A 66402-nucleotide genomic window follows, 5' to 3' on the forward strand; every position below is an offset into this window, starting at 1 on the left:
AGCCCCACCAAATGTGAGCTTGGAGCACTTCTCAGAAAAGGGTCTTTTACCAGGAATCCCCGTCAGAGCAGTGGGTACCATCAGGCCATCGCTCCCACAAATAAATTCAAAAACTGCATCGAAAATATCAGAACGTTCCATAGGTCCATACCAGAGAGTATTTGTGGTGTCATAAGTGTTCCTCCATGGCCTTTGGGTTTATGGGTTCGATGTGGTCACATAGGGGGGAAACGGACCACACAGCCAGGAGGACTTTGAAGCTGTGGAGAGACTGTTTACATTGGAATGGTTTGTGTTAAATAAGCAGTCGTTTTCGAGGATGCCACTGTTGAGGGCACGGCGGCCATAACTAGCCTGTCGAAGGGAAGCAGGGGTGGCAGAACTAACCAAAATGTGTACTCAGATTAAGTGGTAGTGCTACAAGTCATTCTTTCACTATTTCTTACACTCATTTACCTTCATTTGAGTCATTTTCCCACTACATATTTTAAAGCAATATAACTCGTAAAGCTGCTTGCACATTTAATCTTTCAATGTCACGTTTTTACTGGCCCCTCAATTTTACCACATTTCCAGGAGACAGGGAGTCAGGAAAGGTACACCACAGATTGTAGTTTCTCTTCACTGTCACTTTCTGTGTACAACTCATTCATCGCTGCTTCCTCTGTGAAAACAACAGTTAATCAGCCGCCGGAAAAGCTTTGGTTGTCTCAATGTCAAAACCAGAAGGGGTATCATTGTGCTCTCGCTCCGAGGAAGAAACCTACTTTTCTCCATTTGCTGCTCGCGTGTTGTGATTGCTTCTCCATGTGCGAAAGAGGTGAGCTATACGGGTGACCAGGGGGGGAGAGCTTTTCCACTCGAGGACAGCGAAACCCCACCATGCATCATGTGTCATCTGTTACCAGGAGGACGGGCGCACGGCAGTCGGCAGAATTACTTAAAAGCTCAAAGAAAACTAAACATTTGTCTTGAAAATGGACTGGAACCGGGCCAACTTATTACAACGCAGACGGCTTCTTCCACTGGTCTCCCTTTGGGACCCTGGACTTCCTGAAACCACCACGGGCTGAACAAGACATGAGCTGACTTTTGAATGGAGTGTAGTCATTACAATAAGCCATTTCTATCTGTCTGGCTATCTATCTATCTGGAAAATGTAAGACTTAGTTTAATTTGAGCACACGATCATCTGCCATAGATCCTGGGTAAACTCCACTCACACGTGAACGGAAATAAGCGGCGGACGAAGCGCTACTGGCTGACCAAGACATAAGCTGACATTGGAGCGAGGTGGAAAAAGAGTAGCCAAAGACGGAGAAAGGGGGGGGGGGGGGGGGGGGGGCTTGCGGTTTTTATTTGGTGGTGAGCTAAAATTGCAGACTAAAGCATATCTTTAAATCACACAGCCGCAGAGGAGGGAAGAGGAATCCTCCCCGTGTTATTGTTTCCCATGTTCCCCCAGCCTCGCTCATATTTTCCAGATTATAACCGGGGCCTTACTCTCACCCCCAAAGACAAGACCCCCAATTTCACAGGACGAAACCAAGACGACCGCAGAATGGGGGGGGGATAGGATTTTCCACTGCCCACTGGATCGAGGGGAACTATAGCGTGCCCAAAAGTCCTTCACTGAACTCCGGCAGCAGTTCATTTTCTAAGTATATAGCCAATTAACAAGTATGTCATACCCAATAACATTTTGATTTGCAAACCCCAAATTGAAAAAGAATGGCGCATTGTGAGTTGCAATTAGACACAAACGCTAAATGAGTGGCAAAGCACTCAGCATTCCTGCCTATGTGGCGTTCACATGTTATCCCTAACTCTTCATTATTCTGGGGATTCCTGGTTCCACGAAAGCAGAATATCCCTGATCAGGATTCTAGTTCAAGGTCTGCAGAAGAGCTGATCTCCCACTGCTCCTAAATCTGTAGTGTACTTTATTTTCCCCCGTTTGACCCAGCCTTACAGGGCAGTGCGTGAGGAGCAGCTGCTGTTGGTTGCAGTGCAGTGGCTGGGGTCCTATCTCCGCATCTTGAGCCAGTTTCATGGTCAGGCGGGCCTATAACGTGAAGATTAACCTACTGTGCATGTTTTGGGTCGGTGACATCAGCGTCATCAGCAAAATATGCTTTTGTACAGATACATGTTGCAGCTGTAACTTGCATTTTTAACCAAAATCTAAAGCCTTACAGCCTATAGGCCAGAATAACGGCTCATTTGAAAGCTAAGACCAACAAAACTGAGCTAAGATTTTTTCCTTGCATTGTCATCACTTTTTCATTGTATTTTCATTTATTTTTTATTGCCTGTTTTGTTGCTTTTTTGTTGTGTTTTGTTGCATTTTTGTTGTCACTTTTATGTCGCTTTTTTGTTGTTTTATGTTGCTTTTTTTTAGTTGCCTGCTTTTTTCCAAGAAGCTTTTAGATTTGGGTAATGCCAAACTGGAGAAAGTGGGGGTTCAGAGATTAAAGGCACTACACCAGAATATTGTTTTATTTTTCTACAAAATTATATATTGTAAACTGACATTTGTGCATCATACTAACTGCATTACGCTTTCACAAGTCGTATCTAAAAAGAAAATGCATGAATTACAAAAATTATCATTAATAGGCGTGTGGGTCGGGTCACAGCTGACCCTTCTCACCCTGGACACGGACTATTCACCCCTCTCCCTTCAGGCAGGAGGCTACAGTCTATCAAGACCCATAGATCCCGCCACTTGAACAGCTTTTTCCCCTCCTCCATCAGACTCATGAACAAAAAGCAAGACCCACACACAGACTCATGGATGTAATCTGCCCTATTGCACTGTGGTGTGTCCACACTTAGATCAGCTGCTATCACTTTATATCACCTTATCACTTTATATACCGACACATCTGTAAATGCAATCCCACTGTTGTTCTATGTCAATTATTGTCGTCTTACCATATTTTACCTCTTATTATTTATCTTATTTATTTAATATTCTTGTGCATGCCCCTTATAGCCTCATAGTTTAAAGTTTTATAGCTTATTGTTTTATCTAGATTATGTGTTATGTGTTATGTTGCACGTCAGCACCGAGAAAAATTCCTAGTTTGTGAACCTGTTCTCAAACCATGGCAATAAAAAACATTCTGATTCTAATATCAGTCACTGGGTCCATGATCTCGCTGTACAAGACTAGAAATGTTCTCAAAAACAGCTTTACCTCTATATCATAATATAGACCTGTAGAACGCTGTGATGTCACCTGAAACCCAGCAATAGGGCCTTTGAGTTGGTTCATATAAAATATTATTTTTAAATGTCACCAATATTGGAAAGTGTTTTTTTATATAGTAGTGAAAAGTCATAACTGTAACACCTGGTTGCTTATGCTTTATTATTTTTATATCATTAACACTCGCACAGTGTCCCGACTGTTTTAGTATCGAGTGTGGCAGACGCCATAAGGCGTACTGACAGCTCGGAGTGATGCAATTGAATTTGGGGTTTTATTGCTAATGAGTAGATGCCTTCGGAAAGATTTTATAAGGGCTCCTATACCATGAGCGTGTAGAAATTTGCCTACAAAATGTTTATTGCTAAAACCTGAATATGGCTTTAAGTGGCGTGCTGAGGCATTTCCTGCACCACATCAGAAAACCTAGACTTTGCCTAATAACCCCGCACTTCTCAGCAAACACATGTGCACACGCAGTCCCCTCTCTCCTCTTCCTCGCCAGCTCTGAGCTCATGATTTGGCCGTGAGTCTGCAGGCGCTGAGCTGAGGTCAGACCGAACTGGACTCCCAGCTAGGGACATAGTGAGTTTGGACCTTGGAAACGTCGTGTTGTGTACGTTAGTCAGTTGGTCGGTGACAGCCATTACGAATGAGGTGGCCTGGATCCTTTATTTAAAAAGCAGATTGGATACATTCAGAAGGGTTGGTGTCATTTGTATACTTTCAGGGTTCAGGCAGAGAAATGTCTGGCGAAGTCCTGCAGTTTGGGAAAAGGGCTGCAAGACTTTGGTGGGAAAAGACAGGCAGAACTGCTTTGCACCGTGATAAGGAATACCAAACATAGAAGGCAAAATGTTTATACAAGTATCATCTTTCTTCTATGTAACACGCCTGGATGACTCAGGGGAACTTACACAGACAAAACTAATGCAGTTTTTAAATATTACCCGCTTCATAGTTCATAGCATTACTTAATTGCAAATATTTACTCATTGGTTAAAGCTTTTGAAATGGTCTTGGGAAAGCCATGCAAGTATAAGTTTACTGCGGAGATCAGATCACATAAGCTCTTGTGGTTGCACTGATTGGCCTGATCCTTTCCACTACCAGCCCCCCCTGGCAAATGTATAAAGTGGAAGCAGTCGTTATGGTTCAAGTCTAGAAATGGATGCAGACTGTGCCAGTTTGAGAGTGTCAAGAGTTTCATTTCCTCCGAGTGGCACAGCACAAGTCATAATGCGTATTCCCTTTGACGAGTGGTTATGAACATTATGTGCTATAGGTGAGGATGACTGTACTTGCTGAAAAATGTGGAAGGCTTCTGCTTGTAATGGCAATAAGTGAATGGTTTTTGAAACAGAGGATCGTGACCCAAAAGTAGGTTGCAGGACAGTTAGTGTTATTGGTTTTGATTGTTTCTCGTTTTCAGTCCCATGATCAATAATATACATAACTATGTGTAAACAATGTATTTTGATCATTTATCCAGTAACTGTTTTTTTTTTTTTTTACTTTTTTAAATCTTTATTACTCACCTTCATTTGGTTCAACAGAAATTGGTCAAACTAACTCTTGCTTCATCCAACCTCATTCCTAACCTCTTTACCCTCCACCCGAACTGAGCACATTTTCTCCGGTTCGGCTTTGCCCAAATCTAAAAGTTTCTCGACTGGAGTTTACAGATTAGGCCAGCGTAACAGCTCATTTGAAAACTGAGACCTACAAAACTGACTGTAACTTTTTCATCACATTTTCATCACGTTTTTGTCACCTTTTTATGTCTTTTTCATCCTCGTTTTTGTCGCTATTTTGACACTTTTTTCAATAAACTTTTTTGGAGAAAATGTGCTCGGTTCAGGTAGAGGGAAAGAGATTAATAATGACAATACAAAGAGAAATGGCACGCACATAACAAAACTATAGGCCTAATATAAAAGTATGAGTACAAGATGGTAAAATGAAATCAACAGAGATGTGCTATAAATACAGCAAATATTCGAACTCTGACTCTTCAACCAGCTAGTTCATTGAGGCCCGTGAGTCTCGGTTCCAAGACTTACGTAACAGTTACTTTTATTTTTGCCTCACATGTTTTCCATCTCTCTAAAATTAAATTTGTTTTGCCTGGTCAATTAAACCCACTGACTCTCTAGGGCTGTCCAAGCTCAACTTTGTCACCAGTTATTTCCACTGGCCGAGCTCAGCATCACCCATTAGAGACAGACAGACATGACCACACTTATCCAGTTAAGAGGCCCAAGTGATTTACGCTCATTTTGGATAACTACGTTTGCTTATGGTTAGTTAGGCTGAGGTTTGGTTTAAGTACAAGTATGTTAAACCGTGGCCTCTCTTTGCAAACCTGGGCCAGATATTTCTACACACCGTTTTGTCGATTTTAAGAAAAGTTATGTGTGTAATTGCATATTTGGTGAGTCATTATAATAACCCGACTGTGGCACAGATGGTTAGAGCGGGAAATCGGAAGGTGCGGGTGTTCGAATCCCGGCTCCCACAGGTGAACACTGGCGTTGTGTCCTTGGGCAAGACACTTCACACACCTTGCCTTGTGAAGGAATGAGAGAGTGAATAAGTGAGAGAAAAAATGTTTTGCACCTAATTCGGACAATGTAGCTCACCATTTCTCCAGGAAAAAATAGGATTTTTAATATTCAAAATAAATTTTCATTGTGTATGGAAATAATAATTTTATAATGAATGCCAGAAAAGCTAGCACTAATGAAAATCCAGAGTAAATGTAATATTTTTTTGTGTTCTCTGTGTGTGTAATCTACAGCAGGTTAAAATCAGCTAAATCCCATTATTGTGAATATGGCTGAAGCTCCGTTGGACCCAGAAGATGACATCATCACTTAACAAACGTATGAGAAATGACTCACACCGCTCTGGAACTTTACCTTTATCTATGTCACTTCCTGTCAGCATCTTAAAAATTCAAATAAAATTAAAAAAAACTTTTCTGCCCAACATTTGTTCATTAAAATTGCTGCTTCACTGAAATAAAATGATGATTATGCTACTGATCAACTTGCAACTGATGTTACCCATATAAATAAGTCATATTATCAAAAGCATTAAAAACCATATGCACTTTAAAAATAACATTTTGCAGAACCTCTGAAAAGGATATTGAGAATTTGTTCAGCTTTACTATCCTTGTTCAATGTAAATACATGAGAAAGAGTTATGACAACTGGGTGTGTATCCCCGCCCGAAACCTGTATTTGCTGACATGACCATCAGACACCAATTAAAAAAAGGAGTTAAAGGCCCTATACCTGATTTTTTTTTTTATCATATTGTTTACGCTCTTTGTTCATTTTGAATAATTAGTTGTGTCTAAACTCATTCCGAACATTTGTAGCGCATTTCTAGCATCCCAATACTTCACAGGGACCAGTTTATGAGCCCGTTTCACAGTTTCAGGGTCACTTTTTCGGGATCACTGTCACAATAATGCTGAAAACAATTTGCCTGCCCGTTCTTTAATTAAATGTACAGTGCCTTTTCACAAATGCCCTCTTTCACAATTCACTCAATGGGAGAAAAAAACAATGTAAACGATAATTTGACTCTAGATGTTACTATCAGACGTATCCGTTGAATGTGGACATGTTGTTTGCTGAGCTGTGCCGTTTATTGCTCTTTCTGGCTCATCAGTGTCAAGGCCAACACATATACAAACCCAGACATTGACGGCTTGTGTGTAGGAGCAGCTCAGGAAAAAGACAAACGACTCCGCTGGGTTACCCTCACGCACAATGTTTATTTACACACCAGTTTGTCAGTGTTCCTGTTTATTACCGATTCTGGAAACTCCCTCACGCTGCGCCAAGCCAAATGTAAATCCATTTATTCCAGAAGGATATAGATTCCCCTCTTTTCCACCAGTCAGCTGACCTAAACATTTCTTTGACCCGCAGAGGACTGTAAAGTCGTCTGCAAGGTTTACATTATCGTTTCTGCATACTTGCCTACGGTCCAGAATGTATATCACGTAAAAGCCAGATCCCTGTGTCTGTGGAACTGCCACTGGGGGTCCCATCAGTGAAGGGGCTGGAGATGGCTGATGGAAAAGCCATATTCAAGTTTATAGCTTTCCAGGCCTGCTCCTTGTCCCGTATGAGGTCATGCAGGAGTAATGTCCCACTGAGTCGAGTAAAAGTCCGGGTCACAGTCTTTGACCTGTTTGTTTTGAGTTGAACCTCACCAAAAAGTGTTCCACTTCTGTTTAAAAATACAAAAAGCAGCTTGAGTTTCTGTCGGGGCAGGCGTCTGGTGTTGAATGCTCACCACTGTGGAGGAGCTTGTAAAGGCCAGGGCTTGTGTCAGCAGCCACTGCTATTTGTATTAATAACTCTGCATGACTTGGCACAAGTGGGGCATATGAGGAATAATATATTGTAATTAAGAGCCCATAGTGGTGTTGGATTTTACTACTCTGGAACCCAATTTAGATCTTTCAATCAACAGGGTCATAATTAAAATGAGAGCACTGAGCTAGCACCTGGATACTTTTTAAACAATCAATTGTACAACAGAATAGAGAAACTTCATTGTATTATATACTTTGTTACACAATGAAACCTTTTATTGTATACTTCTTACAAAAACCAAGACTAATACTTAAAGGAGCTATCCTTGATTTTTTAATTCTCTGTTATTGGAATAAAATTTGTTCTGTCCTTTAGTATATGGTAAAAGCAGACATTTATCCAAAAAACACTGGTTTTAAATTCTTTTAAACAGTCATAAAATGTCAGGCTAGTAGGCATATTTTACAGTGAAGTGACAGTTTTCCTCCCTGAAAGTTGTGAAACCTGGTTTAAACTCAGTCCTTGTGACGGATTTTGATGTTGTAAATGCATTAGGAAAGTTTGAGATGAGTTTGGACCAGAAAATAGCAATTTGAAATTTGAGTGACCCTGTTTCTTTGTACAATCAGGTATAGCTCCGTTTACTCCTACTACTGATAATAGTTGGAATGAATGAATAAACTTCATGTAAGACAGGCGGACAAAAACAACCATTGGTGCAAATTAGTATAAAATTGGTTATAAGAAATAAAACATTTAAAGAACAAAAAACTTGATCATCCAGCCGACCATGGGCAGAGAGGGATGTTGTAGTTCCAGAGCAGCAGATGAAAGATATTAAGAGAATAATTGATTGTGTCTAGGAGAGAAGAGGAGGGAAGGACAGGGGATCCACAGACTGCAGGTGAATAGATGTAATTACACACATTTGTCTATGTTGTGACCTGGTATTTTTAAAGGGCGGGTATATATATTTTTTCTGGCACATATCTATAGCAGACTCAAATAACTATGCTACCCAAAATTGTTTTGAAAATGCAGCAAATATCAAAAACAGAAATTTCCCTCAACTGTTCCTGACGCTCCAATTTTGTCTCTTTAAGAAACTTTTTTCTTTTCTTTTTTCTTTTATGCGTAATACAACATACAGACAACATAAGCCAGAGGTTCCTTACTTAAGTATTTAAAATAGGTTAATTGGTGTAGGCCCACAATACTGCCCTGACCTGTCTTTTAGCAGTGGAGCATTAGCTTCATTAATCCGCAAGGTGTCTTTTCAAGTAATATTGCAAAAAATATATATAATAATAATAATAGTAATTTTCTCGATCTGACACCTATATCACAACAAAATTGAGTCCCAATTTGCTATAAAACAGTATTTTCTACCAGCCATGGAAGAGACGTTGTAGATTTCATTACCCGTACTGTTGAGATAATCCAACCACATGCCACATGTGTCTTCTTTTGTTGTTGTTGGTAATAGCAGCACTGGTAAAAGTAGAGGCAGTAAAATTTGGTGAAATAGTTACAGTAAAATGGCTGCAGTTATTGTCGTAAACTTTACTGTGCAACAGGGAGTCCTAATTTCAGGCATTCTATCGTAAAATACTGGATCATGTTTTCTCCTAACCTTACCTAAGAAGTTTCATGTTGCTTTAATTATGCTTCTAATAATACTTGTTGTAATCATACCAGATGACGACTTGCATGTATGCTGATATATTTACCTTTATCTTAAAGTGTAAAAGTTAATTTTCTTGGATTTTCCACCATACTTTTCCTGTTTGGTTTTATATGTCTCTGCTTTGAGTGATGTGTTTTTCACGAGGTATTACACCATATAGCCCAAGTCTTACCAACTACAAAACCGTCTTGACAGAGCTGAGATTTATGCTCAACAGCTGACTTTGATTTCAGTTCGTGAATGAAACGGTCACCACAGCCATCGCTGCATCACATCAACTTCCAAACAGTCACAGCGCGTTGCCACGGACCGCGGTGTTTCATAAAAACTAGCCATGAAATTTAATGTCTCGTCCTGATGCGATGCATACTTGTTGGCCCCGGCACTGGTTGTAAATGCGGCTGGGGCAGGACTAAATATAAGCATGTCTCGAGTTTCAGCACAGTATGAAGTGGTCAAGGCAGAGGAGGAAAGCCAGAACATGCTCGGTGGTGGTGGTGTATGTCCCGGGACGTCTGCTGTGATGGATGGCTGTCAAACCAAACGCCCCCCAACGTCACTCCCTCTCCCGGGGTCACGATCCGCTGGAGGTGAGCCACCACAAGCACCCGCAGCTTCAGGAAGGAAAACCCAGACCTGATACATCCTTGACACCCCGAAAATGCCAAGAAAGCAGAAAAATGTGAGCGCCTGAGTTGAGATAAGTTAACAAGCGCGGTGCCAAAGCAAACAGTTCTGGTGGTGTGAGGTGGAGTGGGCTGGTGTAGCTGCATTTCCTCTTTTTTAAGACATACCACAAAGACTGGGGCTTAGAAGTGGTACGACGTGTCTTTATTGGAGTCTTTGTAGTTTTGCAATAAAGTCAAATTGATTTCTCATGAGGTAATTTGATGTTTGCTATTTTATCCAGATTACGTCATCCTGCTCTGGTTTCTGTAGTCAAAAGTCAAGGGCTGCGCACTGACAGGTCCCTGGCATTTGGACACTGAGTTATCACCATATCAAGATGCAATTAACAATTCAAACAAGCAGTAGATTGAACCTGAAAACACCCTTGCATAAAGTGTTGGCGAGTGCCTTTTACTCATTCAAACTGCGATTTGATTGGGATTAAAAGTGCCGTAACCCATACCACTATTAGCAAACCACCGCCCAATAAAATGTGATAGTTTCCTTATTGATGCTTATTTGCAGCCCTAGTAACGAATACACAGTTCTTTCAGTGGACCAGGAACACCTCTGCTGCTTCTGTCCACGCGATTATGCAACGGGTCACTTAACTCCATGACCACATTCACCCCTGCAGCAGCTTCTGGGAGGTGAAAGGAAGCTGCTTTTGGCTCATCCCGTGACTTTGTAGAGTTGTTTATGACAGTGATATTTCAATCTGTCCTCTGAAGCCTCTCCAGACCTAGACATCTTGAGCGGTGGTGTCTGGACTGTTGTGACTTTCACATTCTGTCATATTTGTCTTGGAGACGCTGTTTGTTTACGAAAGCGTATCTCTGGCTTGTGAAATGCAATTCTGAGAGAGTCTTCCGATGAGAACAGCTGTCGCAAACCTTTAAAGGACAAATTTTTAGCTTTAAAAACAAACTTTACTACGTGATGATTACAGGTGAGAGGACCAGGGCATCTGGTTGACGCTCAAGTTCGGTCTCTTTGTTTTGGAGCAACAGGATTCAAAGTAAAACACGTAATTTTTTTTAGTCTTCTATTTTGCTGATATATTGTAAACGCTTATGAGAAGAATTGCACACTCCAGCTTGGGAAGTGCAAGCAGTATGATGGAGACTATTTTACGTGATCTTAAGACCCAGTTTTTATTTAAAACTTATGATTTTATTTTATTTTGTTATGAAAGTACCATTTGTTCAGACACTATACTATACTATTAACCAGGCTAACGCCAGACTGCTGTGTGTGCTCGAATCATTTCGAACTGCACAGCAGCCTGGGGACCATGGCCGAAATTTTTGCATGGATTTGGGAACCAATCACAGAATGAGGAGGGACAGCAAGATGATGACGAGCTATTCGATATACGGAAGCTTGTAGTTTATTTACGGATTTAAAAAAAAACGTTTATTTACGGATCCAACATGACAGCAGCAGACGCGACGTTATTTTCAGATCAAGCTTTAGACCGTGTTCTAAATAGTTTAGCTGGAAAGTTTACAGCGGGCACGACATACGTCATCGGATACGATGAAACGATTGGCTGTGGCTACGTGCAGACGCATGAGAGACATTCGTAGCACCCAATAAACGGCTATGGACGATCGTAAACCACACCTCTCCTACGAGAAAATGAATTGGTATTCCCCAGACTAAATATCACTTGTGATTTTAGTCTGGCGTTATCCAGGCTACTATACTATACTATACTATACTATACTATACTATACTATACTATACTATACTGTACTGTACTGTACTGTACTATACTATACTATACTATACTATACTATACTATACTATACTATACTATACTATACTATACTATACTATACTATACTATACTAAACGGGGGTCATTTATCAAGACAGGTGCAAAATAGTGACCATATAGCTTTTTTTTGAGAATATTACACCAAATTTACCATTTGAAATTGCCTTTATTACAGATTTATTTGAACCCTGAATGAAAGAATGCTGAATGAGCATGAGTTGCTGAATTTTGCACATGCTTCGCAATGTTAGGGCTGGGTACCAAAAAAAACAAATCTGACACAAGTACATTAACAACACTTCGATTCCAATACCTGAATGATACTTTTATACTTAAACATTTGCCATTTAGAACAATAAAACAGAACAATAATATTAGTTCATTTCATAAAAGACTGGGCCAGATCTTGTACCTGGCGCACAGCGAACTGGAATTTTCCGAGTGGAGGAGTTGTTGCGCTATGCGCCTTCGCCACTTGCGAGAGGCCGTCACTTATAAAAGGAGATCGACTGAGGCGTGGTTCAGTCTCACATTTCCTTGTTAACATTGCACTGCCTTCTGTTCTTCCTTGAGCATTATCGGCTCTCACAGGTCAAACTAAAAACTTTATTAACTCCGTCATGAGCCAAACAATGTCTGTGTCCCGAGAGCAAGAGCCTATGCCGGTCCCGCTGTGGTGCTCTGCACTTGCTTGGCAGTAAACGTGAACAAAACAAATGCCCATGTTCACCCTCCACTCCTCCACAGCCCCTCTTCCCTTCCCGGCTGCGGAGTCTGGTTGGAGGAAAAAGGCTCTCGTACATCACCGCCATTGGATGTTTCTCCACCCCATGTACTTCCCATTACTGTATATTACTAAGTCTGGAGTGGCAAGATCTCAAAGTCGCTCCTACTAAGCACAAAATGTTACGCTACAGTCTGTATTTTGAAACACAAAATTGGGCCCTTTTTCTTTTAAAATTCTTCTGAAACACTCAAGAGCCCCCCACACCTGCAGCACAGTGGAGGCGTCATAAGAGGAGCTTCAGGAAACAGGGACAACGAGGAGGTATCCAGGCAAGACTCACAGCTAAGCCACACATGTCCCTATCCCTACTATTGTTCTGGCTATTGGACGTTCAATGGAGAATAAACTCCTTAACTGCTAAGCTTTTCCCAGAAGATGGTGAAAGACTGTTGTGGAGCAGAGGGAGCTGCGCAGGAGGAAGAGGAAGGAGGAGGTGGAGCTGACCAGTGCGGGACACCACGCTCTGAGACAGGGACAAACCCAGGTAGCGGTGCATTGTTTCACAGAAGCACTGAAGGCAGTCAGCCGGGTTTCCTCCGGGTGCTGCGGTCTTCCGACCTCTTGAACATACTGGTCAGGTTGCCCAACACCTGAAAGCAATAAAGCACTTACTTAAGTTTATATCATTTATTTGAACTGAAACAACCAAGTAATTTCCTTTAATGCAGTCCCTGGCCTGGACCCAACAGGATTCAAAACTTGGTGTCTAAAGATTTTTTTTCCCGGCATCTACTTTTTGATACTACCACTTTTCCGATACCAGCAGTACCTAACATTTTTTCCATTGCCATACTGGTATCGTTTAACAGTACCCGGCGCTACTTGTTTTGTACATGTGTTCCCCCGACTGGAACAACACTAAAGGTAAAATGATGAGATCCCTGTGGCCAAACAGAATAATGTACTTCTGCCATTCCATTTAGATTGGCACCACATACACTGTAAAGTAAAGAACAATTGACCCATTACTGAAAGAGTCTGTGGTTTCCTTGTTAACAACCTTAATAATCATCCCGTTGTGACTACTTTTAGCTTTGGCGTGAGAAAGTACCCGTTAATGCCAGTCCTCCTCAGCATGGGTTTTGTCTTAGAGTAATCGCTGGGGCACGATTGGCAATTACCTGTCCAAGAGAGCAGTAAATCAGGCCAGAGTGATTAGTGAATACTGTGGTTTAATGGAGGCCTTCACTCTCACAGAGCGCTTTGCTGTCCTGAGGGAGCAGAGCTGGGAAAGGTTTATGGCTAAGGAGCAACCTGCAGAGAGACTAGTTCTAGTTTGGTTCAGGTTTGTAATGAGTATTGCCAGGAAAGAATAACCGAGGAATAGTGCCTGGTGTTAAATGAGCCACATTTCCCAACGCTTAAGGATCAGAGTGCTTGTCTTTATTACTGTGCGCCATGGTGGAGAGTGGTTAGAACCATGTTAAGGGAAAATGTTGCCAACACATGCATAACGTGTTCTTCTAAGTTGCTCTTCGTAAATGAATGTGCATCTGTGATGTAAATGGTAAATGGACTCAACTTATAAAGTGCTTTTCTACTTTCATTAGGCCCAAAGCGACTGGTTCCCAAAGCAAGGAACCAAAGCAAGGAACCAGTCGCCCATTAATACTCTTATTCATACACCAAAGTGCGCAGACACTGGAGGCAAGGCGGGGGAAGTGTCTTGCCCAAGGATTCAACAACAGTGATCTGGGATTCAAGCCCCCGACCTTCCGATCATGAGACGACCTGTATGAAATAGCAAATTCTTGGTGGTGATGAGGTCATACTTTCAGGTTGCTAGAAAATGTTGGCCATTGATATTTCCTTCAAACAGTGCATTCTGTCATTGTGTCCTTTGGCAAGACACGTGGCACATCTTATCTTGAAGCGTATTTGCTAACTGATTTGAATGAGAAAACCTTTTTCAAGAGGGTCCCGAACATCAAGCTTTTTTAGAATCTTCCTAGAAAACATTTCTCAAAATTTAGTTGTGGAAAATGTGAAGCGAAAGGAACACTATTGAAGTCTGTTAAAATGACTTTAAAGGCTCACCTAATAGTCATACAATAGTGGTTTGTGGGGATAATTCTGCGTTTTGCATTGTACAATTTTTATTTGGATCATTGTCTTCCATCCTCGGGTAACGGTGAGTCTCGAAGCCATACCAGTTGAGAACCACTGCTGTAGAAATACTAGAGCATTATTGATTTAAACATCTAAATCAATTTGTTCCTAGTTTGTCAGCATTTTCCTCTTTGACTTTCTGGCGTGTGCATGCTCCTCTGGGCTTCTGTGAGCACACGTCCAAACCCAAAACAGTAGCTTCGAATCCGCATATGGACTTGACATGTGCCGATCTTTCCACCTCTTTCCACATGTCGCTCCAAAATGTTCGAATTTGATACAAGCTCTCCTTCTTTGTCCTCTTCATCTCCAATAGAGTAATAGTAGGAAGCAGGGCTTGGCTGGCAGTTTGGGAGCACGATGGATGGAACTGCTGCGGTAAGCAAATGTGCCGATGAAGTCAGCGTCTGGCCCACATTAAAAATTACAGCCACCATACAGCTCGCACAACAGCTGCAACATGTTTAGAGCGAATATCGAGCGCTTTTGTTTTATACATTTCCTGCATTATAAAACGTCAGGAAGCTTTGTGGGTGGCTGGCAGATTCTCCATCAATTATGATATCACCGCTTGGAAATTACAGGCATATGACGCTGCTGAGCTGAGTCGTAAAATGTAGGGATAAAGTGCATTGATGTTTCTGGCAGACTGATGCTTTACATGCACAGTAAATATAGTAGGGCTGGCTGAAAATGTGAAAAGAATGATGTCAAGAAATGTCCCACTCATGTGTTGGTCGTTTTTAGGGCCCCAGTGAGAGCTGTGTTGGTTCCAGAGGTGCTACGTACATCATCGGGGCAGTTTTTCATAGTGGCATTTTTGAAGTGTTGTTCCATGAGCTCATGCACTTATGCCACTTATTTTGGCCTGAAGCAATTCTCTCTAAAGTGTCAACAGAAAAATGTCACTGCATATTCATAGCTAATCCCTGATTTGAGACAACATTGACTGCAGTTTGGTTCCAGGATGCTTGTGTTAATGTGTGTTTTGATTTGGCATTGTTCTGTGATGGATGATTGAGTTACATATGACCTATTTTTTGTCATTGTGCTATAATACTGTTTTTGCAACTTTTTTCCCCAAACGAGAGGTGGTGAACAGTTTTTTTACATGCCAACATTACAGTCAGGCCAAAATGTATAATTTTAAATACATTTACCGTATTTTCCTGACTGTAAGTCGCAGTTTTTTTCATAGTTAGGTTGGGGGTGCGACTTATACTCAAGCGCGACTTATATATCAAAATACAAAATTTGCTATTTTCCCACTGACGGCACATTGTGTACCAGTACCTGCTGCTCCTGTACTACTGAAGATTTAAAAAACAGTAATCAAGCAGCAGAAAGGAAGTTTGGAGTTGGAGTGGAAACTTGTGAGGGACTGGCGAAAAGCGGAGGTTACTCTTACTGCAATGAAGAAAACAAAACGCGCTAAAAACTAAAGGACCACAGCCAGGAGCGAGTTTGCAAATGAGAACAACGTGATGCCGGGAGAGGCTTGTAAACGGTACAGTTACGCCTCCAGGCCCAGGTAGTTGCCAATGGTGCGACTTATACTCCGGAGCGACTTGTATATGTATTTTTCTTCATCATTATGCATTTTTATGCATAAATGGCAATACTGGTCTCTAGTTTTAGATATTATAGGAACTAAAGAAGGCCTTATCATGTATGGTTGCCCCTAGATTGCAAAGTACTATTTGAGATTGTTTACTGTAGACTAGAGGTTCTCAGACTTGACTTTTCAGTTTCAGTAAGAAAATATTTGGCTTTCCGAGTACCACCATCAAACCTGGCAATATCAGACAAGGTTTAAAATTGGACTAAGCAATGATTAACCTGTTATCTACCATTTTAGGATTAAGGTTAGGTCAAGGGTTATTTTCTCCAATTATCCAAATCCAAATCTCAAAACTAACTGACAGTTAAGCTTACAGTCTTTGTGCCAATGTGATACCTCATTTGACATAAAAATATATGTAAGATCTGTGTAAGTGAAACACAACTTTACACACCATCCCTAAGCCCTGACCCTAACCCTAAGCCCTAGATCAGGGGGGACGGAACGCAACAGGTTAAAGTAGTTCTAGCTAATACATAAAAAATAACTAAAACTTCACAGTAGCCCAAGTACCATTTGAAGCATCCCACCAGAGGTACCTGGACCCCAGTTTGAGAAACACTGACACATTTAATGTACAGTACTTTCTCTCTTCACCTCCCCCTGCTCTCTCCCCCGTTCACCCCACACTTAGATACAGACAGTGCAGTTAATGGCCGTCTGAGAGCGGGGCATTACTCACGGTCATTATTGGTTCGGAAAAAAGCCGTTTGTGTTGCCCCCATGTGCTGACACTCGCTTGTGTCATGTCACGGAGAAATGTCTCTGGAAAGTATTCGGACAAACCAGAAACGGGGTCACATTTGGAGTAAACGTTTTCACAGCAGCGCACAAATTATAATGCATTTTTGATCATTTGCTTGTAGAGTGAATGATTGTGTCATAGCCTGTTGTAGTGGAAAGTGATCAAATCCAGAGTTTCAAAAAAAGTCACGGTTTGTTCTGTTTTGGCAATTTTTCATCTTTATTGAAGTGTTTTATTGTCAAGCTGGGCCCTTGAAATTTGTCCAGCATACATGTGCTGCAGCTCAAACCAATAGGCTACTGAGCTGCACGTGTTTCCACAGCTTTTACAGCATGTCCAGCAGTGAAAGTCTGTTAACAAATGCATCACTTCAGTGGATGGTGGATTCAAGGAAAGAGATCTTTTTCTGTAGATTAAATATTGCAAGAGGAAAATATATATTGTGAGTGTTCTATTATTTAATGTGTCTATACAGATATTAGGGCATTACATATGTGTGATTTTTTTTTCCTTTTCGATTGCTACTGTATGTTTAAACTTTAATGAGAGTGAAAAACCTCAAAGCTAGAGCAATTCATATACTAAAAAATCATTTGACGAGGCTGACACGTGCATTGCAGACCTTCTTATTGAGTGCACTGTCCCCTCTTCTCACATCCCGACTCTGTAAACCAGCAGGGGGCGTCGTATTCACAGTCTTTGCTTTGGCCTGCAGCAGTCCCCTCAGATCTGTCTTGTTTTATTGAACGCAGCGAAGGCCTCTAGTCTCACCTTACAGAGCATTACATGTTTTACTTGGAATTTTGACATTCATTAAGGCTTAATAAAACGTAAAAATGCTCACTACGCCGTGCAAACCCGCTGCTTTTCCCCCCATGTTTCCCCGTCCTTTAAATAGCATGTAGTGTGTTCCAGCTGCATGTACTATCAGTTAAAGCCCTTAAGATACCAGAGGTGCAGTTAAAGCCCATGTTGCAGAGATATTAAAGTTTACTGCACACACTGTCTTAATTAGCCTCACATGTTCCTGACCAGAGCGGATGGATCAAGACTAATGGTTGTTTGTTTATAGGAAGTGCGCAGAGCCCTTTTAGTAATTAAAGGTGCTGAGAGCAGGCTTTAGTTACGTCTGCTTACACAACTAGGATATTCCAAAAATGATTTTAGCATGTAATCTGTGGTGAGTCATATTTTTCGGAAACACATAGGCTCAATCCGAAACCATCAAATTGTAGCCCCTAAGCACTAACACTAGCAACTAACTCCTTAACCTTTCATGGGGTCAACTGTTAGACCTCTATGCAGTTAGTGAACTAGAGCTTCAGCAGCATTTGAACAATCCGTCCGTCCTTAAACAGGGGAAAGGGAAGTGACATCACCAACAGCTGCTTTTCTTCTTCTTTAAAGTTATTGGTGGAGTGCAGGCCAAACAAAAGTGCATGTCGCTCCCTAGTGTACAGTGTCCAACAACAACATAGTGTCCAAACAAAGACATTTAAGGAGAAAAATAAATCGAAATGATCCATACATTTCCCTTGATCCATGTGGCTTAAGTTTCTACTAAATGAAAACAAAAGCATTTAATCCGTTTCCTGAGTTTACTCTTTAACACTGACATGTGACTGAGCTGTGGGGACGACAATATGGATTTTGTCACTTTTATAAAGTTTGGCTTGTGCAGAATCTTACTTTTTAATTATTATTATTTTTATTATTAAATGTGCTCCTGTCAATCAACAGTGGTTGCGCATGAATCACTCGAGGGTGGGGGCGAGGGGGGTGGGGGGATTTGGCGCAGTGGCGTGTGGGATGGCACATAGCTCCTAATCACCGGTTAGTTAGCACCAGAGGTCCCTATGCTAAAGTGGCCATGATAGTTTGCATCAAGGCTCCTTTTCTTAATTCGGAAGCAACTTGCCATGGCGGACGCTGACGCACATCCGGTTTGGCGTAAGAGCTCTTAGCAATCTGATGGTTTCGGAAGGAGCCATAGCCTGGACTTGAGCCTGTGCCCTGCTGGCTGATGGTGATATAGACTTTATTGACAAACATCACTCTCCAAACGACTAGACAGTAACGGGGCCTTCTGTAATAGATATTAACTTTATGTTACTATTGCTTAACCTTTGTAGATATTTATTTTTGGTACAAATTAGCCTTTTTCTATAGGCCTGCATGGTATTGGAAAAATACTCTAGAATAAAAATGGTAGATAGTTAACGGTGCATTATTTTAACCTGCCCAGTAATATTGAGACTGAGATTTGAACTGCTAAACTAATACAGGAAGATATTTCAGATCATGTTCGTCTAAACTGCAGGGTTTGCATATTTATACACATCAAGACACCACTATATTATATATTTTGTTGTTTGCAAAGAACATTGTACTCCTTAAAGGTGCATTATGCAACTTTTTATGTAGCCTTCAGTGACTCAGCGGCTGTATGAGTGGTCAGCATGGCGCCTTTACTTTCCATCACAGTGGTCTCTTGGACAATCCTGGATCAATTGTTTGGAAAGTTTTCACTGCTGACCGACCCCTCAGAAAACCGACAAAACAAATGATCCTCAAGTGTTGTAGAGGCCACCGTGATTGAAAGTAAAGGTGCCATGACAACCACTCATACAGCCATTGGGTCATGAAAAGGTAAATTACGCACAAATATCAAGGTTTTTTTTCTGCATAAAAAGTTCCATAATGCACCTTTAACTTGAATAATAGCCATTTTCACAACTTGTAACTATGCCAATAGAAATCCACCAAATCCACCTGCTCTACAAAGTGAGCCATTGAGGCGTCCTTTATTCTGTCTTCACATTTATGTTAATCCAACGATCAGATGTGCCTTTCAGAAACCATGAGCGCAGAGCAACTGTTGAAGGTTTTTATCAGTCTGACAAAATAAAAATCTGAATGGCAATTATTACATCGTAAAGTGAGTGGCATCTGCTCAGATAAACCCGTACATTCAAAATTCAAAAGCACCCGTTAAAACACTGTCATAAAACGGTATAAAAAAACAATGAGTACAAAAAATACATACAGACTAAAAATCTGCACTTACATTTTTACAACTCTAACAGCTACAAGCCATTGCATGTGCCATCGCAGGTTCATACCAGACTTTCACCTGTTCTGACAGGAAGTTTCTCCGCTGTTTACAGGACATAAATAAATTAAAACAAAGGAAAAACAAACATATTTGGTGTTTAAAAAAAACACTGTTCAGAAAGGTTAGCGCCTTTCTTAGATTTTTGGGTTACCGTAGATTGAAATTGAAGTACACGTGTTTGGAAGTGAAAATAGTGAAATAAAATCAATAAATTCTTTTTCTATTGGGCCTTACAAGGATTGAATTCATGCACTTTATCCCCAATGTTGCAAAATAAAAAGCACCTTGAGAGAATTAAGTCTTTGCTTCCATTGTGCAACTGCCTTTAATCATAATAATCAAAATCTTTTGCACAATGCTGTATTTTGGCCAATTTGTGCATAGTTGCTCATGTCAATGCTTGGTCATTATCTATAACCACTGACATTACATAACAACAAAGTTGGAATATCAGTTTGAAGTTTTGCATTGAACTCCCAACGTCTCGGTCACACATATTAGTCCATAAAATGCTGCCAATATTTATTTCTTTGTTCAAGGCACTAGTGTTTTGAGTTGAAAGGCCAAATCAGATTTGGCACAAAGTCTTAGTAAGGATATGTTGAAATGGAGATGTAGATGATGAAGATGCTCTGGTAGGTGACGCGTCCCTGTGGTGAGATGGTTGTGGCTTGGACTTTGAGCCGCACTAATCCGGGCCTGTCCAGAGTGCGCAGTGTGAAGATGATTCCTCGACCAGATTCGTCCTTGATGCCAAACACTCTGCTGCCCATGGAGCCGCTCTCTGTCTCCTGCTCCAGTATAGTAAAGGAGGTGCGGTCCTGGAGGATGCCCGACTCGGAGAAGGCAGATAACCGCACTACGTTGTGATTGGACGGGATGCCGGAGGGGAGGGTTAAGAGCTTGTACTGCAGACGCTGAGGGGAGCCTGTGGAGCAGTCGTGACTGCAGGGTCTGTAGCAAGTCCTGTAAGACAAATACAAAAATCTAATAATCTGTGTCTGTTTATTTATGACAGACAGTGATGCATGAGTAAGACATTTTTTTTTACTTTACTTCAACTCTCCCTCGTTCTGTAAAGCAATTTGAATTGTTTTGTGTATGAACTGTGCGTGTGTGTGTATATCATGCATATGTATGAGTTTTCTGCCTTACCCTGGGCTTCCTCCTCTCTGGTAGGCTGCTGGACAAGGTGTATCTAGGCACTGATATCCTCCTCGGGTGTTAAAGCACATCTGATTGTGGTCACACTTAATGCCCTGCTCCAAACACTCATCAATGTCTAGATGTAGAAAAAAAAAGATTTTAATTTATTGACAAGATATCAATATTGAAGTGAACCATTTACCTTTACAGGTCCTGCCATTGGGTAAAAGTTTGTATCCAGATGGACAAAGACACTGGAAGCTGCCAATTGTGTTGCGACACTCGTGTTGACAGGGCTTTCTGAGGCACTCATCCACGTCTGTAAGAAAAGCAAATCTCTGATTTTATTGTAGGATATTGTCAATTGACAATAAATGTGTTTTTTCCATACTTACCAACACATGCTCCGTCTCTGTAAGTGTGTCCCACAGGACAGCTCTGCCTGGTGATGCGTGACACCCCTGTCGACCTGGAAAGGATCGGTCTGCCCACAGAGGACACTAGCTGTGGTCTAAGTCTCGCCCGAACTCTGGTTCCATTGGTAAAAGTGTGTCCTCTCTCAAGTCCTGCACAAGACCGACCGTCCCCCAGCAGGACCGTCCCAGGAGGGCACAGACACCTGAAGCTGCCCGGCACATTACGGCACTGATAGGCACAAGGGCTTGGAGTCTGAATACATTCATCAATATCTGAAAAGGGAAACAGCACATCACTGAAGTAGGACTGCAGGGCAACATAACATTTCTCATGCAACATCTGCTGCTGTTCTCCATTTGACGGAGATTTTCACTCACACAAAAATGTTATTCAACCATCGGTTTCAATAAAAGTACCTTTTTTGTTTTGTTTTTTTAAGACCAGATTTGTTATAATTTATTACTTTTAACTTTCCTTATCAGTGGTTCTGTTTTCTGTCTCTCATTTTGATGGTGTGTTAATACAAATAAATACCGGTGCATTTTGGCAAAGTCCAGTGGATTGCGCTGTTTATACAAGGAAATATAAACATAATCAGCAAAAGTTATTGAAAATGTGACGCAACTCTTACCAAGACACGGCAGGCCGACTCCCTGGGATCTGTAACCACGAGGGCACACACAGCCGTACCCTCCTATCGTGTTCTGGCAGATCTGAGAGTATCTACACATGTGGCTCCCATCCTGACACTCGTCAATATCTAAAACAAAAACACCATGAGCTTGTTTAAAAGCAGAGGTAATGTTTTGTAGTTACTGGCATGTTACAAAAAGTATGTAAATCTTATAATGCGTAGTACTGACACACACATGAGAACGATAAAAAACACTAACCTACACAGGCCCCATTCTCAGCTGTGGTCATCCCAGAAGGACAACTGTCAAAGCACTGGTATCCCCCCTCAGTGTTGCGGCACTGCTGGTGAGCTGGGCAAACGTTCCTCATGCATTCATTAATGTCTAATGTTGCAACAGAATCACAATTTTAAAATGCAAGATAAATACAGTACATTTCCCAAGTGCCACATTTAGTTACTAACCCAGACAGCGGTGGCCTGACTGCTGATATCCAGGGTGGCATATGCAGTGGTATGAACCAAGAGTATTCACACACTGGTGCTGGCAAGGGGAGAGGGCAGACTCCTGACACTCATCCACATCTAAGTCACAAACGAAAGAACAGACTTAAAAGGCAAAGAAAAGGATAGTTGTACAAAATAGCATTAAAACAGACACCACTGCTGCACTACTGCAACTCAGCTCTGTTAATCACTTGCCTTCACAGTTTGCCCCTGTAAGGCTGGCCTTAAATCCTGGTCCACATTTGGCTTGGCAGCGATAAGTGCCCACGGTGTTGATGCACTGCTGGTTGAAGTGGCACATGTGGGAGCCCTGAGCACACTCATCAATATCTGAGAGTAACGAAAGCAAAGAATGCAATACAATAAGAATTCATAAGATACTTAGCACAGTTACATATTTTATTTGTAACTGGATTGTATTTACAACAGTTTTGGAATAACATGGCGCACACATAACATGTTCCACCCTCCATTCAGTTCTTTACTTTACCAACATATTAAACCTTTCAGGTTCATTCTAGCATTTCCAAGTGCATTAGTCTCACCTTGACATGTGTTGGTCTCTGCAGAAATGGTGAAACCAGAAGGACATGCGCAAGTGAAGCCTCCCATGATATTGTTGCACGAGTGCGAGCAGGGCGACTGCAGGGCACATTCGTCCTCATCTAAAAATAAAACCGCATATTGTCCAAAGAAAATGTACATTGTGTAGGGGGTAAAACATTGAGCAGAAACATACCACCACAGAAGGATGCATAGTCAAGAGTGAATCCTTTGGGGCAGTTCTCTCCATATCCTTCTGTACAGCAACAAACAATTGGAGATGACCATAACTCTGCTAAATCAAGCTAAATAGGACATAAAAGAACTGTATTTATAGTATTTTCTTTTACCTGGCATGAGGAGGTTTGCATTCATGCGAAAGTCCAGAGTTAGCGAAAACATATTGTAGACACTATTGAGCCCAGAAACTTTCAGCAGCTGGAGGAGAGGGCCTTGGCGCTCCTCTGGGCCCTCATAAATAATTGTATGGTTGCAACGCAGCACCAAGGGATTTCCTCCCCTTTGGTGGGTTTGGGACGACCACGAGTACAGCTGCCCTTGGCCTGTCTGCACATAGGACTCATCAAACTCCTGCAAAAGACACAAGCCAGTTTAGATCTGCCAGAGGTTCAACTTTAAAACGAACTAACTGGATCAGATTACAGACCTGTAAGTCGACATGTGATGATAATAAAGGAGGGACATATCCATTAATGACTATGTCAATTAGTAAAACGCCTTCAGGGTCAACTCCTCTGGCAACATGGGTCAAACGGAGAACCTCCCCTGATGTAAAAAATAAAGCGTTACCAGTCAGCATTTATATAACAGTAGTACATAGTGCCATCTTCTGGTCAGTTTGCAAATTACAACTGTTTAGTAATTTGATTAGACTCGAGAGTAGTAAAATAAATACAACTTGACAGCTGCGGTGAAATGATTGGATAAAACTCACCGGTCTCAAATTCCAGTTGGGACTCCTGTCTGAAGTGTCCTTGAGTGAAAGAGTAGCCATTCCTTGTTCCTCCATTTTGCAGCACTGCAGTCCAGTAAATGGGGGCGAACACTGACACCAACACACGCAGCAATGGACCTGCCACACATGCAATGTCAGCAGTGCATTTGGAAAGAATAAGATTAACCTTGACCCTGATGCTTTAGCGACCAATACTCACCGATACTAGGAGGGATGTTCTCGAGACGTGCCTCTATGCTGCTACTCTCCTCTTCCTCGTGATCTGTGATGTTAGCCTCCAGGAAGGAAACACCAAACTCCCTCTCGTTCACCATGCCTATCAAGCTTCCTCTAGTCTTGCGAGGGCTCTCACCTTAAGTAAGAAAACAATCTTGTTTATCTCCGTGTCTTTAAAATATTTCATATCCCCTATGACAGGAAAACACACCCGGACAGAGACCAGCTTGGCATTTCCTTGAATCTAGGCTTTGACCGCTGCAGGACAGGCCTCCATTTGAAGGCTCCGGGTTATTGCAAAGTCTGATTCGTTCTTGAACTCCTCGTCCACACGTGCTGCTGCATGGGCCCCACTCCTCCCAGTTAGAGTAGCCTCCATTGACTGGCAATCAGAAAGGTTTATTCAGCTTTTGTTATGTTACTGAATGTTATTGTTCAGTACATTAAGCAAAACTCACTCTGAACTTTGAGGGAAATAGTTCTTTCAGCAGTTCCAGCTTCACTCTCAGCGACGCACTGGTACTCCCCTTCATCTGCAGCCTGTGCGGAAACAAGGAGGCTTGGTGTTACCATGTCACAATATGTAGCAAAAGAATCATTTTGAGAATCAGCAGAGTTTATGGTTAGTGAGAAATACTTCTTGTTTGAGGTAGAAAGCAAGACTATCACCAAAAAGGATCCTATCAACTGATATCAAATTCAAAAATAAAAGATAAAAGCTGCAATATTTACAGTGATGCTGTAAATGACCAAGGATCCATTGAGAAGTGTCTGCATGCGTAATGAGCGGAGCAGTGGTTTGGTGTCCTTCAGCCAGCGCAGGACAGGGCTGGGGTCTCCATGAACGGGACAATCCAGCACTGCAGCGCCGCCTTGGACCACTGTTTGAGTCATATGGGCTTCACCCTTTAGCACAGGAGGCTCTGGGAACACATTGAGAAACAAATGCTTCTAAGCCACAGCAAATCAAATATAATTGTATATTATAATATAGCGTAACTATTATATTCCGATCTTTTGTTTCAAAGATTACCATTTGAGCTACTGCGACAAAGAAATATCCCTTGTGGATTCATAAAGTCTGTAATGACATCGTACGTACCCCTGATACGAATGAATGAGAGGGCTCTAATGGAGCCCACAGTGTTTTCTGCAGTGCACACGTAAGTCCCAGCATTGGCCATTGCCACATTTTCAATAAACAGTGAGCTCCTGCCTGCTTCATCCAGGTTGCCTGTGAAGAATAAAGGTAGATCTGATTCATCATTTGAATTGCAGATGCATTAATAAAAAAAAATAGAATAAAAGATAAAATACCTGTGATGGGGCTGTTGTTGACCATCCAGGAGATGACAGGAGCAGGTGTGCCCTGAGCGTGGCAGGAGAGACTCAGGTTTTGCCCTTTGTTCAGGGTCATGTCTCCTGGGAGCTCCTTAAAGGCAGGCCTCATATTGATAGATAGGCGGATGTCCTGTCTCACTGAACCTGCTGCATTAGTAGCCACACATGTAAACACACCAGCATCTCCCAGCTGTGAAGAGATCAGATGCATAATTACGTATTTTTTCAAAAGGCTGTGTGAAGTTACTGTTTTCAAGAATCTTACCTCAGCCCGCTCAACGATCAGCTCTCCAGATCGAAGGACTGTGAATTTTCCAGGGCGCATAGGGACAATGATTCCATCTTTCTCCCATGACACTCGGGGCTCTGGGGAGCCTTGGGCAGCACAGGGCAGCAGGGCCTGAAATCCTTGAATTACTGACAGCTCTGTCTGAGCAGGAGCAATTACTGGGGGCACTACAAACACAATGTACTTTAATATTGAGCCTCACACATTTACAATTGTGTCTCTATTAAGCTATAACCTTGAATACCTTGAATCATTAGCCTGATGTCATGGCTAGCTCTGCCAGCAACATTTTTGGCAGAGCAGGAGTAGAGGCCTGCATCACTGCGCTGTGTTGAAGGAATAGACAAGGTTCCATTTGCAAAAACACGGATGTGCGCCCCATCCACCACAGGCCTCCTCTCTTTGTGCCATGAGACTTCAGGCTGGGGCTGCCCATCAGCAACACACTCCAGACTAATTGGTTGGCCTAGCACAGCAGTGTACTCCACACGGGGCACACTCAGCACCGGAGGAACTGGAAAACATGGTTTTAATTTATTTTTATAAAAGATGCATGAATGCATATGGATGTGAATGTAACTGCAGGCGTTGAATGCCCAAGTGACAGAGTCTGTTTGGCTTCTGTGGCAAAAGAATAAGCTGAGATCAGCAAATGCTGAATACTAATTATCAGCATTTGTATTGCTAACCTTGAAGAACGAGTTTGGTACGGCCCACGGCTAGACCAGCTTTATTCTTAGCCAGGCACTGGTAGGTCCCTGCATCACCAAGTGTAACACGGGAGAACTTCAGAGCTCCATTTGACAGCACTGCCAGTCTATGACCTGAGGAAAAATAGGTTAGTAAACATTTTAGCTGTACCGTCAGTTGGCCTTAGTTTAGTTACCTGCTGAAATGGGTACCCCCTCTCTTTGCCACGTTACAGAGGGTCTGGGGAAGCCTTGAACCTCACATGGTAAAACTGTCCTGTGATTCAGAACCACTTGGACTTCTTCAGCCATCGGCTTGATCTCTGGGGGCTCTGAGTGCAGACATATTCTTTATATTGTTATATTTACAGTATGAGGAAATATCCAGTGCAGTGTAAACCCATGAAGTCCACCACTCACCTTGGACAATGAGAGAGATGTGCTTGTGCGCCACACCAGCTGGGTTTCGGGCCGAGCACGTGTATCTACCAGCATGACTCGGTGCCGCAGATGTGATCTCCAATACACCTAGTAGTTATATTCTGGTTATTTTACAATCAAAGCTTAACACAACAGTCAAGTTCCTTTTTTGTGGCCAAAAACAAACATTGTGTGAACACTGACCAGTTGGTAGAACTCGATAACTTCCTCCTCTGGCCCCTAGTTTAGCTCCACCTTTAGTCCAGGTGACTGTAGGCTTTGGCCGTCCTTGTACGTGACAAGGGAGCACCACAGGAGACAGTTTGACTGCTGTGACGGTAGTGGTGTCGTCCTCAATAGATGGGGGGACTGTGAAGCAAGAAAAGGTTGAGATACATTTTGAAATATTGAACTTTGATAAATACATTAGCTTTTTGTTACCTTGCAAAAGAACCTCAATGACCCTTCTTTCCTCCCCAGCTTCATTGACTGCAGTGCATTCAAAGTAACCCTCATCCTCATTGGTTGGAGACAAGATAACCAAAGAACCAGACGTAAGTAACCTAGTTAAAAAAGAAACAAAAAACATTAAACTTGCAGATATATTACAGGGATTCTGTGTGATATAAAGCTGCGTTTACCTGTACTGGTCAGGATACTGGCTGACATCGAGTGGCGCACCGTTCCTCTTCCAGGACACTTTAGGGGGTGGTATACCAGTGGTCTCACAGCTCAAAACAGCTCTAACCCCTGTGGTAGCTGTTACATTGAACGGTCCGGGGCTGATAGATGGACCCACTAACAAAAGAAAATACATTTACCCCGAATATACATATTCATGGTAATTTTGCTTATTGTGAAGCTTACCAAACACTCTTAAATCTATTCCTCTGTGGTCTGAGCCTGCCTGGTTAGATACAGTGCAGAAGTATCGTCCAGAGTCACTTAATTGAACCTTTCGTATGCGCAAGGAGCCCTGTGGTAACTGAGTGAACCTAGAAAAGTAACGATTTCCTGTCAATAAGCCCCATATTGTGTTTTATTGTTTGATTACACAAAACTTACTTTCCATTATCCTGGGGCAAGGGAAAGCCATCTTTTCGCCACATGACAGTGGGAGTAGAGTCCCCTTGGACTTCACATGGTAAAAGTGCATCCTGGTCTACATGTGCAGTCACTGTTGAGCTGCTCTCCTTTATGACGGGTGGTACTGTGAACAGTTTCGTGTAGATTTACCTTTAGAATGTTCTCAACAAATATGAATGACCTTTTAAAAACAATAAATAAATACATCTCTTACATAAAATCTCCACTGTGAAGAACAAACTGGTGCTTCCCGCCATGTTGGTCACCACACAGCTGTAGTGACCACTGTCATCAAGCCTGACCTCTTGGATTTCGAGATACTGGCCTCCCGCCAGCCCCTGGACACGCCCGCCTAACTGGTAACAAGCAAAGACAAGTTAGGTTTTTCAAGACAAACATTTGACCAATATCAGTTCTCTTCTAATGTTACCTGCATTTTGGCATCATCCTTGTACCACTCTATATTGGGAGGGGGGTCACTGTCAAACAAACACTCCAGGGTCAGATGTCCACTCACTGGGACAGTCATTGTTCTCACATCACCAGAGCCAACAAGAGTCGGGGGCACTAAAAGATTAATTAATACAATAAGAGAAAATCTCCAAATGTAATCAATATTTTTTGCTCATTGCATTATCTGGGATAGTTGGGATGAAAAATAGGTCAATGCTAAATTAAGCACCTTGGATGCGCACCCAGTGGTTTTTCCCATCTTGTCCTGCCAGGCTGCTGGCAAGGCAGGTGTACAGGCCAGCATCTTCAGTCTTGAATAAAAAACAATCAGTTTGTGGTATTTAATTTAAATCATCTTGGGAAATGCATAATTAAGTGTGTAATTTCTCTGACATATTTATATATACTTTATAAAGTACACACACATTTCTAGTTGAACATTACCTGTACTTTGCTAATCCTGACAAAGCGTCCATTCTCTTGAACAATGTCCGTTTTGTCGATGGGGTTTCCGTCTTTGAGCCAGCTGAGTGTAGGAGGAGGGTTTCCCACAGCAGTGCACTGCAGCTCCAGGACACTGTTCACTGCTAACATCATTTCCTCTGGGCTTGAGCTGGTGATCTGAGGGGGCTCTGCAGCAGTAAACACGTTGTCCTATTAAGACGATGCAGTTTTTGTGAGATGAACTGAATTTATACGACAGTCGTTACCGAGTACAGTGAGGTTAAAGCCTTTGGTGCTGCTGCCCGCCTGGTTACTGGCCACACAGTTGTAGAGGCCAGCGTCTGAAGGAGCTACATCAGGAAGCTGCAGCCGCGTCTCTTGTCCGTCTAGCAGTAGGTTGCGGTGAAGGGACAAAGGCTGGCCATCTTTAAACCAGGTCAGAGTTGGAGGAGGCACTCCACGAGCCTCACAGGTTAATGTCACTAAAGACCCCTGTACAACAGTGACGGGCTCCACCGGTTCCACATGATCAACACCAGGGGGCACTGCAGGACAAATGTGGCATACCAGTAGAATCAAAGAAAACAAATACAGTTTGAAGCACAGAGGCATTTGTGGATGTGTGTACCTTGGACTTGTAAGTCATAGCTGAGCTCAGCAAGCCCTGCACGACTACGGGCGATACATGTGTACACTCCAGAATCAGAGACTTGCACCGGTGAAATCCTATGTTTAAAAAAAGAAATCATTAAGTAGTCATTACTTAGGAAATATGTTGTTTACTAAGCAAAGGTTTGTAAATTTGTGTTATTGAACCTTAGGACAGAGTCCCCTGAGAGGAGACGGGAACGAGGGGACAGGAGCACAGGCCGCCCGTTCTTCAGCCAGCTGATTTGTGGAGGAGGGTTCCCTGAAGTTAGACACTCCAGGGTCACAGAGCTGTCCTGAGTGGCCTGCACCTCTCTGGGCAGAGTGGTCTCACCAGAGATAGATGGTGGGACTGTGACGTAGATCAAAGCATGAAATATCAGCTAACAATAGAGTCAAAATTTCTCAATCTTACCTGAGACAAACAAAGTGTAAATCTTGCTGTCCTGGCCAGAGGGGCTAACGGCTAAACATGTGTAAGTCCCTGAATCTTCAGCATTCAGCTTCAGGATAGTTAAGGAGCTGCCATCAGAGGTCACACTGCAAGACAATGATATAAAATGTAATACTGACTAATAATATTTTTAATATGTGCGTGCTGTCGTACTGTATTTGTCGTGTCTCTGAGCTCGATAAATTCACACCATCTTTGAGCCAGCTGATTCGAGGTGGAGGGATGCCGTTAGCTTTGCACTCGAGGGTCATCTCCTGTCCAAGTGGTGCACTCACATCAGAGGGGTGTTGAGAATCAATGATAGTGGGCGACACTGAGGACAGAAGAAGTCACTTAAAGTAAGTCTTCCAACAGCGTGGCAAGTATTTTTCTCAGCAGTTGGCGATGCTCACCCAGCACTGTGAGTTTGTAGTCTCTTTGTGACTGTCCTTCACTGTTCCTGGCCACACAGGTGTATGTCCCTGAATGGGACATAGTGAGAGGGCCCAGCTCCAGCCTGTTCCCGCGAACAGACCACTGCCACTGCAGGCTACTCTCTGATCAGCAAACACATTCACTGTCATTCTTTGGAATTAATCAAATGTTACACCTATAAATGTGGTGTTTATTTCTTACCTATTGGGGCTCCATCTTTAAGCCAGGTAGTACTTGGCATAGGGACACCTGAAGCCTCACATAGAAGAGCGATATGAGAGCCTAGAGTATAGTTAATGGACTCCCAGAGAGGCCCATCCAGGACTGGAGGAACTGTGGAAATACAGTAACTATATGTAAGTCGCGTCTTACAGCAGTTTAAGTGAGCTGTGTTTCTTACCATGGACGGCAACTCTGAAAGTCCTGTCCACCTGTCCAGCTACATTGGAAACTTTGCAGGTGTAAGTGCCACCATCGACTACCTATAGACACACAATTACAAAAATACAGATTAAGCTTGAACAAATTAAAAGCAATGTTTTATAAAATCATATCACTCTTTCAGACCTGGACTCCTGTGATTTCCAGCTGATGATCATTTATCTTTAAACCATTTCCTGGTGCCAGCTGGTGTCCATTTTTGTACCACGTGACCTCAGGCCTGGGCACACCATGAGCTTCACACTGCAGAGCGACAGAGGACCCAACCTGCAGTGTCACTGACTCTCCACCAGGGCGAGGCTTCAGGGTGGGCAGGACTGTAAACAAAAATAATGTCAACTCAAAGTGGCTGCATGTGTTTGAAAGAGCTGGAGGGTGTGCACTGTGTTTACCATAAACACTGAGAAGGATGCTTTTCTGGTCTTGTCCTGCTGGGTTAGTGGCTGTGCAGACATATTGCCCTGCGTCTTCTTCTTTTACCTGGGACAACTGCAGCATCTGTCCACCTATGTTATTATAAGCATCCAAAGTAAAATATACCATGGTCACATACATAAGTGTTACATAAAAAAAAGATAATAATACGAACCAGGAAGAATGTGTAGCCCACTGCCGTACTTCAGCACCTGTCCATCCCTGGTCCAGGTTATTTCTGCTGCAGGGTAAGCCTGGACATCACACAGTAATGACACCATGTGGCCTTTGATGACGTTCACCTCCTCCTCTTTTTGACCCATGACTCTGGGAGGAACTGCAATTACAGGAGACCAAGATTACAGTAAGACTCAGTCAAACAAAGTACGAAAACTTACAGAATACTTCAACCGTTTGTTACCTTGAACTGTCAGACTGAAAAGCTTCTCCACAGTTCCAACCTTGTTTTCTGCCACGCACAAATAGCCAGCCATATCCGAGGCCTCGACCTGAAGGAGCTAAAAAACGAAATTCCACAGTAAGTTTAGTTCTTCCTCTAATCTGATGTCTCACATATGTAGATTTTAACCTTGAGCTGAGTCCCATCTTCACTGATGTGGTGCTGTAAGTCTGTGCGCACTGCTTTCCCATCTCTTAGCCAGGAAACAGAGGGAGTAGGGTGTCCGCTCACATCGCAATGCAGGATGACCGTGCTGTTGACCACTGCACCCACTTCCTCCATGAACTCCTCTGTGGCCCCCGTGATCACAGGAGGGACTGGAGAGAAAACAGAAAAAACAAAATCACCAACACATGTACATAACCCTTTTAATCAGTGACATCATAAATAGTGCATTCTTACCGAGGATCTCAAGTTCAAAGTGCATTTGATCTTTCCCTGCTTCGTTCACAGCCTCACATGAATACCTTCCGGCATCTTCTTTCTGCACGCGACCAATTTGTAGCATCTGTCCCCCTAAATGACACCAAAAAAAAAGCATTTGTACAGGCTCAGTTGAGGTGAGGTAATCAAACACCCTCCTGGTATAGGACTCCACCTGGAAGTAGCAGGATGCCGTCAGCGGAGGTGAGCTTTTGCCCATCTTTGTACCAGCTGAGTTGGGGTGGGGGTATGGCGTTACTTTCACACGACAAAGTGATGGTATGGCCCAGGACCACCTCTCGTTTTTCTACCATCTCGTCGCTGACTTCATCCTCGTCGTGTCCAAAACCCCATGCTGCTTCTCGGTTGTTCACACGCTGGAATATTGGAGGAACTAACAACAACAAAAAACACGATGGGTTATCATGTCTGTCTGTATGTGACTAAATAAATCAGATAAGCAGAATCTTTTTCAACACAGACCTTGAATAATGACATGGAAGTCCCTCTTGTCCTCTCCTGCTGAGTTAGTGACGACACATGTGTACTTCCCCTCGTGGGACATCACGGCCTTTTCTATATGAAGGACATTCCCTTTCTCTCGTATCCCAGCATGAACATTTCTCGTGAGCAGCTGATTAAAAAAATATACATTAAAAATGAATTTGCTCTATAAAATTAACCTCTAAACCCTTAAAGGGATATTTCAGGAGTGCTGTTGATTTCTGGAGATTTTTTTTTTTTTGGATTCATGCAGTCCTTATGTTTGAAGAGTTCAGTGGTGCTAGGCTAGTGCTAGGCTAGCGCATGTCTATGGTAACTAGACATGCTTCAAAATAATCGGGTAGTCATCCAAACGTTGCCATATCTGATTTGTAGAAAGCTCCTTTGTGAATTCCACGTGTAGTAATGTAATGTAATGTCAAGTGGTCAAGGTCAGACTGTTTGTAATGCAGGCTACTAGTTACCATAGACATGCACTAGCCTAGCACTAGCCTAGCGCCACTAAACTCTTCAAATATAAGGAATGCATGAATTTACAAAAAAAAAATCTCCAGAAATCAACAACGCTCTGGATAACTAGGAAATGAAGCCCAATGTCAAATATCCTGAAGTATCCCTTTAACCGAGCGTATTTTCTCCAGTTCATCTTTACCCAACTATAAAAGCTTCTTGAAAAACATGTCAAAATAGCAACAAAAACAGCCTTAAATGAGGATGAAAATGCAGCCAAAAAAAGCAGCAAACGAGCGACAAAAACATAAGAAAACAGGTGATTAAAAAGTGATGAAAAAGCAACAGAAAAGTGACAAAAACATGACAAAAAAATACGTCAAAAAAGGTTGCGAGGAAAAATCTTAGATCCGTTTTGTAGGTCTTAGGTTTCAAATGAGGCGTTACACAGGTCTATAGGCTCCAGTCGAGAAGCTTTTAGATTTGGGTAAAGCCGAACTGGACGAAATGTGCTCGGTTAAGGCGGGGGGTAAGAGGTCAATCATGTTCAACATCAGTTTGTATAAGACTAAACTGTTTGCGCATTTTTGTCACTCACCTGTCCATCTTTGAACCACTGGACTTTGGGTTCTGGGAAACCTTTGGCCAGACAAGAGAGAGTTAAGCTTCCGTTGATCCGCACTTTCTCTGCCTGGACTCCAAATAAGGATGATGAGCCCTCAATCTGTGGCGGGACTGTAAGTAAATGCTAAATATAATTATTCTATCTAATTATTCATATTTAAATGTGTGATATTTCAGTAGGCGCGTGTATAATTTACCCAGAACACTAAGTGAGTAGTGTTTAGTGGCCGTCCCCGCTGGGTTAGACGCTCTGCAGGTGTACAGCCCATTGCTCTCCCCCATCGCTGAGCCCAGCCTCAATGCCTGACCTCCTCGAGCGTATGTGAGCTGTGGGCTGGACACAATGGGCTGGTTGTCCTTCAGCCAGGTGATGGTGGGAGGAGGAGAGCCCTCCACATCACAGGGCAGCACCGTGGAGAAACCGAGCACCACCGACACATCTGTTGTCTCGCCGGGCCCTTTAATGGTCGGAGGGGCTGCGAAGAGGAAAAAACAGACACTTTTAACATCCAATAACCTTTTTATGAGCCCGCAGCACAGAGCTAGATTAGATTTGCAGGTAAGTGTCGTGGTATGAGAAGGAAAAAGCACTGTCAGCAGAACAGTAGAGGGGATGTTTAATATATTACGCAGGCAAAAATGAAGTACAAATTGAGGGCAAACGCAACATTCATCTGGATAGAGATACAAAAGGACACTATTGTTTTATTAATAGATTTTATAAGTGAAACCTTTGGTGCTTACTAAAATGCACAAATTAATGTTATTTATGTAAAATGCAAAGTCACGATTTTTATGTCAAAGACATTGTTATTAAAAAAGCAGTGTTATAACATTTAGTTGGTCAATCATCAGAATACAGACCATGCACTGTTAATCTGAACTGCCGCATCTGTGTCCCCGCGTTATTGCTGGCCAAACACTGGTACAGTCCCTGGTCCCGGAGACGAACGGACTTGACCTTTAAAACCTGGCCCTCCTCCAGAAACTCCACATGAGGGTCTCCGTCAGGGGACAACACTCTGTCAGAAAAAAGGGGTGGGAAAACAAACTTCATGAAATAAATATAATGAATGTGGATTGAGTTAGGCCTAAAATAGGCAAAAGTATGCATTTTTTTCTGACAAGTAAGGTAAGATTGTTTTGTAAAATCATGATTAAGTTGCCATTATATAAAACTCTAAACCCCCTACCTAAGTGCAATTTCTCTGGTTCAGCTTTACCCAAATCGACAAAACTCACCCAAACAGGTCACTTTCCTCTCGTTTTTGTCACTTTTTTTGTCACCTTTTTTCATTGTTTTTTTTTTCATGCATTTTTGTCACTTTTATCTTGCTCTTTTGTTGCTTCTGTTGTTGCATTTTCATCCCTTTTTCGTCACATTTTTGTCACTTTTCTATCACCTTTTTGTCACGTTTTTATCGCTCTTTTGTTGCATTTCCATCCTTTTTTTTGTCTCATTTTTGTTGCTCTTTTGTGGCTTTTTTCTTCATTTTCGTCACATTTCGGTCACTTTTTCTTCACGTTTTTGCGGAATTTTTGTTGCTATTCTGACACTTTTTTCAAGAAGCTTTTATATTTGGGTAAAGCCGGACTGTAGAAAATGTGCTCAGTTCAGGTGGCGGATAAGAGGTTGAATAGGCCCAGGAGCATAAACATTGAGAAAAGACTCAAATATGAACCGCTAAGTTTAAACATAATAAGTGTATTTTATACCAGTCACACCATATTATCTCAATAACTGCAGCCTTAGCGATTTGGTCACTAGCCTTGTAAACCGCAGCTTTGATAGCGATTACTCTTAAAGCCCTAGAATGAAAACATGTTTTGTCTTACTCTCCATCACGACTCCATTCCACCTTTGGAGCTGGCCGTCCGCTGACTCTGCACTGAAACTCCACTTCCTGCCCCAGCACAACGGACAGCTCCTGCCGTCCGGATGTCCCTGAGATCTCTGGGGGAGCTGTCAGCACATACACAGCAGCTCAATTGAATATACATGATGGGAATGTTGCATAAGTCACGTCATTCATTTTACATTATACACTGTACAAAAAGTACTAAAAGCCTGCACTTAGGAATACATAGTGGCTGTACCCTTCTGTATAATGAACTGAATGACATTTTCACAGACATCTACTTTCATGAATTAAAAAAAGACAGCAATTGAATTGGTCTACTATGTAAAAGGCCTGAATACTTCAATTATTTTTCAAAACATTGTACATTTCTATCACTGAGTATGTGATTTTCTTTTAACAATAGATAATATAAGAGCTCTGAAAACGTAATTCGTTCGCTTCACATTATAAATGCTAAATATCAGCACAAGCATGATTATGTCACCGCTCCTCACCTTGAACCAGTATATTATATTCTCGCCGTGCTTCTCCGGCCGAGTTTTGAGCCGTGCAGTGGAAACGTCCGGCATGTTCTGGTTGAACTCTGAAGATCCTGAGGAGTCTGTTTCCATTCTGCAGATAAATCCCGGGACTGTCCACCTGCACACACATGTGGCATTGTAATTATCACACTGACCACTTGGTGGCATTGTGCAGCTAAATATACCACTCACCACTTGTCTATTATCAGAGGTACTCTACGTTTTTTTGTGGCAGGAAGCTGGGATATTTTGGAGCCAAAATTATATTCCATTTCAATAAATACACAAAAGGCATTTTATCTTTACAATATTTACCTAAATGTTTGCAGCTTGTGTTCATCCATTTGGTGCATCGATAATTGTGACTTGATATGAGTTGTTTCTCAGAGAAAATGGTCAAAATTGGGCTTATGTTGAAAATGTAGGACGCCTTTGGAGAGCCACTTGAAAATAGGAGGCCCCGGGCTCTTTTAACTGACTGTTTAATTGAAGATTATATGCATATATGACTTTTTTTTAAGTCCAGGGCAGGAGTTATTTTATGTTTTAAGCCATTTTACCTGAAACTAGTTCCAACTCAAATGTTTATCGTTACTGTGGAAACAGCTGCAGTGGAGTGATATAGAACGTGATTTAACTGTTGCCGGATTAACTGTGCGTTACATAGTTTTAACGTACGCCAGTTAGCCCTATCAGAATTGAGTATTCATCCAGACCGTGGTATAAATTGAATAAACAGTCAGAAAAAATGTAAAAATAAAATATAAGAAAACTTACAGGATGACTATCTTTGAACCATGTGATCGTTGGGGAGGGGATTCCAAAGGCATCGCAGCCCAGAGTCAGTGGCTGCCTCAGGGTGACAGTGAGGTTCAGCGACTGCCCGTCATCTTGAATCTCTGGGGGAACTGGCACAGTAAAAAAAAACAAAAAAACATACTGGTGATTATTTATAGACAATTTTATTATCTTTACAAAGTTAAAATCCTAAGCTTTACCATTCACTTTCAGCCGTGTCCTTCTATCCACAGAGCCGGCTTCGTTTGTCGCGACACATTTGAAGTCCCCGCTGTGGCTGGCAGACGCTGTGCTAATTATAAGAGAGCCGTCCCTCGCCACAGAAAACTCAGAGAGCTCAGGGTGAATCTCCAGTCCATTCTTGAACCAGCGAATCCTGGGAGGAGGCGAACCTGCCAGTCACAGAAGATGGAATGGGATTTGAAATCAGTTTCACAGATTGTTCAGATTAAGAAGATTAAAAAGTTAAACTATACAGCGTGTCTCTCCCTCTCTCTCAACGCAGGCTCCACTCAACAGGGAAAACATGTGATATTATTTGCAAGATGGTATAATATCCGCATATTCAGTCTCACCAAAAACAAATCTTGAAAGGCTCAACCTGATACATTCAGGCTAAAACCCACTAGTGGATCGGATCAATGGAGTGGCAGTACTGAAATGAGTGGGCGGATTTTACATTGACAACAGGCAGCGCTTTAACTGATCTACACACTGATGTTGTAAAAATACATTTCTAACATTCTTGCAAAACTAAATATTACAGTTCTTTAGTGCTTTTGTTCTTCCAAATTGGCAGATTGTCACAGGGATCAGATCACTATTAAATTCTTATCAACATCTCACCCAGTCCTAATGTTGATACAGCTGTTAATGTGATTATGGTAATTTGTGATTAATTTTACAGCCTTCTCTCATCTCCTAAACATAACAGGCAAGCGACTATTCCAGATTATAAAAAGCCAATCATTTATCTGCCTTGACAGCACAGCGGGAGAGACTACACTAAAGTGTCCTCACAGACATACTCTAATACTTCATTGTCAGAGGCATGAATATTAATGCAAAATGCAGTGGAATTGTGAATTGTAGGAGCTTGAGGATTTAGCAGTAAGAATAGGACAAGCAGTTCAAAAGCTCAAGTGTGTACATTCAGAGGCCTGGCACAGATGTCTTTGGTGGATTCATGGTATATATATATATATATATATATATTAAAAAAAACACTCTTTGGGAAAAGGTACAATGGTAGCTTCATGAAGCAGTCAGCCAGAGCAAGGAAACAGTAAGAAACATTTAGAGCCGCGGACAGATTCAAATGCCCCTCTGTCTATTTACAGAGGTGTTATATATACAAGCACCAGCAATGAGAGGTGGACACACCCTCCTCATGTCCAGAAATGACTGTCCTTATACCAGCAGTAGCCCAAGGCAGTCATGTGAAAACACATTGACATGCAAAACCATTATCTCATTGCACGGAGGAAACGCACACAGATGTTCTGTTTTAGATGTTAACTGATCTCATTAGAGCACTTTGGATGAATTTGCCTGGGTCCGTATAGCCTGGGATTATTTATCCCATGTGTTTCTCAAATAATTACTACTATCAAACGAAAAGGGCTTGTTGTTGTTAGCAACATCCTTCCGGCAAAAGCTGTGCTTTATCCGGAGAACATGAGTACATGAGTGCTTCTCTGGAGGATAATAAGGGAATCCTTGTCTCCTGCTATTAGCTGCTTGTGTTAAGCATTAAAGTGCTTATTACTTGGTGAATTTACCGTTTTAAAGGTTAACTCTACTGCATTATTTGTAGTTATACTTGCACTCGTTGTACAACAAAATGGAGTGGGATGTTGGGTCTATGGTGGTCTGACTTTGCTATTGGCCATTATGGACCAACCTGACCCGGAAACTTTAGGTAGAAGAAAGTGTAAACCCCTGAGGAAACCTAGGCAGACACAGAGAAAACACAAACTCCTGACACAGAAAGACCTGGTCTACGGTCTCCTCTGTGAGACACTTCCTGTGCCACTGTGCTGTTATTATGCAAACTTTAAAACATAGCCTATAAATTTCAATAAAGTAAAGCCATTGTAAAAATGATAGATTTCTTACAACGTTCACATTGAAAATCAGGTTTTGAGTTCTCCATAGTTTTGTGTCATAGGTAAGAAATACAGGCATTCTGCTTGTGCCCGAGCATAGCTTAGCACAGCAGATGAACTGGAGAAGTGTAGATTTCCCTGAACCTCACGGTGCACCTCAGCCGTCCCTGTCCTTTATCTACAGCAGCGGCAGTCTGTAATTAGGATTCCTCTCGCAGCGGGTCTCGTCACACCGGAACCAGATGTGGTCCGCTGAGGCAGCAGGCAGACTGATACTGCAGCTGTTGCCACGCATTTTGTGCTTGTCTTTACCTTATCCTAACAAGCAAGTTACTATGACACCTTGTACACAAACAATGCATCGTTTCATAATGACAAGATCCCAAGCAAGCTACGGATCATGAAGAAGTTAGTGGTATTACAGAAGTGTGTGTAAAAGAAAATAACCCTAAACAACCTCTTATGTAAGGTCAGGTGAGGCTGTATCCATTTTAGGCTCCTGGATTAGTCACTCTGCACTTTGCCGTGTCTAAACCTTTTAATACATTTCTATATTCAGTGTATAAAAGAGTAAACACATCGAGAGTTCAAACCTTCAGCAGGGCAAGGAATGATGACACGGCTGTTCGCTACTTTCTCCATGATGGAATCCCCAGGTTCGATGAAGGATGGGGCCTCTGCGGATTTGCAAAAACATTTTCAGGGCTCGTTCAAAGAGTCACAGAGATGAAGTAAAAAGCAGGCATTGCTAATTAAGTGTCACAGTCACAGTCTCAAGGGAGTAAATGAAAGATCTCTCTGCTTCCACAAAATTTGTAAGAAATCTCAAGTTATGGCAGAGCACAAGCTGGGAAAAACTACTTTTGTCATTAATGCAACAACCTGCACATGTGTACGGTACCTAGTATTTCCAACTTGATCTCCATGGTCTCTTGTCCCGCACTGTTTTTGGCCACACACTGGTAAACGCCCTTGTCAGAAAGTTTGACCTGTAGGAGTCTCAAGGGTGTAGTGTTCTTGACCCCAACAGGGACCCCATTGTGAAACCAGCTGACCTCTGGGCTGGGCTCTCCCTGTGCCGCACAGGGCAGGGTCACGGTTTGGCCAACAACGGCTTTCAGGAGGGACGGTGCTGGCTGGATCCTGGGCTTTGCTGGAGAAATATACATGAATTAAAAACGGCAGAGTCCTTGGGCTCATTTCACAAAACAAAATGGCAATATTTAATCTACATTTTTAGCATTTGAAAAGAGTTACATTTTAGTCATTGTAGCCTTGATTCTGTTTTTTTTTTTTTTTTTTTTTTTGGACAAACTATTGAAAAACAAATGGTAAAATGTAATACCCTGGACAGTTATCAAATAAGAGATAAGATAATCCAGTCATATCCTGTATTAATCTCACTATGGAGAAATTCACTTGTTACAATTGGCATCCAATAAGATCACTCAGATTGTGCAAAAACAGACAGGAAATGTGCAAAAATCTTAAGGGGCGAAATTATAACAATAAGGAAATTAGAATAAATAAATAGGATAAAAATAAGAACAGACTATAAAAAGTAGGTGCAAAGTTTACAGTTGTAGTTACAAGTGGCGCAGATACAGAGATTATTGCACGTACTTTTGCAAAGGGGTTATTGCACATGCGAATGCAATTTTTACACATACTGTGCAGCCGTAGACAAGGCAAGTATCAAACTAAAGAGGATATTATGCAAAATGAAATTTTAAAGAGCTTTTAACCATGTTACAATGTTGTTCTCTCGTTAAAAACATACCTGGAGCTGAGTTTTGAGTCACTAGCGCATCATTGAGTAATCTTTGGAACTTCACTAAAGGCTATTTTTAGCATTGCAAATTAAAAAGCCACAGCCACTCGAGACACATTTTCTCTTTTTCTTTTTTTTCTCTTTATTGAAAAAGCTGAGCAAAGGAGAGCAAGGAGGTGAAACTAATGGTTAATTTGTTTCAGCTGTTTTGATCAGTATTGCATTTTCTAACCAACAAATTGCAAATGGTGATAAAGATGAGTTTGAGACTGTTGCCAAAGACCTGCAAAACACACGACACCCCCTATTTAAAGGTACACTATGGAACTTTTATGTGAAAAAATACCCTTTTCATTTGTGCATATTTGACCTTTTAGTGACCTAGTGGTTAGACTTGCGCCTTTACTTTCCATCACAGTGGCTTCTACGATGCTCCAGGATCATTTGGTTTTAGAGTTTCTGGTAGGTTATAACTGCTGATGGACCCTCTCACCAGAAAACTCAGAAAACCTACAAAACAATTAGTCCTAGAGCATCATAGAGACCACTGTGATGGAAAGTAAAGGTGCCATGCTGACCACCCACACAGCCATCCCCATCGGGTCACAAAAAGACGTTTGTTTTTCATCTAAAGAGTTCCACAATGCATCTTTAAATGCTTTAATACACGTATGAAGAGCTTAGTTTTGTACAATTTTAATAGCTCCTTGGTTACCTTGAATGTGTAGGCTGTAGCTCAGGGACACGTTGCCCGCGGGGTTTTCGGCAGTGCAGGTGTATAGTTTGTTGTCAATCAGGCGCACATCAGTGATCTTCAGCGACCCTGAAGGCAACACTGTAAACCTGAGGAGTGAAGCAATAAGAATGGCAGCTGAAATCATTGTCATTTACAAACAGCATGCAGAAAAGCTATCCGTGAGTCTGGGAGTGACTAAGCATTTATGAGACGGGCCATGCTAGGTGAAAGATTGATTCTCCACAGTTCTTGCTTTTTCTGTTTCAATATTGACGGCACAGTTTTGGGCAAACACATCCGTGCGTGATTATTCAGCGTTACAGGCGGCTCCAAACAGAATCCCTTGAGCAGTTAATGCCTTGCACCAAAACCCACTGTTTGAAATTAGTTTTTTAAGTAGGTCAGGGAATTTGAGAGTGTGTTGAATAGCGGCACAGGATACGCAATTGTATAGGAACGAATGTAAACACAACCCTGTAATGTATCTGTGATAAGTGTGAGTGCTAGGCAGCTCAACTACAACAAAAACAGAATATAAGGAAGCGGCAGAAATAGTCCGAAAGCACAAAGCGTCCTCTATTTCAGTGTCACATATGGTGCTCCCAGCCCAAAAGCCCAGGGAGAGGCTTTGAAATCAAATGACTGTAGTGGTCAGCCTGTGAGTGCACTTCTGTTTGAAGTGTCAGCACCAGCACACTCCTGACTCCCTGACACTGTTGTCAACCACTTGTCTTACACTGCTGTGCAAAAGTAATCACGGCTTTACAAAACTGGGGCAAAATGAACCCACCGGGACCTAGATTTTGTTCAGACAAATACAGTGACAAAAAGGAGAAGCTCTGTCATTAAACACCCACAGATCCTTTTATTTACCACCAGACTAAACATTTCGCCGTAGTATAAATCTCGCTGCCCAACGATCTAAAATATTTCAACAAGCAGCGTGGTCTGACGTTTATTCTTCTGAACCAAAAAGTATCTGGAGAGAATGAATCTCCCTTTACGCAGCTGGATGTTTCCAGAGTTCCGGCGAGTGCATAGCCTGAGCCCATGTGGGGGCGGTTTCGCTTCACAGGGCTATGTTATTCTCATCAGACGGCTCTAGTAAAGCGTCAGCATGTTGTTTTACTGCTAACGCTCCCCAGGGAAGTGCACAACAGGCAGGAATTGTATCTCTTCCTTCGTCAGTTCATTTTGCTCCCCTTTTCCTGGCACCCCCCCCCCACGCCGCCCCCACACCGACCTCATAAACGGGATCGGTCAACGTTACAGAACTCACTACTTGTCCGTCAACCCAATACCCGATAACTGTTGCGGTGGGGGCGTCTGACGAGGATGCAGAACTTGTGTTTCACAAGTGAGTCATCCTGTCTACACAATGAGTGACAGGAGATACAATAACTCACAATCATCCAATCAGCCCAAGTAGCACCAGTGGCATTTGTACCACAGTTTGAGGATTATTGATCCACTGTTTATGTCCCTCTACTGTTGGTTTAAGTGGAGTCTTAAAGGGATATTTCAGGATTTTTGACATAGGGCCATTTGCTGTTGATTTCTGTAGATACATATATATATTTTAATTCATGCAGTCCTTATATTTGAAGAGTTTAGTGGTGCTAGGCTAGTGCTAGGCTAGCTCATGTCTTTGGTAACTAGTAGCCTGCATTAAAAGCAGACTGACCCAAGCACAGTGAACTTGAGGTAAATCACTTATAACACCAGACTACCGATATAAATGTCTGTGTTGACTGAATAATTATATATAATAAAACCATTTTACATTAAAAATAACTTATATCTGAGCAGCACCAGCTTCCTGGTTGTAAGCTACGCAGCGGCGGAGGGATCTGCTAGGTTACTACTAGGTTCTACAGTGGTTTGTTTACCTGCGGCCGGCACTACTACATGTGGAACTCACAAAGGAGCTTTCTACAAATCAGATATGGCAACGTTTGGAGGACTACCCGATGATTTTGAAGAGGTTTTTAATGTAGGCTACTAGTTACCATAGACATGTGCTAGCCTAGCACTAGCCTAGCACCACTAAACTCTTCAAATATAATAACTGCATGAATTATAATTTTCAAAAAATCTCCAGAAATCAACAACACTCTGCATAACTTGGAAATGAGGTTCTATGTCAAGAATCCTGAAATATCCCTTTAACCCTTATGCTTTTTTGGCACATTTTTGTTGCTCTTTTGATGCTTTTTTCTTTTGCTGTTTTCATCCTCATTTACATCTCGTTTTTGTCACTTGTTTTGTCATTTTTTGTAATCAGTTTTCTTGCTTTTTTGTTGCTGTTCTGTTGCTATTTTGATGCTTTTTTCAAGAAGCTTTTAGATTTTCGGTAAAGCCAAACTGGAGATAATGTGCTCGGGTAATGCAGGGGTAAAGAGGTTAAACAGGTCCTTCCCTTTATGACAATACGACTGGTGACTTTGGGGTTGAGTTGTGCCTGTCCTTACCCTGCAGTGACAGGTGGGATGGGGCTCCCGTTCCTCCTCCATGTGACCAGGGGAGACGGACTGCCCTGGGCCTCACAGGGCAGGATGACCTCTGCACCGACCTCTGCAGCCATCTTCACTGTGTTGTCGTGACCACTTACTCCCATTATCCGCGGCAGAGCTGTAATAAAAGCGGTTTCAGAGCACTGGCCATGAATGAGGCTTTTGTGTGTGAAAGGAGTGAAGTCACTGTAACATCAAACAGTACGGTGTCTGGGCGGATGTGGTCTTACTGTTGACGCTGAGCTGGACCTCACGGCTGGCGTAGCCCACAGAGCTGGTGGCGGTGCAGATGTACAGGCCCGCGTCCTCCGCTGTGGGGTGAGGGATGAAGAGGTCGCCATCTGAATTGGGCTGCAGAGAAGGGTGGTCCTTGGGCAAAGGCTGTCTTCCCTAGGGAGCAAAAAGCAATTCAAAATAAGCTCTAGCTGGGACTTTGATTTCTTTCTGAACACTTCATCTCTAATGCAATAACAGAGAACACACATTACTTTATCCCTTTGCCCATAAAAGAGATAGGAGGCTATTAAACACACCTGGAAAGCTTTTGCAGATTGTCTTTGATTTGCCTAAATCTCTTTCAGATTCACAACGTGAGTAGTGTGTCATCCAACATTCAACATTAAACCAAAGAGTATCACAATGAAAACTTGACACAAACCAATCCAGGGTTACGTAGTGGCTAAATGAGAACTGGAGGTTGAGTAGAGTAGGGGGTAAAGGTAGAGTACACAATATGGAAATTTGTTCTCTGCATTTGACTCATGCTTCAGTGAGATGGGGAAAAGCTGCCAGGAGCAGTGGGTGACTGCAGTCTAATTTGCCCGGGGAAACAGCTCTTCTGATTCTCACGTTCCTACGGCTTTGAATAAACTATGAAAGTTCCTATCATGCTGTACGGTACAATAATGTTGCCATGGCTACAACGTCTGGTCATATTGATTACAGAACCTGAGATATTATTAGACTTATCGAGTGGCCTATTATAGCAGATTTCATTTATTATTTTGTTCATGGAAAAGCAGTTGATTTACAGGATGGCAATCTTACCTTAGTCCAGACAACCGTGGGTTTGGGGGCTCCAGTTGCCTCACATGAGAGTGTAATGGCTCTGCCCTCATTGGCGATGTAGTGGTACGGACCAGCGCTTATCTCTGGTGGCACTAAGGAAGAAGTAGGTCGTAAAACACAGCTGCCTTAGCTAATATGAATACCGAGCTCACATCATTAGCACTGTCCTGGCGAGTCAGTGGAACGAAGGCTCAAGGCACGTCTTTATTACAGTGGTGAACTGTTATCCAGAGAGTCTGTTATTAGGCACCTACGTATGTCTGACACTGTCCTTTTCGACGAAGCATGTGGTATTTGAGGTCTCGCAAGTTGCCAGGCCAATATAAAACCCACTTCAGATAGGTTTTAGTACATTTAATATAAAAAATACACTTTATAAGGCGAATAATCTGGTATAGAAGGTGTTCACTGGCATCCTATTTATTTCGATGTTTTAATGTTCTGAACCAAGTGTCAAAACAAGTAATAATACATTTCATTCAAATTACTTGATCCACCAACAAGACATTTCAGAGCAACTCTAAAGATAGCTTTCATTGACATCAGTAACCATGGCGACGCAGTGTAAAGCTGTGTGTAAATACTAAATTCAGCAAACTGTTGGAGATGGGACTCTTGAGTAAGAATTGCTTTAGTGCACAAGTGCTACCTTGCCGCTGGCCTATTGTATATTTTGTATAAGTTGCTGCTATTTTGCAATCAGTGCTAGTTTGTACTGAGTGCAGCACTTTGGAGACTTTGTGTTGGTGAAAGATAAGAGATAAGATGATGACTTTATTGATCTCACAGATGGAGAAATTGCATTCGATGAGAGAGCATCCGGCAGCAGCACCCATTCAGTGCGCACCACTCTTTTTTTTTCTTTGGTGAAAGATCGTTGTGTCGTGCAAAACGATTAAAAGCAAACATTACAATGGCGCTTGCAAATGGTTTGACCTCCAAGAATGTCACATGAAAACTATAACTAAAGTAGTGCAGCATTGTTTTGACCTTGTGTAGAATCCTAAAGCTATAGTATCATTTGTCATTTAGCTATGAAACCATCAATGCATCTACTCTTCCTAACTATTGTTTGTGGTGAGATATCTGGTAGTGAGCAGGAGCAGAATGGCATGGCTTACCGTGGACGTCCACAGTGACTGTGATGTTTGTTGAGCCTGCCACATTGACAGCAGTGCAGACGTATGTCCCTGCATCCTCAGAGAAAGCGTTCTCAATGTACAAACTGCCATCACTACGGACAAACACTCTTCCGCTAAGCTTGACCTGTGTAGAGTAGCAGAAAAACATAATTTTTACTATCAGTGCGAGATAAGTTTGTAGGTTGAGTATAATCGAAACCTACAGGTCTTCCATTATGGGTCCAGTGACGCTCAGGGAGAGGTATACCATCCAGCAGCATACAAGGGAGACTTAGAGCCTGGCCAATGCTTGTAGTGGTGATGGGTGCTACATGCGCTAGCAGTGGGGGCTCTGAATAAAGTTAATAAAATAATAAATACATACAGATTTAATTAACAATTTTTTAAGATACTGAAAAAGGTTCTTCAAGCCTACCCAGTCCAGTGACACTAACTCGAGCCTCAGTTTTGATGATTCCAAATTGGTTCTTGGCTTCGCAGATGTAAACGCCTTCATGGTCCAGCCAAACACCTGTAGGCAACAATTTACTGTAAAGTCTTTGTCTATTGCGGGACAATTTACCTTAACAATAACAGAAAATTGAAACCACATTTTCTATTGACATAGCTCCTTCACTTGGAGCCAAGTGCACTGCTGCAGAGCAATTAGGAGGTAAAAATAGAAAATAACAGGATTAATGGGGATAGGTCTGCTTCCAGTCTGTCAACACACATGGCTTACTCACCTAATTCTCCTCTAAGCATGGGAGACAAGACATAAAAGGCTATTATTGTTCGGGCATTTGGTTATGTTTAGTCATGATTTACCTTCTGCGAATTCATAAATGATTAAATCTTTTCATGCAGAGCTTTGAGGCTGATGTAATGAGTAAAAGTGTGTGGTCCTCTGTTGCTGGATGATTTGGTCTATGATGTGACTTACACAAATAAATAATCATGTTGGTCTTGTCTTAACCATTTATGAACTAAATTACCTTAACCCATTTAAATATTGCACAAACATCTAAAAACTCCTGAACTCATCTATCCCTCTGGTCTTGAGAGGTTGCCCCAGCGGCACTGAAGAACAAATCTCCCTACAGGGACAGTAAAGGACCATAACTTCACCTCGAAATGAGTAAAAGCTTTCCAGGGCATCACCAAAAATACATGCCAAATTCTTCCAACCCCTGCGGCCTTATGACCTGTATAGGACTAATTAAAGATAACTCACTCTGGATTTGAAGATGCCCATTCTCCAGTAGCTTCGTCCTACTTTGGCTGTTGGTGAGAACTGGCCTGCCGTCCTGTCTATACCAGGTCACTGTCGGCAATGGGACACCTCGAGCAACACAGGCAAGGGTAATGTTCTCCCCAACACTGGCTGTCATGTCCACAGGAGCTTCAGAAAACAAGGGAGGCACTGAGAAAGAAACACAAAAGTACATTAAAAGAAGATGCAAAATGAAATGCTTGATGTTCTTTATCTGTATATGATCACTATTTTGCTTTAATTGTTAACATGGAGTTGTTGGCAGTGTCTTACATCAAATTAAACACATCTATATTATACAGGAGGCTTTTGATTTGACACTTGTTCGACCATGAGGGACATCCTGTTGTTACTTACTCCCGACCTCCAGTGTGACAGTGTCAGAGGATGTCCCAGCAGGGTTTCTGGCCACACACGTGTATTGTCCAGCATCGACTTCCTGGACACCCCGAATGTGCAAGGTCCCGCGCTGTTCATCCTGCTCCACAAAAGGTGCAGAGCCCACCTCGAGCTCGCCTGAGAATTCATTAAAAATGTTTCAACGCTGGCAGTCAGAGCCAATTAGATCAACTGACTAACTTTAACTACTGCATACCTTTGTACCAGTGAACAAGTGGAGAAGGGACTCCACTGCTCTGACAATGAAGTGTGGCATCTCTCCCAACGGATACGGCTATGTTCTTCTGCACAACAGTAGTTTTGGGAACCTCTGGGGGGAAAGTGGCAATAGTTCATTAACATTGTAAGAGTAAAACAACAATGTCAAGACTAATGAGACAACTTAGATGAAGAGATATGGAAATGCTGCTTAAGTCCTGACAGATAACTCTAGTTAAAAATGACAAAAGTGAATATTATAAGCAACAAGACACTGGAAGGTGGCTGTCTGCCAGTATATGAATATTGAAGTTTTCAAGTTTTAAAAGTAAAAAATATTGCCTGAAACTCTCAGTGGATAGTGGGGAATATAATATTGTATTTTTAGGCCATGAAGCATTAAAGAATCAGACACGAATCATTTCCATTCTTGAACAGAGCCACAAATCCAAACAATTTGATATGTTTTGTTGGCTTACCTGCATACACCAGTAGCACTGAATAAGAGCTACTTCCAGCCTCATTGGTTGCAACACATGAATAGTTTCCAGCATCCTCTGGAAGGGCCCCTCTGATGGTTAAAACTCCATTCTTGTTGATATTCAATCTGTAACATGCATTGAACAAAATTCATGTTTGTGGATGTGATTACATGAACAGATGGGAGAGTAAAATGTATCATTACACCACATTGCTGTTCCAAAGTATCATGAGACAGTTTCTTTGCAGTTTACAGACATGTAACTGCTTGTGGTTTTGGAAAATATAGATTTGGTTCACAGACCTAACTTTTTTACTCAAAAACAAGATCTGGCAGCCGTCCATGTAGCTTAAGTGGAATGCCATGTGACTGTCCTGAGTGCTGTAGGTGTTGAGTGTTCCCTTACCTCGGCCGATTACTGAGGAATATGTTTCCATGACTCCAGAAGAGCTGGGGAGGCGGGGAGCCGGACGCAGAGCAGACAAGGCGGATGTCATCCCCTCTGGAGAAAATCTGGCTCTGGGGGTGCACCTCCACGGAAGGAGCCTCTAAAAAAATGCCAAAGAGTAGACCGTGATTCATGGCCTTCCACGTAAGATGATGTCAGTTATGACCCTATTATTACAGGTTTACAAGAGTCAAGTACGGATATCATCACCCTTAAAGCAATGACATAATATATGACTAATCTCTATTAATAGAATAACATTACAAACATTCACAGAAATCATGTGTCTGTGGAGCTCATAAAGGAACATTTTTTTTAGGGAAAGATCAATAATGATTTTATATTTATAGGACTAGAAGGGGGTTATGATTACATGAACATTATGTAAAAGAAATTCACCTCCTATAAAGATTTCATAGCATAAAGATAAGCCAACAGTTTTTAAGACTTTCATGTAAAACTTGGGTGTAAATGTACCTGGGACCAGCAGCCACACAGTGATCTTCGTGTTTCCATTGGCGTTGGTGGCCACACACTGGTACGCTCCAGCGTCGTGAGGCTGCACTCCGCTGATGTGCAGGGAATGGTCGGGCAGCACCCTCACCCTCCCGGCCCGGGCTGCAATGGCACGCCCCGCGCGTAACCAAGTCAAGTTGTGGCGCATAGACCCTTCCACCCGACAGGACAACAGCGCCACTCCCCCCACGGCCGAAGTCACATTGACTGCTGGGTTTAAGATGGGGGGAGGCTCTGTGTCATTGGAAACAAGAAAAACACAAGACTGCCGTTATCAGCGGTGAACAAACACTGCAGAAATGTTTGTCTTGGCCTGCTTTTTATCAGTTAATGCTTTCAACATGAAATATGAATGCAACTATATTTCAAAGACCCATAATGGATAAATGCAGATGAAAGCAGGATGTTTGTGTGCGTTGCGTACCTCTTACTGTCAGCTGTGTCAAGGCTCGTCCCTGACCCACGCTGCTCTGTGCTACGCATTCGTACAAGCCTTCATCTTCTGCTGAGGCATGAGCAATCTCCCAGGACGCCACGGCAGAATTTCTGTCAAAAAGAAAACACAGTGAACTTAGCTGACCAGACTAGGCCATGTGTTATTTTAGTGTTAAAGCTTAATGGAGGGAGGTATAATTAATTCTTTTTTAAGTTGACAAGATCAGATGTTCCCAAAACTATATCCCATTTCCTGACAGATGAGGCCATAAAATTCACGACTCGAGCTGCAGTAATTCTTTATAGACGTGTTCATGACGAAGGCAGCGACTGACGGATCTAATTAGCTCTTTTACTGCAGGTTATAGCGGGAATATGAGCGAGCTTAAGATATTACCAGGAAAAACAGTGACGTACTGAAAGACAGTTTCCTCTCCCAGGGGTATCCCGCTTCTGGTAAACCTGAGCCTGTAGGGGATGTCACTCTCCACAGAGCAGGTAATGACTGTGGGCAGCATGTAAAAGCCCCTCAATACGTCGGACATGCGCACAACCGGGGGCGCTACACAGGAAAGGAAACAGAGGTCAGAGGTGAGCGAGGAGATTAATGAGGTGCAGGGGAAAATGCAGTCTCCTCTCTATGAAGATGTGCCTCTGGGGTAAGGGGTCTTGCCTGGGATAATGTTGGTGTAGGAGACACTGGACAGGCGCTGGAACCGGTAGCCCTCCTCGTCTTTCCCAATGGCCTTGATGAAGAAGCTCTGGGAAGGCGTGCGGATTTCTGGGATGGTCCACAACCCTTGTTGGCCGAGGTCGTAGGGCAGAGGAACGGGGATGGTCCGCAAAGAGCGCCCCGAGCCAGACACCAGCTCCATATGGCTGAGCTGACCTGGAGGTTTCAGGCCAGTGCACTTCAACAGAACATACACAGGGAGTCCTACAAGAGAGTGTCAGATAATCATGGTGTCATTCTCCAGTTGTTGTCAGCGTGAAAGCATTAGGAAGATAGATGTCACCTTTTATCGGCCGTTCTCTTGTGTGGTTAAACTCGGATACTGGGATATTGGAAAAGCCAGCGCGGAAGTCCAGATTGCTGACACCTGTGACTCGCAGAGTGTGCCGCCCACTACAGCTCACCTTTAGAGGAGATGATTAATAGTTCAAATGGTTCAGTGGGTTGAGACATTTCCATTTCTTTTGATACTGTACCTTTAGGTTCCAAGTGCCAGGTCGAGGAAATTTTAGGTTAACCACTCGAGCAGAATTAGGGATATTCAAGAGCTCTCTAAGTCCCTCCTCCTCACCAATTACACGACCTAGAAAAGAGAAAACAGGTTATCTGAGGTTACCTGTTAATGTGTGAAAAACAAAAGGCATACCAAATGGATCACTGAGCTCAATCTGCGGCGCTGGTCCACTGAGTGAGACTGTGACCTCTCGGAGGCTGGAGTCGATGGGCACTTCCCACCTGTGTTCTTGGGCGCTGTCATGGTTGGATGAAAGCAGATGGACCTTCATGGCCTGAACGGTCTCCTCGACCCATTTTAAAACCTGCCATGGGAATAAAACAGAAGCATAGCATTAGCAGAGGTTATCTGATGTATGATGTACGGTAGCCACATTCAAACAGGGCCTTTCCTCCAATACATTATACCAAGACATTTGTCTTTCATTTACAGAGTATTCCTCAGAGAGACTTTGAAAAAGTAAAGCAGTTCCACTGTCAAAATGATGACACACAGTTTTCTGCACTTCCAAGCGCGTATTCCCACAAGAGAGTCTCCCACAGTCTGTGAGACAGCAGTCTACCTCTGCAGCTTGAATCATCAGATGGTTTATATTGCCGATAAAAAAGCGCCTTTGTTTAAGACATACAATACACCAAAAAGTCTATTCTATTTTATTGTGGTTTTAAAACCAGATGGTGTCAAAGCTTTTCTACATTAAAAATCAAATCACTGCTCTAAAATAAGAGGCCGTTTGATAACATTGAACTGCTAAAACAATCATCACTTAAGATTATACTGCTCCACACTCGTTCCCGAAGGAAACACATAATTTAAGTTCAACAAGTGTCTGACAGACACTATACACAACTGCTACCATGAGCTGAGGAATACAGTCTTCTTTTGTTTTCACTGAAAGAACAGAAGTGTCAAACACTACACATTTCACAGCAACTGAACCACAAGAAGCTGCTGACTTGATAGTTGACAGTTGACAAAACACATGTCTTCCTTAGGGCTGAAGCCAGTAACTACCTATATTTTACTTTAAATCGCTTTAATAAAGTAATGAGGTCTTTTAGGTCTCCGTTTTTACTATGGCAGGTCATGCTGCTGACAGCAGCTGGAAACAGCCGTGATGTCTGCCACATGTGTATCAGGAACCGGACAGGAAACTGCTCAGTTCTGACCTACATCTGCTTTGTGACACTGTCTGCCGCTTATGCAAGAGGGCAGGGATGAGTGGGCACTTTCAGCCCCTCAAACTGGACCGAGGCTGTCAAGGCCCATTTTATGCTAATTGGACTGTATTGAGTGCTTAAGCATTTACAATATTGTTCCCTCATTAAAGACACATTTATGATGAGGTTTATACTATTATTATTACTACTACCACTACTACTACTACTACTACTACTACTACTACTACTACTACTACTACTACTACTACTACTTTTATTACTATTATTATTATTACTATTATATTAATCATATTCAGTTAGTATGAAAAATCTAAAGGAGTTCTTTTCATTCTTTACTGCGTCACTCTCAGCAGGGCATGGTGTCAGGAGTTTCCATTTGTTCGGAGGTTTAAGCCGAAACTATCACCCAAACCCAAATACACATGTTAAGGTGGAGAAATCAAGTTCATTCATTCTTTCATTCCTTTCATGAAAAGTTCCAAAAGGATGAAATGAAACATAACATGAAGAAACAAACAGACTTAAAACGGCCTCTTCCTGTCTCCACCACAAGGAAGAGTGAAGATCTAAACATAAGTGAAACCTCATCTGGCTTATCTCAGCAGGCCTTATGCTGCTATTCATAGTCCAAAAGAGGCTCTATGTAGCATTATATTATATACAAAATCTTTCTGCTGACTCGAGCACAGACCTCCCAGTGGCCAGGGGTTGTCAGACCCCTTGTCCCAGCGTAAACACCACCATCACAGACAGAGAAAGAGATGTCCTTGCACAAATTAACGCCATTAAGAGTAAACCAATCCCAGCTGGAGCCCCCTTCAACCCCTCAGAGGGACGTTAAAACACACCTAGCACGGCTTTCCCCTCTCCAAGTGGAGCCTACAGTAGTAAGAGGTACAGTGGGTAATACATCACTCTCAACCCACTCCCGAGGACAGACAGTTTTAGGAATGTGGAAATGCACTTGATTACTTCATCATTTTGTATATTGAGAGGTGGATAATCTGGTAAAAGGCTTATGTTGCAATACTCTAGATTACAATTTAGATTTTGAACATGTGCACTTTATGCAGCTTTATCTTGCATGGAAGAGATGACTGTACCGTGTTAACTACTACTTCTGATAGTTTACACTGTGGTGTGTGGAGGTTAAATCCACCGGTCACCCACTCAAAGCGGTATGATCAATAAGAGGAAGAGTGCCTTATGTCTGAATGAGAGCTCAGAGCTGCGTTAACCTCTTAGCCTTAACTGAGCGCATCGTCTCCAGTTCGGCTTTAGCCAAATCTAAAAACTTCTTGACTGAGAGCAACAGTGTAATGCCTCACTTTTTTGTGACTATTTCAACACCTTTTTGTCACATATAGGTCACTTTTTTGGCACGTTTTAGTTATGTTTTTGTATTTTTGTATTTTTTTTTTTTTTACCTTTGTTTCAGTTTTATGTCCCTTTTTTCCCCGTTTTTTCCCGTTTTGTCCCGTTTTTGTCATTTTTTTGGTAATTTTTTTCTTGCATTTTCATCCTCGTTTTTGTCGCTTTTTTTGAAGAAGTTTTTAGATTTGGGTAAAGTCAAACTGGAGAAAATGTGCTCGGTTCAGGTGGGGATTAAGAGCAGAAGAGCACTGAATCATAACATGGCAATCTTTCTAAATTGGCTAAAAGGAAATAGGCACGCACATCCAAAAACAGTGAAACCTGCGTGCTGGATCCAAAATAAGAATACAATGGTTTAAAGCAAGGGTCCGCACAGCAGTAAGAGCTCCCAATTTTTTAAATTTATTTCTTACACCATTTAAAGTGACATTTCGGGCCTCATGAAGGGCATGGTGTAAGAAATGGTGTAAGAAATAAATTTTAAAAATTGGGAGCTCTTACTGCTGTATGGACCCTTGCTTTAAATCACTGCAATCTTTCCAAATTGGTCACCAATCCAAAACTTCACATAGTAACATAGTCAGATCATGATTTAATTTTATATTGTTATATCGACCAACTTAGGTTAGAGAAATATTGCAATATTCAGAACAGCTATCAAATACTGCAGTTTTTTCTTCATACAGTGCAGCCCGACGAAAAAGTGGCGCATTCTCAAAATATAAGTAAACAAAACAACTCATGCTGCTTTGAGAACAGTAAGAGGACTGACCAAAAATGCAAAGCGACTAAAAGGCAGGTTGGATGTAAACATTCATGGACCAGGGCCATATGAAATCTGAACCGCACTTTGGACATGTCTGTACTACAAATTCTAAACTCATAATATTTTGGCTAGGAATAAATACAAAGCATATTTAGGTTCCAGTCTAAATTTGGCACGGACCATTTCCTCTCTTAACTCTCAGGATCCATCTAATGAGAAATCCACATGTACAGAATCAAAAACACCTTTGAGACGATACTGGCCTGTATTATGAGTTTAAAAAACGGAAAACACTATTTTTAAATCGGCACTCAGTTAAAGGATTGTAAGGAAATGTAGGACATGCTTGAAAAAAAAAAAATTTAACTCATCATCTCTCTGAGTCTCATTAATTCAGCGTGACTACGGAGGGATTTCCCTGTTCACGCTTGTGTTAACAGATTTTCCTGCTAATCACAGTTAAATGTGAGAAGTGCAATATGCTGAGCAGACAATGAGCTGTTGTGTTCAAAACTTGGAGCCAATTCCACAGGGCAGCTGTGCAGGAAAGAGGAAGTCATTACAGATCACATCCTCGGATTAGAAATATAAAATAAACATGGCTTTCTCTCCACTTAAGATCTCAAAAGGTCATATAATATTTAAATTGGCCGCACATTATTTAGCAGCTTTTATGAAGGAGTATTTTGGTTCTAAATGTGGTAGGATTTTAAGGATTAAAGGATTTGCATGAATTTGGTAGCACACCAGCCACGAGCGAGTTCTAAAAACAGCGTTTCAGGAGGAGGCATCCCAAAAATGGCTTCTTTGTGTGCTTTTAGTACCAAAACACATTGCGCATGAGCTGCCTCAACTCAAAAACAAAAAGAGACAAAAGGCTATTTAGGCAGACTGTTGCACACAACCATTTGATAGCCACGTCATTCGGTATAGCTCGAAATCATTTATAGATAATTGACAAAAAGAGTGGGAGTAAAAAAGTTATCATCACGAGAGTACAATGACACATGTGTAGTAGTGTTACAATTGTTGAAAACCACTAAAAAGTAATTACTTAGTTAGAACCTGCAGATTTGTTTTATACTACCACCGTGTTGCACCCATGCTACCAAATTAGACACTCCGCTAATACCGCTCGACAGACGAATCTAATGAAGTGGCCAGTGAGTGTATGTTTTCCTATACGCAGTCACGAGTTGACAGAAAACAGATCTGAGTTCAGGGGTTCAGTGGGCCACCGGAGCACACAAGCATTGGCTCCCGTTCAGCACTAGCCAGCCCATCTCCTGTGCCGACGTGCGGGATACCAGTGTCTCTCCTGGAGGAAATGCTGGCTTCTTTTACGTCTGCCAGGGAAGTGAGCCCTGCTTTCTTTGGCTGCTGCGAGACTGGGCTTCTGTTACGAGCTGCTTCCCATACAAAAGAACTGCTCATCTGTGTCTCATACCACGGAAGTTTAAAATACATCACATCCATAAAAACACCCATCATTCACCCTTTTTTTTACACTTGCTACGATTATGCCGAGAGTGATTCCAAGAGCTTTAACGAAGTGGAGGAGGAAAGAGGATATTGCACAGGTTTGCAAGTCCTTACAATGTCTACTGCAAACTGCCTACTTGGCAAGCGCAGGTTGGCCTATTACCGTGTCATTTTGTTCAACGTATTAAGAATTACCCATTATAATTTCACCAGTGTCTTCCAAATGTCCAAGTTTTCACTGTGGAAAAGACCCTTCCTCTCAACCCAGTCCACTTTAATTAAACTCATTATAGATCATTCACTCGTGGCAGGCGTAATTATGATTGTAAATGCAAATTAACATTGTAATCAAACATGGACTCACCTCATTGACCTGCTGCTTGTCCAAGTGGAAAATCTGTCCTGAGGAGGTGGCAGCGATCTCCTCGTAAACCCGGTATCCAGGTTGGGAGCGGTCCCCACAGTCCCCGGTCAGAACGAACACCACCTGAGAGGCAGAGGGCGAGATGGTTAATGGGATGATGATTAAATACTATTACGAAGCAACAACTTATGAAAATACTGCACAGTGTTATGATATTCAGAACGGCTTTAATGTGCGTATCAGTAAACAAAAAAACATTTGGTGTAGCAATGTAGCAAACATGGAGATTACAACTGGTTATATAACAGATTTTGTCAGCAAAGAATGATTTGCAGAAAGGATGAACATTCAAGACCATATCCAAAGTGACACACGATGCTGACAAGTGACTTCATTACACAGCAGTAAAAGTTACAGTAAACACGGAAAAAACCACTGTGCGCAGTTGGGTCTCACCTGTGACTGCCGTAGCTGGACCAGCTGCAGGACGTCCCGTTTGAGGCGGTAGTCTTTGGCCCTGGCGTCCGTGAAGACATAAATAAATGATCCGGGCAGTGACACCTCCAGAGCTTTCTTTATGGCTCCTACGCTCATCTCAGGACAGTCACCTCCACCCTGCGTAACCGCAATCACACATGATACCGGTTTACAGTAGAAGTTTAAATGGTCATTACATTTGCTTTTCTTGCTAAAACATGGTGACCTCTACTTACAACACGCCGACCACTGACCTAGTTACAGAGCATGCAAAGTATACACCGTGGTACAAATCCTGTGCAGAAATCTGTGTTATGGTTCCCACCTGGACAAACAGCTCTTGGAGATCCTTCTGAAATTTCTTTGGGTCAGTAGTGATGGAAACAGGTCCAATATCTGCGATATGAGAGGTTGTCAACAGAAGATTAACATGTATTAGTGCTTTGCAAGAGAGTTTTAAAAAAGAAACATGAACCACAGTTGTTTTCATGCAAACAACCAAACTCACACACTGCAAAGCAAGGCTGTCTGAGTAATCTGTTTAACATTTTGCGCATCTGCCTTATTGCTTCATTTTCTTTGTTTATGTCAGGAAAATACAAGACTTGAATCCCCTCTGGTGCCAGCTGATAACCATAAGCATTACACCGCACATTACATTTTAAAGTGGCATTATGTAAGCCTACTACAAGTCAGTATATCCACACACTTGTCACTTGGTGTGGAGCGTCCTCATTTCTGCCTGTGCTTGTCATTTCAACAGACGGTTTGTCAGCCTGTGGGACTAATGATACAGAGCTTGCAGATGTGTGTGTGAAGTGACATTTCAGAGTTGTCTATCTATCTTCTGACTGAGGATGCTTTCAAGTTTCCAGCGCTCCACATGAGTGCATGGAAAACTGACAGCACTGTCACGCCCCTTTGTTAGCTATACAGAGTTCCTTTGCGGATCTCCAAAGTTTACAAGGTCCCCAAGGGCAGGGCACATTAAACTCCAAAATGTAAGGAGAGTTGGCGCAAGCCATCACCATCCCCCCCAGGGCCCAGGACTACAGCGACCGGCCTGAAGAGGGCTTTCTACAGACTTTAGCATAGAAAGGGGGTGGGGGTGGCACAGGGGTGGGGGGTGATTGGGGTAATTACATACAAGCAGACAGCATATGCTTCTCATCAGGCCTCAAACACCCTGCCCCCCATTAGAGGACTCTTATTTTCAAGAAGCTCCTTTCCCATATAGGGCACCGGCACATACAGTATAATAGGTTTACCTGCTGATAATACTTCTCTATGTAAAGGCACACCTGGATTAAGTGGCCTGCTAGTTCATGTTGTTCTGATGCTTTTTCCAAACTACAAGCTATTCATTGGGGAAACAAGGTGAAGGATGTGTTGTGGCTTGTTCTGCATTAATTTACATGTGATTCAATGGTCAGGACTGTAATCAAATGCCTTCGGGGGAAATGTCCAATAAATATTTCAATGTATCACTATAAACTGACCATAGCGTAACTGCACAGCTGGCCTTTGTTTATATTGGGTTACCTGGGTCATGGAAGGGGACAAGAACAAAGTTTTTGATGGGTCTGGTCCTTCGGCTCAGGGTCTTTTCCAGAATCCTTGAGGCGCCGTCTATCACCTGTTTGAGATCGTCGTACATGGAGCCGGTAACGTCAAACACAAAAGCGAGGGTCGAGGCGCTGTCATCGGATTCATCAACGTCGTCCAGCCGGGGGTCTGCCAAAACTTTGTGCGCGCTGACGCAGAGCGCCAAGACGAGGCACTTCAAGGCAGTGGACATGTTTTAGGTTTTACCGCATCTGTCAAGACTGGAATCGGTCAAAATCACAACGAAATCGTAAAACTCTGAAGTTTTTCAAGGGAAAAAAGTAACAAAAAGTCAACAGCTTTCCCGCAGAATCCAAGAAAAATAAATCAAAAATCCAGTGTAAAAGACTTCCACATGATACACCCGTGCGTAAAGTTTGCACTGAATGAAGCGTGTAGACCAGTTGAGCGCTCGAGAGCCCCAGGAGAGCTCTTTCTCTGACGCTTCAAACGGGGGCGGGGATGGGTATTAAAAGGTTCTCGAGACCCAACCTGATTTTGAGCGTGTGTGCGCGTGAGCGTGCATAACTTGACCTCGCACTGACTCTAGGCTTTAACGCTATATGACATTCCCAGTCAATTCAGTTTGGCACAGTTCTGGGCACCCGAGACACGACATTAAAACAACTTTACGCGCACTACAGGCAGGAGTCTGGACTTTGTTATTTTGGACATGACCAGAACATTGTTTCAGCAACAGTCTTGCCTTTAAAAATAGACAGCATATAGCCCACTCCACTGACACCAATCTAATTTTGCACAAGCGTCCATTTGAAAAGTCCCGCCAACAGATGACGGAGTTGTGCTGTATGCAACATATCAATTTTACTGTCGAGTAAAAAGGATTTTAAATTATTTAATTAAAAAAGTAGTGCATTTTCAGAAAGATGAACCTGTATACAAAAATGTATAGGCACAACAATCATCAGTATGTGTTGCTGATAGCGGTCAATGAACGAGGGAGGTAAAGTGGGTATACATCCCTGTCAAGAGATGTATTGTCTGCACCCTTCCTTTATTGCCATTGGGAAATCTTTTGTTTTTGTTGGTTTATGGGCCATCCAAAGCACCCAGAGGACACCCACACAGGGAAAAGACCCCCCACAGTCCAGCATTTTATCCAATGGCCTTCTTGTTGTGAGGTGATATTTCTAACCACTGTGCCACATGTCCGCAGTATTTTCTATGATAAGATCCTAACTCCTAGAAATGGGTTTACTGTCAAAGAATTTATTGTTACAATTTGAGGATGGTCTCTTTACATTTAAGATATAACCAGTACTTCCTTTTTTTTGTATTCTTCAATTACAATACAACACTGAGTCCTTTGAATACAATGGCACAATGCACTAATGGAAATTCAGTCTTGAGATCTGCTCTTGATATGTATCTTGTTTAATAAATCCAGCAGGTCTGAGCAGGCCCAGCCAAAAGTAAATCCCACCAGCTTGTACACACAGACTTACAAAGATGGCTCACCCGTGGATGTAGGTACATCACAGCTTTATGCAGTTCATTGTAGATAATACAACTATTCTGTGCAAGCATCCATCATGTTGGCATTTATCTGAGTTTTTGAAAGCAAAACATGCAGCAGTCTCCCACAGTAGTGCGTTTGAACCACTTTACATTGTTAATACAGTGAAGAAGTCAAGAAGTGCATCTGGGGTTACTTCAACAAGTTATAATTTAGATAAAAAGGAAAATATAACACATATAGCAACACATAATGGACTTAAATGTAAAAATAAAATAACAAGAAATAATATTTTACAAATACAGTGATAATTAAAATGCTTTTTTTTGTCTGTGCTCAAATGAATGATGTAGTGTCTCATTTAGATAAGGCATTATCTCCAACTGAACATCCTTGTAGAAACAAAAAGGCATCATCACATGCTCTGGACACACGACACATAGAATTGTAGCCACAAAGCTCGCAAAAGCTTTACAGCCAGAGGTGATGAGAGCAGTGCCTCTAAAAATGGTCCACCATATTGTCTGTGCAGACTGCAGACGAACTTGGTTTTATAAGACATAATTAGCGTCCTTTCAGCTGCGAGAATGGAGGATGTCTGCTCAATGACATGAGCCCGGATGTGCTCAAGCAACACAAAAACAACATTTCGAGCAGGGATGTGAAAATACGAGCAAACATAGTAAAATAACTATTACAAAACATCCCTCTCCTTTAGCGCTCGTCCCCAAATAAAAACCCTGTTCCCTCAGTAAAAGTAACCCTCCGAGAAACGCCCACATGAACATGAAAAGTACAGTGCAATACAATTCAGCATCTTCAATAAAAAAATTGACTTCATTCCATTTTTGTCAACAAACTCCCACAAACGCAGCAAAGCAGAAAATAAATTACCATCGTATATACATTGTACAATATACATCGAACAGTTAAGAGTTTCAGTTCACGTTTTCACCAGAAATGTTCTCCCTGGATTTGAGTCACTTTGTGTGGAGCAGCAGCACAGTTCCTTCAAGTTGCTTTCCGAGAGTTTCCGATGCAAAGTTTTTGAGACGATACAATTCTTTAAAATGTCAGAAGGGATAGACAATACTGGGCTTGTAGATTTGTAGCGCTATATATCTGTCAAGTCAGAATTTCTTGCCGTAACAGAGGATACAGATGTGTTAAGAGCTTGGTGGAAATGCAGAGGAACAGCTACTACAGGCACAAGCGCTTTTTGAGGCAATTCGCAGTCCTCTTCTGATGAGCAGCTTCAATAGGTCGCATTCCTTCCTTTACTTGGTGATATTGGGTCATATTGGAGTTGCACATTTACACTTACACTTACTGATTTCATGAAAGATGTGTGGTTTAAGCGCTCTCTCAAAACCACCAAACAGAATTATAAAAATATGTATTCACTGGCTCTCTTTGCAGTTGACAAAACACTGAGCAGGATGTCAGCAACAATTGGCATCAGGCGGCGCATTACATTAGGCGGTGCGAGGAGAGAGAGGGGCTCTTCACTCAGCACGGCAAGACTACAGTATTTCATTGCCAGCTACGATGAGGCTAATGAATAATTCATGGAAATAAACTGAGAACGATCTGCCGCCTTTGCTTTGGTTTTGGTTCACGGACTAAATTTTTATATTTTATAATACTGAATTAATCAGTTCAGACGTCTGTGTTTTGTTTTTCTCATTAGCGCCCTACTCAACTCACGTTTCTACACAAGTCCATCGTAAAGTGACAATGCCTGAACAATAGAGGGGTCTGCCTTCGAACCCTCTTGAAATTCCTGCAGAGTCAGCTTCCCATCTGCATTCTGAAAAACAGAAAAAAAAAAACATCAGATATCAGTGAACTTGAACAAATGCTATTTGCATAAAGTCACCAGTAGGGGGCAAAGCAGGCGGCCGACTGAGCTCTGCTTCAAAGAGCTCCTTGGATGCGAGCCACTCATTTCAAATACAACACAAGCACTGGTGTGCAATACAGTGTGTACAAGGCTCTGATATTGGCTCTGACATGCCCACCAAAGGCTACGTCTTGTCTATTATTGATGCTTGTAAAGTGAAAGAGGAAGGCACCTTCACCAAAGTCTAATGACAGACAAGACTTGCGATGTTCAAAGTCTCAGATGTTAGATGGAAATTAGATGTAAACGAATAGAAATACTACAAAGCATCAAGAGGCAAATAACAGTGAATCAATGATAGAACTGCAGACACTTAAATAGCATGCAATGAACGATCATGTGGGTGTGAAATATATATAACTCTCACCTTATCCATCATTGCAAATATACGATCCACGCGCTTCTCTGGTGTGTTTTCCTCCTCAGGGAGCTCCACTGTGTTTCCCTATCACATGACAATATTAGGAGGTTTTAGCCTCCTAAATGACTATTTCACTGTGATAAAACTCACCACCATCTGGTATATGGCATCTACAATGTTTAACATCTCGTCTCGGGTGATGTAGCCGTCATTATCCAGGTCATATAATTTAAAAGCCCCTGTAAAAAAGATGGAAAATGCTTCTTAGACTCACAAAGATGAGTCAGCAATAACAGCACAAAATATACAAACAATGAGTCATTTACATATTAAAATGTCAATAACATGCGGGTGTTTTTTATTATTCCTTAACATTTATAGACGGTTATTGTTTTTCTTATTATTTAGTTCTGTAAATGTAGAAATTTACATAATGGATCTATTTATATGCAAAAATCAATTTCAACACACTCAATGGTGCTACAATTAGTATAGTTCATTGGTATTAGCATGTGTCAATGAGGACTCACACAGTTTTACTTCCTGTAATAATTTGATTAAAAAAAACAAGTGTAATCTTCTTACATCTCAGCTTCTCATCCAGAGTTCCTCGAGAAGTCACAGACAAGGCTTGGATGAACTCGGAAAACTCGATACGTCCATCCTGGTGTGACAAAAAAAGAAACGGACATCTTGCTTAAGTCGCACATTTCTATACCTGGACATAACATTTTGCGGTTCTTTATTCTGCCTTTAAGTCAGTTGCTATTTTTGCACTGCACCTGGTTCTCTCCGGAGGCAGAAGTGTGTCACCTGTGGTCATTAGTGAGATGGATGCTTCTGGATCAAAAAGCTACAGCATATCAACGCACTCTGAATGAAAGGGCCTGATATTTTTACACTTAAAATAATGAATGAATTTTGTGCGGAAGGATATGCAATTAATAAAAAGAAGACATAAGAGGTCATTTAACAAACGTTTACTCATGTGCAAAACCAGTAGCACGCGCAAAAGGGGATCAGTAGCTCAGTCATTTGCGCATTTTCACTCTCACAACTTTCTCTCTTTTACAAATCAGATTTTGGGGTCCTAATACAATTCCAAATGGCATCTTATGTCCACAAATAGGTGCTATGTGCTATTTTTCAACTTCTACTCGCTATTTAGCACCTGCCATATATCAATATAGCATAAATTAAATGCAGGACTGATCATTATATTGTGATCTTTTCGACAGACACAAGGCCTCCCTATCGTTTCTATTGTACAGTGTAGATTGTTCTTTCAATAACACAGGAGGTTTGTTTACCTGCATAACAAGCTTCGATCACTTCCTGTGACCTTCCTCAGGTGAATGTGACGTGTTGTAGGCAGATCACATGAATTTGCCAGTCAGTAGGGCGAGCTACTGACTGACGCCTTCTCCAGGATGGTGTCCCAGGTGTAGGATAAGGTATAGGCTCCATCGTTCCGGTACATAGATGTTGATGCACGTTTCCTCGATCTCTGCCATCAAGATCTTATCCCACACCTGGGATGCCGTCCTAGAGAAGGTGTCAGTCTGTAGCTCTCCTTACTGACTGGAAAAGCCATGTAAGCTGCCTACGACACCTCACTTTCACCACCAGGTGAGTCTTCTGAGGAAGATCACATGAAGTGATCGAAACTAGTAAAGCAGGTAAACAAATCTTCTGTCTTACTAAAAGAGCAATCTACAATAGTTTAAACTAAGAAGACAGTATGAACCTTTTTTCAAAGACTATAGTTTATTTAGCTCTGGTAAGGTCCTGGTTTAGTCCTAATTCAGTGCAGACCGTACTTTACCCTGCCCTAGTTTGAACTGGAATTTACCAATTTGAGCAAAGTACGCACAATAAGTAATTCTCCTCATAAAAAAGTAGATTATGTTATGTGCTAGGTTTTAGCAAAAATGCTGATGTTATTTTAATAATGACAATAAATACATATAATGCAATATTTTCTTCTCAGGAAAGCATAACACTACTTAGTTCATCTGGCTGGCTAAGGTTACTGGTTTAAAGGGATATTTCAGGATTTTTGACATAGGGCCTCATTTCCTAGTTATCCAGAGTGTTGCTGATTTCTGGAGATTTTTTTTTTGTAATTCATGCAGTTCTTATATTTGAAGAGTTACGTGGCGCTAGGCTTGTGCTAGGCTAGCGCATTTCGATGGTATCAGCTACCCTGCATTAAAAACAGTCTTACGCACTCCACAGTGCACCTGAGGCAAATCACTTGTAACGCCAGACTAACTATATAAATGTTTGTGTCATTTTGAGGGACTATTTTCTAGCAGATCACTCCGCTGCTGCGTAGCTTATACAACCACAAAGCTGATGCTGCTCAAATACAAGGTATTTTAAATGCAAAATGGTTAAAATTACTCTATCAACACAGACCTTTATATGGTTAGTCTGGCGTTAGAAGTGATTTGCCTCAGGTGCACTGTGGAGCGGGTCAGACTGTTTTTAATGCAGGGTAGCTGATATCGTAGAAATGAGCTAGCCTTGCACTAGCCTAGCGCCACTTAACTCTTCAAATATAAGTACTGCTTGAATCACAAAAAAAAGTATCTCCAGAAATCAGCAACACTCTGGATAACTAGGAAATGAGGCCCTATGTCAAAAATCCTGAAATATCCCTTTAACCCTATTTTAGATCAGAATATTGTTTTAATTAGTGAATGTCCAGATAGTAGCGGTCCAAGGGGAATCGTATCTGCACTATATCATTACTTGTTAGTGACAGTATGTAACAAGTAGGTCGTAAATTACAATTAAGATCAATGATTTCTTGAACTACAGGGACCTAAGGCCTAATGAGTGCCATAGATAAAAATCAGTCTGAAGGTCTGTCTGCTCGTCTGAATAAAAGCATCTTAACTAAAGTCAATACATCTCCAGGGGCCAGGAACATCCCAGGAGGTGTTGCTTTGCACCACATCGTCTAAATGCAATTCAATTAGCCTGGGTCACATGGGTAAAGGCCATTGTGATGCTGATTTAAACTACAATGCAGTCAAAACAACACTCTTGAGTATAAATAGATGTATAATATGCCACTAATCAGAAACAGATTTCCCTTTTATTCATTACCAGGAGGCCAAAATCATTTAAATAACTGTAAACTTGAAATAATATGTAGAGAATATTTTTTATAATCTCTGAATGTCCGTCAATCTGTCATACTATTATTAATCATTCTATTAAAATGTAATACAGTCAAAGGGATCACACAAACCTTATTTTCATCAAAAACGTTGAAGACAAAGGAGGCAAATTTCGTGGGATCTCCGAATGGAAAGAATTGCTTGTAAATCTTCTGAAACCCAACAGCATCCAGCTGCCCACTGGGACAGTCTTTGATGAATCCTTTGTACCTGGAACAGACAGCACAATCAGATTGTGCTACTTAATATTTGACTTTGTAGCTTGACATGGTATATTTCTATATTGGTATTTTCTAGTCATTCAGATAGTATGATCACAGATAAGAGATCAGAGTTTCCTTTCATCTTCTGAAGAGGCATGTCTACTGACCGACTTAAGTTCTCTATTAGCCTAAATATAGAAGGGTTTCAAAAGCAATTTCATGCACAGTCACTCAAAGGTAAGCAATTTCCTTGTATGTCTTCGTAGAGAGATACTGTTAGGCCTACATACTTGTCCAGGTCAAGGCACAAGGAAGTCAGCATCAAACACGGCTAAAATAGAGTTGATGGAATAACACTTTCTAGTTATAAAAAGCTCTGCACAGCCTTTGTTCTTGGTCATCAGCAGATGTGACGTCGGGAAAAATGCTTGTTCAGTTAAGACTGGTCTGTAATTAAAGCT

At 42.0% G+C, this 66402-nt stretch overlaps 2 protein-coding genes across 3 annotated transcripts in view; both read right to left on the reverse strand.

Moving 5' to 3' along the window:
• Window positions 1-20295: 20295 nt before the first annotated feature.
• hmcn2 (hemicentin 2) lies at window positions 20296-59120 on the reverse strand. Its single transcript, XM_079557754.1, has 81 exons — window positions 58744-59120; window positions 57527-57597; window positions 57181-57339; window positions 56725-56847; window positions 51690-51861; window positions 51520-51626; window positions 51327-51447; window positions 50984-51247; window positions 50728-50872; window positions 50300-50421; window positions 49837-50109; window positions 49318-49459; window positions 48910-49037; window positions 48429-48542; window positions 48191-48349; window positions 47795-47983; window positions 46997-47092; window positions 46785-46912; window positions 46561-46705; window positions 45419-45531; window positions 44602-44761; window positions 44330-44489; window positions 41838-41965; window positions 40253-40504; window positions 39945-40028; window positions 37444-37635; window positions 37223-37353; window positions 36419-36563; window positions 35899-36025; window positions 34927-35084; window positions 34260-34538; window positions 34037-34173; window positions 32968-33118; window positions 32660-32878; window positions 32464-32577; window positions 32191-32378; window positions 32023-32119; window positions 31777-31938; window positions 31580-31693; window positions 31314-31504; window positions 31147-31228; window positions 30948-31079; window positions 30725-30868; window positions 30486-30645; window positions 30294-30418; window positions 30047-30230; window positions 29859-29956; window positions 29497-29775; window positions 29231-29418; window positions 29016-29097; window positions 28764-28900; window positions 28548-28689; window positions 28313-28457; window positions 28115-28242; window positions 27889-28045; window positions 27689-27810; window positions 27452-27616; window positions 27248-27355; window positions 27025-27159; window positions 26828-26962; window positions 26383-26652; window positions 26115-26305; window positions 25826-26039; window positions 25611-25742; window positions 25241-25431; window positions 24967-25048; window positions 24720-24890; window positions 24492-24644; window positions 24272-24409; window positions 23984-24102; window positions 23667-23907; window positions 23513-23572; window positions 23319-23438; window positions 22969-23103; window positions 22732-22851; window positions 22526-22651; window positions 22264-22392; window positions 21611-21904; window positions 21418-21534; window positions 21225-21351; window positions 20296-21035 (listed from the first exon to the last, which is right to left on the reverse strand). Exons 1-81 carry the CDS (start codon window positions 58997-58999, stop codon window positions 20657-20659), a joined length of 12573 nt encoding a protein of 4190 aa, XP_079413880.1. The 5' UTR covers window positions 59000-59120; the 3' UTR covers window positions 20296-20656.
• A 1053-nt stretch (window positions 59121-60173) lies between these two features.
• The window catches only part of LOC306963944 (neuronal calcium sensor 1), a 13613-nt gene continuing 7384 nt past the window's right edge, over window positions 60174-66402 (reverse strand). The window contains exons 3-7 of one of the 2 annotated variants that reach the window (XM_079557721.1): window positions 65810-65948; window positions 63133-63211; window positions 62698-62786; window positions 62554-62631; window positions 60174-62093 (exon numbers count right to left, since the gene is read on the reverse strand). In XM_079557721.1, coding sequence (XP_079413847.1) covers window positions 61995-62093; window positions 62554-62631; window positions 62698-62786; window positions 63133-63211; window positions 65810-65948 — 484 coding nt within the window. In that variant the 3' untranslated portion in view covers window positions 60174-61994. The remainder of the gene's footprint in view (window positions 62094-62553; window positions 62632-62697; window positions 62787-63132; window positions 63212-65809; window positions 65949-66402) is intronic. The other variant, XM_079557720.1, reaches the window with a different exon arrangement.

This window comes from Gobius niger (genome assembly GCF_951799975.1).
Source record: "Gobius niger genome assembly, chromosome: 1".
Lineage (NCBI taxonomy): Eukaryota > Metazoa > Chordata > Actinopteri > Gobiiformes > Gobiidae > Gobius > Gobius niger.

Excerpts from the sequence above, each read along its gene's own strand:
- hmcn2 (XM_079557754.1), bottom strand. The coding sequence starts at position 58,999 with ATGTCCACTGCCTTGAAGTGCCTCGTCTTGGCGCTCTGCGTCAGCGCG. Across the intron at positions 51,448-51,519 it reads CTGGCACTTGGAACCTAAAG|GTGAGCTGTAGTGGGCGGCA; the intron begins GTACAGTATCAA and ends TCTCCTCTAAAG. Across the intron at positions 27,617-27,688 it reads CATTGAGGTTCTTTTGCAAG|TCCCCCCATCTATTGAGGAC; the intron begins GTAACAAAAAGC and ends CTTGCTTCACAG.